The sequence below is a fragment of the Coenobita brevimanus genome, chromosome 84 (genome assembly GCF_032717465.1).
Source record: "Coenobita brevimanus isolate Jiangsu-jjx chromosome 84, ASM3271746v2, whole genome shotgun sequence".
Classification (NCBI taxonomy): Eukaryota; Metazoa; Arthropoda; class Malacostraca; order Decapoda; family Coenobitidae; genus Coenobita; species Coenobita brevimanus.
The window spans coordinates 49290439-49362527 of record NC_137037.1 but is presented as its reverse complement, the minus strand read 5'-3'; the positions used below and the strand labels follow the sequence as shown (position 1 = coordinate 49362527).

The following is a 72089-nucleotide window of genomic DNA, read 5'->3' as shown; positions in this document are numbered from 1 at the left end:
GGCTAATAATCAGATATAAGAATAATGCGAGTTTCCCTTCCCTTTGCAGCTGTGGAGAGATAGATATATAAAGTGATAGATATATAAAGTGTGTGTGTGTGTGTGTGTGTGTGTGTGTGTGTGTGTGTGTGTAGAACTAACAAACAGGAAGCACAGGACAGTTAAGCAGGTGGGAATTTCAAGGACCTCACACCTGAATCCAACACTATTAGCAGGTGTAGCCGACAGGTAGGTCCGTAAGTAGCACCGCACTAGAAACACACCTGGTAGTACCTTGTGTGTTGCGGGAACGGCTCAGTCTGCTTGTGCGGGCGTAGGTGTAGCAGTGAAAGCAGGGCATGAATAAAATGAAGCTGGCCGGACCTTAGTAACACTGAATATGCCGTCCCCAATAATCTCGAGATTGAAGGCTTATATATATATGGCATCCCGTATAACACCCGCTACCTTCCCATAGCACTTCTTCGTGACTACCTCCACATATCAGTGTTAATATACTGTTTACGGATCAATATTCAAGATGGGGAGATGGCAGTTTTAGGCCAAGGTGAAGGGGACAGGGCATAGACTTACCCAAGGACATATGAACTTCCGGTACCCTCGTCTGGTTTTGTTGAAGTTATTGTTGTTGTTGTTGTCTGTTGTTGTTGTTGTTGTTGTTGTTGTTGTTGTTGTTGTTGTTGTTGTCGTTGTTGTTGTTGTTGTTGTGGTCCCCAGGCTCATCCGGACGTGAACCCGGTTGCCCTGAGGCTGAAACTGCCCTTCCACTGCACTCCACCATCCTCCTTCCACGGAACAGGGAGGAAGTTGCAAGAGAAACGTGTGCATGATGACCGTGCAGCAGAGTCGCCCCCTAACACCAGTGCCACCACACGAAGGCGCCTCTCTCTCTCTCTCTCTCTCTCTCTCTCTCTCTCTCTCTCTCTCTCTCTCTCTCTCTCTCTCTCTCTCTCTCTCTCCAGTGCTCGGTGTGGCTCCTCCGTCCAAGAATGATGCATAATAAAAAGAAACTTAAGGAATTTAAATGCCGTGCTGTTTGATGCTAATTCTAGGTTCGACGATAAGCTTTGTCCTTGAACATCACCTCCTTGTGTGTGTGTGTGTGTGTGTGTGTGTGTGTGTGTGTGTGTGTGTGTGTGTGTGTGTGTGTGTATGTATCTTTAGCTTCTGCCCACACAGTCATTTCGTTGTGTGTGTGTGTGTGTGTGTGTGTGTGTGTGTGTGTGTGTGTGTGTGTGTGTGTGTGTGTGTGTCTGTCTGTCTGTGCGTGTTTGTGCATACCCAAACTCCCACTCATTGTAATTCTGTCTGTCATGTATGCGTGCATGCAGATCCGTAAACAGAGATGACTGACACTTCTCATCTTTCTCCTCTTCACTCCTAGACCGTAATTTCACCTTTATTTTCCTTCCCGTATCTCCAGGTGAGTTTATTCAGATGGAGGGACACAGGTAAGTCTTAAGGAGGTAGATTTTGACCTCCTGTGCGCCCCTTCAGTATTTTAAAACCCTGACGTAAAAAAGAAAGAAAATGTTTGATAGGAGGAGTAAAGATGGGGAAAAAAAGAATCGGAATAGAGGACTTTATTGCATGTGTACTTATTTGTTTATTTTATTTATTTATTTGTTTACTTGCTTGTTTTGTTTATTTGTTTGTCATTATTTGTAATTTGTTTTTGTTTTTTGGTTTTGTAATTTATTTTTGTTTGTATTTATTTACCTTTTTGCTTCTTTATTTATTTGTTATTTGATTTTACCTATTTATTCATTTACCAATTTATTTTTTTTATTTAACCCCTGGACTGGCATCTTCTTTATCTTATTCACGTTGTCTTGTTTTGTCTGGCGCGGCTTAAACAGTCAAAACAAAGTCGACTCTGTAACACTCCTCCTTCAGTATCTAGCGATATACTGTGTGGGTAAAGACGTGAAGAATTAGATATCGCTGTTACATAATAATAATAATAATAATAATAATAATGATAAGAATAAGAATAAAAATAAGAATAAGAATAATAGCAGTAGTAGTATTGGTTGTAGTAGTAGTAGTAGTAATAATAATAATAATAATAATAATAATAATAATAATATAACAATGGAATGTTATAAAATCAACAGCTGGGATATGTAGGCTAGTAAACAGATTTATTATTATATGGGAATGTATAATGAGAAATATTCATGACACAACTAACCTAAGTAAATCCATATGTAGTGAAAACAAGACGGATAACTTTCTCTTTTTAGGTCATGTTCTCATCTTGGTAGGAGGGGGAGAGAGAATGCTTCCTCAGTATCCCTGCTTGTCATAAGAGGCGACTAAGAAGGGGTCTCACTGTCTCCGTCTTTATCTCCTCACCGTCCTCTTCTTCTCTTCTGTCCTACCTCATTTCCTGATACTTCCTTGTTTCCCCTAGTTTCCCTCTACTATCAGTTCAAACCCTTCCCATTGCCGTTCCATATCCTTCACCTAATCTACTGTAAAATCCCACCTTTAGATTCTACTTACCCTTTGCCGTGTCCTCCCTACTCCTTACTATACCTTCAGAAATTAACATAGTGTCATACTGTCTTTGCTATCTGGCACCTGGATTTCCTTCCCTCACTCTCATCTGGACGCCTGGCAACATAGGCGTCCTTGAGTCCAGCTGAGGAGGGAAAGGACATGAGCTCCCGGGGCCGGGTGTGCGTCTGCGTCAGTGTGCCCAGCGAGGATGGAGGTGAAGGATGTCCTCGCTGTTCTCGGGCTGCTGTGGGTGGCCGGGTGGGTGCTGTACATCGTGCTGGACGTCGTGGGGGTGCTACGCAAGTTCGTGTGGGCGCGGCTGAGCAAAGACAACTTGGCGATTAAGTATGGCGGCAAGTGGGCAGGTGAGATTTTGAATTTTACCTCTGACACAAATGCCATATTTTTGCCTTGGTGGTTTCTTTTCCTTTAAACACTTCATTATTCAATTGCAATGTCTTTATATCTTCCTTTGAGGTTTCTTTTGCATAATACACCTTCCATTCTATGGCTTGCTCTTTACATCGTTTTATATCGACATAGAGTGTATGCATTACAAAGAAGGAAATATAAACGTATGAGATATATAAATAAACTGGCAAGGGAGAGGTGTTAACGAGATTCCTAACCTCACGAGAATACCGTACAGTGTTGCGGACGTAGATGTGGCAGCTCTCGTTTCAAATCTCCATCAGTGCATAGTAGTTGTTTCCATAATAATCCCTATTTAATGGATGGGAATAAAGTGAGAATAAGTCCATTTGATCTAACTACTATCAACGCCGAAGGAAATTATGCTCGGAAAAATTGGAGGTAAGACAAAAGAAATATGAGTTACGTACGAGTGTGTTGTGAAAAATGAAAAATAGGAGCCAGGTTTTGTAATTAAGGAAACACAGAAATGGGCATAGCTAAAAATCCGATCCAAAATTCTAAACACTAAGAACTAGAAAGATATGAAATCAAACACATAAAAATATTTTGTTTATTTTTTTAGGGACAGCATATTTAGGTGGAAATTATTTGTATTAAAACTGAAGGAACCTAACTTAAAAAAAAAAAAAAATCTTCGGTCCTATGCCCCTGATCCTTCGTAACGCCTCTTCCTAATCGATTTATTTTGCCTGTTGCATCTGAATAGTCTCTTGTGTTACGGTGAGGATATTGCAAAAAAGTAGAATACAACAGAATCTTGAGATGCAGTGGTCAGTGTAAATCGCTTAGGATGAAGAGTTACCACCATCCAAAAGTCATTTCCACCACCACCCTTAACCTCGGTCTTCTTCGGTCGTAGGGTCGTGATAAAAAGAAGCTTCGTAACATTTATTCCGCAGCGATTTATTCTGAGCAGTGTATCTCAATATCCAATAAAAAATAGAGAATGGTGTAATATGCAGACTAAATCGCCATGTAAGGATTGCCACGAAGACCTTGGTATTATTCGGCGTGATGGCTGCATTCTAGTGGCGTGGGAGGCTGGGTAGCACCTCATCCTTGGCGACTTATTTTCCGCAGTGCGGCTTGACAGTTTCCCGCATCCGATTTATGCCGTTTTAATATCGACACAGCGTTAACAACATACAAGAGGATATTGATGTGTAGTATCCAGACTAATTCGCCAAGAAAGTGGTATTACGATAAAAGTATACGGGTGGATATTGATGTGTTATGCGGAAAATCAATCGCTAAGGAAGAGGTGTTGCGAAATCTCCACAGTCCCTTGGAATCCAGGCCTTAATCATCCATTCATTTGTCGTAACCTTGGCAACATCAGAGACCGGAACACAACAAGGAATTAATAAAAGATAAGTCCTATTTGACGAGTTTATCAGTATTCAGGCTGGCTCGTCTCTAACCCTCCTCCTTCACTCCTCGAAGTGCTTTCTCGTTTACTTTGGGCACTGCTTAGCGTTGTCAGTATCTAACTTCTATCATTTATTCATTCCTTACTCCTCCTGCCACACCTACGCCCAGATCAGCAGACTGAGCCGTAATACATGACATCAGGCAAGTTCCAGTGGAGTGATATTTAGGGTTTCCTTTGTTTTTTCCCTGAGACGATAGAGGTCGAAGATGATGGTAATGCAGACGGTATAATTTTTCTCAGCGTTAGCAGAGTCATTTTTAGGGTTCACCACGAGAGGCACAAATGGAAGGTGTGAGGGCGCGGAAGAGTCGAGGATTATTAAAAAGGGTAGAATCAAAGAAATAAGTAGATGGTGTTGAGTTATACTAGGGAATATCAAGTTACGGGGTGCCTCAGGGTTCAGTCCTCTGTCCTTTGCTGGATAGATAAAGATAAGATAGATAGATATGAATTAGCAGCGCTATGTGCATTTCCTAATGACAAAAAAAAAAAAAAAAAAGATGTTAGCTTGATGGGAGACTATACTATGTAGGCTTGATTTGTCCAGGCTTTAGTTATGCATATGACTAGGCATATGACTAGGAAGGGTCGGGTATAAGACTCACTCTGACATTAAAACACATACGACAAAAATGTTACTATTTTTATCTTATTTTCATGGATGCCGTTCTTAGAATATGATGTCCTTGCATACCGTCCTGTGAAACTTCCTTACTAGTGTTTCTATACCGCACGATGCTCCTCATAATTTCTTCCTCCCAGCTTCGCCTTGACGGCCAGGTGGGTGGAGGATTTTTCTGTTAGTCTCTCCCTCCTCTTGTTCTCGTGCTCTAGTGTGGGCATTGCTACTAAAAATATATGCGGTATTGCATTCGGGCCAACAGGCTTAATGCAGTTACCATCTTTTCTTTTCTCCTTACGTGATAAAGTGATGCTATAATTATCTTATCAGCACCTACAACAGGCAAGTGTTAGGGGGAGGTTGTTTTTGCCGCCCTTGGTTTGTTTGTCTGTTTGTTTGTTTGTCTGTCTGTTAGCAGGATTACTCAAAGTATTTTGAACGGATTTTGATGAAATTTTGTGGAAAGGCGAGCAATGGGCCAAGGAAGAAATGATTGAACTTTGGGGCTGATCCAGATCCGTATCCGGAATATCCCTCACAATATCTCCAAAAGTTCTCAATGCATTTCAAACGAAATTTTGTGGAAAGATGGGCCATGGACCATGAAAGAATTGATTAAGTTTTGGGGTGGATCCGGATCCGGATTTGGATACTATATCCACGGATCAGGATCCGGATCCTTTTTAATGGCGATGGCATTGGCGAAGGTGTCCACTCTCTGAGCGCTTTGTGGTTTATTATTCATTAGCGTAAATGGGGTTGTTTTCATATAACCTTAGTAAACATTTGCAACATTTGTTATCATTTATATATATCAGTGTGGAGGAGAACTTTATAGTAAAAAAGGTGTGATCATAGTTCTCAAACCACTGTGTGTGTGTACAGTGGTGACGGGGTGCACGGACGGCATCGGGAAGGAGTACGCGAGGCAGCTGGCAGAACGGGGCATGAACATCCTCCTCATCGCTCGCAACAAAGACAAACTCAACGACGTCAGCCAACTCATCAGTAAGTCATCACTACTACAGTAAAAGTCAAATAAATCAACAGCAAATATCGGTGGCCCTCTGTCTGTGTGATAGCCTGCTGTGTCATCCTACCGCAGTTGAAACCCACTACGGCACTGGGTGGGTCGGTGGGTGAATAGGAGAAAAATAGATCCGTGAAAGGAATAGGCAGGCCATCCCAAGGAGGAGAAATAGGCCCATCAGGAGAGTAGGTAAGTCCTCCTATGGGGGAGTAAATACAGTAGGTTTATGGAGGAATAAGTAAGTCTCCCAAATAAGCCAACAGGTAATAGGTAAGTCCCTCACATAGGGGAAAGTAGGTTCATGAGAGAAGAGGTTAGTCTGCCATGTGGGAGAAATAGGCCCAGGGGGAGTACATAAATCCATTTCATGGGGGGAAGATAGGTCTGTGGGGGAATATATAGGCCCCATATGGCAAAGATAGGACCATGGTGGGAATAGATTCGTGGGGAATAATAGGTCCACGGGGGAAATGGACCCAAGTGGACGTTCGTGAGAGAAAATGAGTCTTTGTAGGGAGCAGGTATCTCCTTGGCGGAAAATATACTTACTGGGAAACTAGGTTCATCGAGGGAGTATGTCCATCGGAAGGGTGTTGGCCCTTGGGGGGAAAATACGCCCATGGCAGGGTAATCAGTGGGTGTGGGGTTGCAACCGGACCTGGCTTATCTCGTTATGATTATTATTAAACGATGGGAGGTGGAGGGCACAGAACTTCCCTGCTTCGAAGTTTAGATATATAGTGATTATCTCCCTTAATGATCCCTTGTGTCGTCCATAGGCATATGGGTTTTAACTAACAATGTATTACTGTTGGTCCCCCGCCCTTGTCCCTTTTCTTCCAGCAGAATAATCAAGGACTTGGATGTAAACCGACTGCTTTGAATTGTGTTCTAAGGGAAAATTAAGATTTGGAAGCCGATTCTCTGCCTTCATAGTTCTCGTTTAGCTGACAGACACTGACTTAAGCACTGTTTTTCGATACAGTATTGTTTGTCCCCCTCGTCTCTTTTCACACGGTATTATAACTAAGAAACTGGATGTCTTATTTAAACATTATCTTACTTAGTGACCCTCGTGTTGTCGATAGGTGTGCATCTTATAGTCTAACTTCTTCATCACCACTACCACTAATTTACCCATGTACCGGAGTGATTATCGTGGGTGGTGAGGCTGTCCAAATTGCCACATAATTTGACTTACCATCAGTCACTCCCAGGTCTCCATCTTGCATACCTCATCTGACTTACTTCCCAGACTTTCTACCTGTGTTTCCATATTTCTGTTCCCAGTCTTGATATTCCCGCCTCTTTGATGTTATTTTACGTGTACTCCAGCGTTAATCTTAAATTTGCGACCCTCTCTTCTATATTTTGACAAGATAACCCAACTTTCCACCAGAGGAGGAGTCGCCAGGTGTGGAGACTGAGATTGTACAGGTGGACTTCAGCCACGGCAGAGACGTGTACCCGAAAATTGCTTCCCACCTCACGGACAAAGACGTCGGAATCCTGGGTAATTTTTTTTTTTTCTAACTTTAATGCAGTTCCTTGAGCTTTCACAGTGTCAGATTAGAATTGGTCATGTATATAGTCCAGTGTCCTTCACGGAATAGCAGGTGTTGTTTTGTTTTTTATTTTACGAAGAGTCATTACTTATTAATCAATCAGGTATGGTATGTTCCATTTTCACACTTCAACAACTCACTCAGTACTTCAAGGCCTCACACTGGCATCCATAGCCGCCTATATTATTCTCTTTTATCACAGTGAACAATGTCGGTGTTATTTTCATTCCGCCCAAGAAGTTCATTGATGCAAGTGAAGAGGATGTTTGGAATCACGTCAATGTTAACGTCGCGTCGGTGGTGGCCATGACACGGCTGGTGTTGGCTAAGATGGTGGCCAGGGGTCGGGGGGCTATCATCAACATTGCCTCCGTTGCCGCCTCCAGTCCTGTTCCATATCTTAGCATCTACTCCGCTTCAAAGGTGGGATATTTTTCTGTTTTCCTTCCTTTTTAATGAATTCACCTGTGTGGCCCGGTTTATCACATTATACCCTCACGTTTATGCAACATGTAACTAAGAGGAGCAATATGAGGTGTGACCAAGAAGTTATAATAATGGTTGACAAATTCATTTTATTGATCATTGGAAACATTTCAATTATCCTTATTCAGAATTCTCGCACACTTTTTCTGTGAGCCCATTATCAGAACGGGAACTTTTTTTTTATTTTTTTATATAGTTACATCTCGTATAAACAGGCTGTGACTGTAACTGTTACATTTGTGAGTTTGTGTGTGTGTGTGTGTGTGTTTTTTTTTTTCCCCTACAGGCCTTCGTGGACTATTTCTCCCAGTCGCTGTGCTGGGAATGTCGGGGCACTGGCGTCACTGTCCAGACCATCAGGCCATCCTATGTCTCGTCCAACATGACCCTCTTCTCAGAGTACACATCCAAGACCAGTAAGCCACCATCAAGTCCATTTTCTTTTTATAACGCATAGGCAATTTCTTTCATATATCTTCACAGTGTGGCATATAGCTAGTGCCTACTATAGTATACTGAAAGGCAACCAGTGGGAACAAGTTATCAGGAAAGTGCATAATTATAGTGACCACATAAGATAAATGGAAGAAAGCACAATGAGATAAATGGAAGGATGTATACAATTAATAGCAGGATGTCGGCTATGTGGCAGTTGTTGAAGCAATCTGGCTGTAGGAGACAAAAGGAGGGTGAGAGACTGAACAGGAGGATGCATGAGGGTCGGGTGACAGCGACAGGAGACTGGATAAAAAGACGGAAGAAAACAAGGCGATACAGTATGAGCTGGAACTATTATAGATGTCCACTTGCGTGATATGTTGGTTTGTCAGAGTTCCACGGCAAAGATGGTGGAGTCAGGATTACAGTTTTTTTTTTTTCCTCTGTCCCTCTCTTTTCTTTTTTTTACGAAAGTTTGTATATCCCTCACAGACTGGTTCGTTCCTACCACCAAGAAATACGTGTCCAGCGCCCTGCCCACCCTCGGCCACGCTGGACGCACCACGGGTTTCTGGCCACACGGATTGCATGTGAGGACTGGGGCAAGGTTCAGGAAGATGTGGGGGTTAAGGCAGGCTCGGAATAGCTTCTTTAGTCACAAGTAGAATGACATTTTACAAACTCTAAGCTGTGCAGAGAAATTACTACTTGATTTTTAATGACACTATCGCTAGCAATAATTCTAAGATCCTTGTCGTTTTATCTTCAACTTCTTGTTCAGTGGCTAGCCGGGAGGAGAGGGGGGAAGATGTCAAAAGGGGAACATCTGTCCCAGTCGCAGCGATGGTCGATGAGCCTCCCCTCCTCAAATTAAAAGCCCATTGTGGTTATAAATCTGTTCTATCTAGGGAAAAAAAAAAAAAACACGCTATGTGGTTTCCTTGGATCTTAATTTTCTTTTTGTGGGGTTGGTTACTCTCCTCTCCGATTAAAGACCTGATTAAGACCAAATTCATCAGTTTGGGGAATAAGAACAATAAGGTGTGTGTGTGTGTGTGTGTGTGTGTGTGTGTGTGTGTGTGTGTGTGTGTGTGTGTGTGTGTGTGTGTGTGTGTGTGTGTGAATCATTTTCTTTGAATTTTGTCTAGCTTAGAATATCGATTTATAATTTTCTTTTCACACCATTAGTTGGTAAAAAAGGCTTAATATATTTCCCCTCAGGAATGATTATCATGTACAATCTTGAGTTCATTATGTTCCTGTACAGCCAAGTGGAAAGGACGTTTATGCAGAGAAGATTGTTTTTGAGTGGGACATCCTTTGACGTGAATTATGAGAAGGATTTGTAATTGTTAGTCACTTGCCTTACATATACCAGCATAAGAGTAACGGTATACATAATGATATAATAGTACATAAGAATACATAAGAAGAGCAGTATACATAATATCAAAATAATACATAAGAATGACGGTATCCATTAGGGTATATACAGAGTCCAAGAACAATAACTGAAGGCTGTTTATTCACTTTTCAGGCTTTTCTCATGGATGCCGTCTTCCCTCATTGGTTTAATTTCGTCTGGACGGATTTGTGGCACAAATTCCTACTGAAAGACAGCAAAAAACAGCAGTAGCACTCTGTCATCTCTGCTACCTACTGAAGAAGAGGAACAAACAGCAGTAGCACTCTGTCATCTCTGCTACCTACTGAAGAGGAGCAACAAACAGCAGTAGCACTCTATCAAGGGAAGGAATCGTGCATAGTCTAACGATATTTGGTAATCTGCAGCTAAAACTCTCCCCTCACTTTAATTCCATGTATATTGCGTCGATGTCCATGGAGATGTGAATAACTCAGATTGTCTCAGATTCAGGATATTCACAAACAGGAGTCATATACTGTACGTACTACATTACATTATATTACTGCAAATTTGTGTAGATCGCTTCAGTACTAAATGAAGCACAATTAATAGTTGTCATAATATACTGATGAAACAAGAAAACAATATAACAGTGGTGCACACGAGTATACTCAAGTCCACTGCTGAGTCCAGGGCCAGTATTCACGTCGGTTAAGGAAGCTCCCTAATATCTTTCCCTTGGCGATTTCTTTTGCTTATTACACCTCCCTGTCCTCTTCTCTTATATAAATTCTTCTAATGGCGCCAAACACCTCATCACTATGTACAGTTTCGCCACATACCGAAATATTACTAAACTGTGACATATACTTCTTCATCTGCAGGGGTGCCATCTACACAGCATGCCTTCAGTCTTCCACATACCGGTACCCCATATTTTCCACTGTAATGCCAGACAACTGATTCCACGTGATTTTACTTAGATCAGGGAAGGAGTGAAGGGCTTGCAGTCTCCATTAAACCTTCAGCACGAGGAAGTATGTTTTGTATTCTGCCGACTTACACCGAATGACTTAGTTTACCAAAGACCTAGTGCTGAAGGGGTTCGGTTTAAGCATCAGTGGTGTAGGTATGCTGTACTTCACTTTTTTATATTTCTGGTAATCCAGCCGTCAGACTTAAGGTAGCATTGAGGTTATTGTGTCAGTCCCTTCAGAGTGATGTTACGATGTTAATGCTGTATGTGGAAGCTAATGTCCTAAAGGAGTAATGATGGTTGTTGGTTTGAAGTATCTATATGACGTTTTGAGACTCATATGTTTGTAAATAAGGCTTTAATTAAGATTATTAAGGGCAGTCTGTGTAATTCAGTGTAAGAATATATAAGCCATTAACCTAATCCACCCTGTGTTGTAATGTAATAACCTTTATATCAGAATTAACATTATTATATTTTATGATAACTAATTTTTCCCAGCACCCTACGTGTCCAGTGGGGTTGGTGGAGGATTAGTGCCCCTCCCTGTAAAACAATTAACTCTAAGCCCTTGACCACCCCGTTTGGGATACATGGCGTCTGGCAATGGATGGATGGATGGACTGAAAACATACCGATATGCATCATCGTCAACATCGTCACAGCCATCCCTACCCAATTTTCCACCACAGAAAATCCACTAGGTAGGATTTAGAAACAAAGAAAGGGCTCAAAAGTACTGGAAGAACCATCAAACAAAATGCCTCACACGACTGGTCACACTTTTTTTTCCTGGCAGCTTTTGTCTGGCACTTCTTGGTAGCACTTCCTCCCCGTACGTGGACGTTGCCATCCCATTTTAAAAATGGACTGCAGACTAATGGATTACAAGCTGAAACTGCCATCCTCCTGCAGTCCACCATCCTATTTAGGAAGAAAGGAAGGGATGTGAGGGACATCTATATAATTGGACACATCTGCTGCCCATCCGTATCGGTGGCATCTCATGAAGATGTTCCTCTACATTCCCGTGCGGGAATGTTATGACTGCCTATTGGGCCATCGAGTCACTAAAAGATCTGCTTAGCATTTCCTTAATTGAAGAAATTAAAGGTATGCTTTCCTCTCTGAGTGTTATGTAAACAGATCCTTTGAAGAGTTGGTAGTTATTTATTTCTTTTAGCATTACGAGTCGGACTTAATGGGCATCACTGATTCCAGCTGTTCTGATGTGTGAGAGCAATTTTTCTTCTCTACCAGATATTTTAACTTTTCTCTACTCATCCTGCGGTGTGCGTTTTATGACAGTGTGGATCTTGGAAAACTTTTTGGTTGGGTAAGAGGCAGAAATGTGACCCTGGAAGCGGACTCGAGCTGATCGGTCATGAAAGAAATCCTTCACCCACGAGAGAAGTCTTCCCCCCACCCCTTTAGCTGCAAGAGCTGCCAGGACAGCAAGAGGGTTGGCTATCTCAAAAGCCTTCTCGAGATCGAGGAAAACAGCCATACCATGACCGCGTCTCAGCGTACCCAAAAGGGAAGCGAGACAGTGTATCATGCTTCTGCCCGGGAGAAAGGCAAAAAGATGTAAATGGAGAGGGCCTAATCTCCAAGCAAGCCTCGAAAGCACTAGCCTTTCCGCAGTCTTAGCTATGCAGCTGAGAAGGGAAATCGGCCTCATGTTGGTTGGGTCACGAGGTTTGGGTATGGGATGAATAATGGCTGTTTTCCACGATCTCGGGAGGTGACCTTCCACCCATGAACGGTTGAACAAATCAAGGATAGTGGCCTTCCCACTAGGGCCAGCATGGGCTAGGAAGGAGTACACTACACCATCACTTCCTGCAGCTGTATCCCGCCTGTTTTTAAGTGCCCTGTCGAGTTCATGATTGGTAAAAAGATGGTCAGCGACATCCAAGCGGGAGCAAGCTGCCTCAATTGCTTCCACACGAGGGTCTGCAAGGCGTGCCTGCAAGTCCCTGACATCTTGCGGTAGCACACTAGAAGCTGTGCATGCAGCAAAGAGGACTGCAAGACGTTCGGCCTCACCCGCTGGATCAGGGTGGGATGGTGGTCTGGGAAGCCGGGGACTGGACACATATTTGATACAGGCCCACATCTCTTTAAGAGTGGAGTGGCAGTCTAGGGACCGGCACCATTTTATCCAAGCCTCCTCCTTGTACGGCGTTTTTCATGGGAAACATGTCGCGCCACTGCAGCCAGGTATTTCCTTGTAGGTGAAGAGGGTCGTCGTCGAAATCTTTCGTGCCGAGTTGATCCGATGATTTAGTTCACGGACCCTCTCATCATAATATCAATGGTCTTGAAAGAGGGCCGTGGGGCTCTTCGTAAGGGGAACACTAGCAGTGGCGGCACGATGAAGTGTGTGGGCAACATGTTCTGCATAGTCCTCAAGGGTGGACGGTTGAGCGACAGAGACTAGGGCGACCTGAACAGCCTCAGCAAATGTTGGCCAGTTCGCCCGTCGGAGGTCCCAGCGAGGTGGAGGCGGAGGAGGAGGTGGGAGTGGGGCCGCCAGGAGATCCGTCACCAGAGCGAAATGATCGCTAGTGAGGTATGGGTGTAGGGACCACCTGGACACACTGGCAAGAGGAGAAGAAACGAAGGAGAGATCAAGTCTACCACCGCTTACGTGGGTGGGCTCAGACAGATCGTTTAAGAGGGCTACTCCAGGGAATTCTTCTAAGGCCATGGCGAGGTGGCGATCATCTTCGTTTGTTGAAATTGGCGAGGAGAGAACAGGGTGGTGAGCGTTAAAATCTCCCGCAATAAATGTGGACTCCGCTGCAGCATGAGCCATAATCTCTCCCAGATCAAGGGTCCCTGCTGGATTTTTATAGACATTGAAAAATGTCAGGGAGGTCGAGGTAAGTTGCAAAACAACACCTTGCACCTCTACGCCCTCGCTACAGTGTATTGGAGGGTCGTACTCGTGGCAGGGGATGTAATCCCGAACGAGGATAGAACATCCTCGTGTAGTACCCTTGATTCGGGGGAGAAAAAAGCCCTTGAAGCCTCCGAGTCGAAAAGTGGAGCTGTGGGGGAGGAGTGTCTCTTGGAGCAGGAAGACATGTATGTTTTCCTGAGCAACCACCTCCTGGAGGTGGGCGAGCTTGCTCCGTGCCCCTAAGCAGTTCCACTGTAGGACTCGGAGGCTGGCAGCGGTGTCTGGCACTGGGGAGGATCTGTTGGGAGTCCGAGGGCCCTCCGCTCTTCCTCGATCGCTGCTGTGGCTGGTGTGAGTCCCAGAGGAATGTTGACTGACATTTGGGGGCGAGGCAGAGGAAGCTCGGTTGGTATTGGCTCTACCACAGTTGTCTGGGTGGGAGGTGATGCAGGAGTTACTAGGGTAGGAGGGCGTGGGTGCTGCTTTGCCTCCACCACTTGGTCGACAATGGCGTTGACGGCCTGCACTAATGGTGCCATTTCCAGAGGCCTGCCGAGAATCGTGCCCAGCATCTGAGCCAGGCTTCTGGCAATTTCTGTGCCCAGCATTCGCAGTTCTTCCCTTGTGAAGACTATGAGAGGAGATTCCGTGTTGTGGGGCATGGGTGGAGTAAACTCCTCGACTGTCTTCCGAACTGGAGGGGGAGGACGGTGATGGACCTCCGTGGTCGTCGTGTGACGAGTGAGAGCAGGTTGGAGTGGCGGAAACACTGCCTCGTCTAGCACTGGAGGTGCAGTTGCTATTGGACGGCGTTGCTGTCCCCAAATGAAGGTTCCTGGAGGTGCCGGTTTGTTGCTGCTTGCCTGTTGCTCCTTTACCCAGGCAACTTGGCGTTCTCACCCCCGATCGACCAGTGCTACTCTGGTAGGGCAGCTGGGGTGCCACGCATGGTGTTTTCCTGAGCAGTTGGGGCAGCGGGTGGAGACAGCCTCCTTGGCCTTGAATTTGGCCAAGCACCTCTCCGTTTCGTGCGGGCCGCTGCACATCCCGCAGACTGTGGCCCGGTTGCAAGTGGCTCTGTGGTGGCCGTATCGCTGGCACCTGTAGCAGCGGAGTGGCTCGGGGGTGAAGGGGCGGAGGTGGTATTCTCCCCAGTTCCCCAGGTCGATCACAGGGATCAGAGGACCCCGCAGGGTGACGACAACCTGTCGAGTCTTCTCCCTGGTACGCGCTTTCTGGCAGCGGGTTGCCTCTTCGACCTGAGGGTGCTGTAACAGTATCTCCACGGGCATCCGCAAGGGGTAGCCCATGACAACTGCCTTTCTGTTCTGCTGCCCAGGTGTCAGCTCTATTAGTTTGACATGGGAGGCCTCGTCCTGTGCTGCCGTCTTCAATAGGTCGTAAGCTCCCTCGTCTTTCAGCACCAAGACTGAGCTCCCATCTTTCCCGATTAGATCGGAGCATCGCAACCCCGGCAGGTGACGCTTCAGTGCGGCTACAGCGTCGTAACTGGTCGCGTGCCCCTCTTGTACAGGCACGCTGAACGCTGGGAAAGAAGAGCAAGGTGGAGGGCGCACGTCTACCGACACGGAGGGATGCCTCCGTGGCACCGAAGTCCTGGATGCTGGAGGAGGGGCGTTTCCCTGCAGCGCTCGCCGTGGTTTGCGCACCACAGGGATAAATCCATCGGCATCAGGAGAGTCGACAGCTGTAGCAGAATGGGCAGCTTCAGCAGGAGAGCCGGCAGTAGTAGGTGCTGTTGCAGCACGGACTTTCTGTGCAGCCAAGGCAGCAGGTGGTGGCACCTTGGCAGTGGTGGGTGCCTGAAGGCGCAGGCGCACAGAGGGAGTGGCGGCTGGATGGGTGGCACCAGCGGTCTTTCCTTTGGTTCTGGGGACAGGAGGAGGAGCCGAAGCATCGTCCTCCATTCCCTCATGCACACGTGCCGAAGAGGAAGGGGGGCCTGAGGCAACAGGCCGCGCATGGGGAGCAGTCCCCTTAAGCCTAGGAGAGTTAGGTGAAGCAGAGGCGTCGCCAGACGTCGACGAGTGGGAGCTGGCGTCTGAAGGACGCCGCTCCCGCTTCGCGCCTGGCACGGCAGCAGGGCGAGACGTCCTCTGCTGGGAAAGGATTTGACGGGCTTGGCCCGTGGGTCGGGGGATTTGTGTCCTCCTAATCATGTCCCTGAGGGACAGACACACAAACGTACTCACACAGACACACACACATATACCAGACACACACAAAAAACAAAGCAAACACACTAAAAAATAAACTAGAAAGCACGGCAAAAAAAAGGCCCTACAGTAACGGGTACCTATTCTCCCCGCCCTCTAAAGGGCGACGTAGGAGACCCGCTACTGCCCCCTGTGGGACTTGTCCTAACCCTAGCAGAAAGAGCCGCCCCTGACGCTTCCTATAACCAGGCCCTACAGGCCCCCCTTCATGGAAGTGCCCTAACGGCACCCCTTCAGGGTTCGGCGTCGTACCACGTCAGGGGACACTAACGGCTAGCCGTGGAAAAAAAAAAAAAGCACACGCAAACACAGACAAACACACGCAAACACACTAGACAAACACTCTCACAGTCAGGCAGTGGCTGTCTGTCAGGGACAGAGTTGAGCCTCGAGTATAGTAAACAGAGACTGAGTCCCAAAAGAGAAAGAAAAACCGGGAAAAGCTGGCAAAATTCCACCTCAGTAAACGAGACAGAGTCCAGTCTGAGAGAGAGAGTGGCCAGAGCTCCGAACCAGACGGCGTCTGAGCAAGGAGTCCAGGGGGCGACATCAGCTCTGACAGCTGAAAGACGTGCTCAGCATTACCTTTTTTTTTTTAGTCACACGGTCTTATTGAATGTTTTACAAGAATGTCCTGAGGCTAACCGTAGCACACGGGAATTCCCACTCGCAGTCAAGGCTACACGTACGCCCTTGATAGGCTGCGTATTATATGTAGCACGTAGTAATGTCCAGCTAACCTAAACCTTAAGGCTGCAGAGAGCCATACTGGACCAGCAAGAATACAGGTAGGCAAAAAAGACTCAGCTATTCCTTCACTACTCCTCTATTCCCTTTCAGTTAAAAATCAAGCACCCTACAGCTTCCCTATCTTGTCCAGGCAGCTTTAGGCGACAAAGTGGGACACCTTGATACAAGTCTTACGTCCGGCAGACAAGTTCAAACAAGGGAGGATCTGCTTCTCATTGTCAATACTGATATAACAAACGTTTAATGAAACCGATTTTGTATTGCTGTCGCAGAGAGAGAGAGAGGAAAAAAATCTGTCATTCTTGAGCCATACATACTGATATGTCTCAACAGTGTTACACCCTCAGATTGATCACACCGCTCAGCTCCCCTTCACTGACTCTGGCAATTCGGGGCTAGAGGCTACCGTATGTTCTGCAAATAAAAGCGACTCTCTTAGGGTGAACAAATAGTCTGTAAGCAGAAAGAACAAAGTACTTAGAATTGTTAGATAAGTTGTCAGGTTATAGGGGTTAACTCTCACGGAGCTGTGGTGGCGGTGGAGGGCTTGAGCAGAGTTGCCAAGGTAGAGGTGTTTACGCATAGCTGGGCTAGATTTGGGGACCAGGAATAGCTCGATATTTTTGCGGGCTCTGGGTTACTTTTTCCATACCTCAGTTACAAACTAATACTAGAAAGAAGGAGCGTCAGGGAGTGCAGCATCCTCGCCCTCCAACTGGTCTTAGGGGCCGATCATTTGATTTTCCTCTGTGACCTTGACTTTTGACTGATTAATCCCAAAGCAAAATTACTCCACCTTTGCCTAGCCCTTAACCCTTCCACCAACTTAGGAGTAAATCGGATCAAAGCTGTTTGAGATGACCTTGTGCTATGACCTTGATCTTTACCGATCTCATCTTCTTGACAGACTCTCACTCCTTTCAGCAAGTTTGATCCGAATCGGTTAAAAAGTGTTTGGCTTAGGTTGTAGAGTCGATCATCTGACTATGCCTTGTGACCTTGACCTTGCACGAATTGCTTTGAAAACTGGATCCCTCACTCTTGCTCCCACAAAGTTAAGTCTAAATTGGGTCGAATCTCTTCAAATTAACCTAATCATGTAGCCTTGATATTTGACTTTTCCCTGTAATCTTGACATATATCTGTTCCCATAGTCATCTTTTTATTTTCGCCTTACCCTGAACCTTTCCACAACATTTGGCCTACATCAGATAAAAGCTGTTTAAGCTGACCTGACCGTGTCACGACCTTTGACCTATAGTTCTCAAAACTATAGGTCAGTCCCTTGCCTGACCCTCAACCCCTCCACCAAGTTCTATTTTATTTGATTTGTTAACAGACACATAGATCGAACTTGACCTTTGACATTTCCCTGTGACCTTGATCTTTGACTGATCGTTCTCAAAATTGACTCCTATCTTTCTTGTCTTACTCTCAACCGTTCCGCCATGTTTGGTGTAAATCGGATAAAACTGTTTTAGTTGATCTTGCCATTAAACTTAAACTTAGTCCTGTGACCTTGGCCTTTGACCAATTATTAAAAAGGCAGGTTTACTCCTTGGCTGACCCTCGTCTATCTGGACAAAAACTGACTTACTTTGTTAACACAGGCAGGCACAGACATAGACAAGCAGACAGACAGACCCATGTGACCAAGACAATACCCTCTTCTCGTTTCGCGAGTGCGGGTGTAACTATGCCATAATTCATTCATTCATCATTCATTCATCATCCAATCCTGTGTTGCCCCATGAGGAGCGTAGGAGCCCGGGACTTGGCCAGTTGGTCCTGACATTTAAAATGAGAGTAACCAGCCTCACTCATCCCTGAGTGGCAGTACGTGAGCAAGAAACCCCAACCATCCCATGGATATAAACCTTCACCGGTTAGTCCGATTGTAAACCACCAGGCGCCATAATTTGGTTATATGGTTACCACCCAGCGTAGTAAATGGTTTCCTGATGTACAGGAAACCATTTGGTTCGTCACTCAGTGTAGAGTCACCCGCAGACAGTAGGGAGAGGAGAGAATGAAGGAAAACAGAAGAGGAAGGAAGGAAAGAAGGAAGGAAGAAAGAGCAGTCACCCGAGAGCAGCACGACACTGAATGAGTGAATGATGGTGAGCACCCCCACCTTCCACATACTATGCAATAATAGTGTCTGAATATTATTCCCATAAGGCTAGACACGGACGAAAGCAGGCGAGTAGAGATCGGGTTATTTTTGGCTGTTTTTTCTAGCTGCTGGGCGAGTTTTGAGCTAGTGGAAATGGCAACGCTGGGCTTGGCTAGACAAACGCAACCTGAGCCCAGTAGTTTGTGTGCTTCCAGGTCTAGAGGATGAGTTGCTACGCGCTATTTCCTGGCTTAGGAGATTTTGAACATGTTTTAACTGTAGTGGGACTGTTGTTCGTGAGTAAGACGGTGCTGCAGGGGTTGTGGATTCTAGTTCGCAACGTGAGGGCACACCTATGGTCACGGCTGTGGAACAAGAAGCTGGGAGAGACGTATGGGAAGTGGGCAGGTGAGTTGAGATCTCCATTCCCCCGAAAGGGAAAGTTTGATGTGCCACTCCCGTAGGACTTCTAATTTACCGTCACAAGCCATTCATCTGTGCCTCTCCTAATGAGCTGTAATGTATACGAGCTGCTAATGTATGAGTGATCGTGCCATTGCGTTTGTTCAAAGTTTCTTTTATCGCCTGTTTTTTGTCACCTTTCCGGTAGTTGTGCGTCGTTGCGGAATGTTGCCTGGCCTTATGGAATGTTCATGATGTGAAAGTGTTGGTGAAACGGGAAAGGTGCTGTAGGACACGACTGACCAGCATATGGCCTATTTAGCAGCAGGACTGCATAATACCCGTGTAAATTTAATTAAAGCATCATGTATAGACTTAGCCAATGGGAATATTTTACCCTACACAGAGGCTATTTGGGGAGTGTAATTTTATTGAAACTTTGAAGCGAAAATTATTTATTTATGTGTTTTTCAGCAATGGAAATGCTTTTCATATACCTGGTAAGTGATTTTCCTTTCTTGTGTAGGTTAGGCTTACTGAAAACAGTAGCAAGTGTGGGAAATGTTTCTTACCTGGAGGTATTGAGTAGGGGAGCAAGAAGAAAGCTTCCTGTTATGATTTCACTGTTTGTATAATACTGTTTAGCTCTTTAGTTATCTTCCAAGAACTTAAAAGCTGAGATATTCTTGACTGACATACCATACTTTCATTGGCCAGAATATTTGTTCAGCCTTTTATATAGTGTTGTTTGTCCCTAGCAGCTTGTGTGCCTAGCAAGCTGTGAGGAGTGACCATATTTTCTTGCAGTGACAGTGGTGGCAGACATGAACATGGGTTTCACAGAGGGGGACAGGGCCTAGCTTGGTAGTAAGTGGTGTCTCAGTGATGCTTCCTTTAGGATGACATGCTGCCTCAGCCCTTGTACAAGATCATGAGGGTGTCTGCATGATCCATGGCAGTTAGATTTGTGGATTCTGTGGCTGTGGTGGACATACTATGTACAAAACCAGTAGTTTTTAGCATCTCTTTGCTACTGGGCACTTGCCTCTCTGCAAATCCTAGGTACCTCTCTGATGCAATCAGTGCCTCTTCCTTTGCCAAGCACTATATTTAGGTGGAGACACAGCTATTTGATGATGGCTGTGCAGTTTTAATTGATGTTTACCATTGTTTCCATTTCTGCCACTTGACCTCAGTTTATTCATCTTTTGGATTTTTTCCACAGGCCAACTGCCACTTCTGTGCATGTCTCCACTTCAGCCTCCGGCCCTCATCAGCATTTCCCTGTTCTCCCTTGTACTTCAAGTGCAGGACCCTATATCTTCAGCCTCCTCTCTGAGGATCTGAGTCATCACCAACAGGGGCTTTCTTTCTTGGACATCAACTCCCTCATCTGGCCAGGGCTGCTGACCTGCTTCCTTTCAGTGTCTACCAAGTCTAAAATTTCCTGAGCTATCAGCTCAGAAATGGAGGGTTTGAACTCCACAACACTTGAAGCTTTAAGGTTTTGTTGTGGGACTGTCACCACATAATGGTTGGGATCTGTGAAACCTGGTTCTAGCCCTGCTGTTTACCCTGCTTGGGAGGTTATTTCTCGTACAAGTCAGACTATCCACCAGGGAGGGATTTGGCCTGTTAGCCAACTCCCAGAATATTTTTTTCTTGACATTCAGTCCTTCTCCCAGTGGTGGATGGAGGTGCAGGCTGCTTTGGTGACCCTTCACAGCCACTAGGACCCCACTTCAAATAGCTCCCCAACATTGTGATCCTCTCTTTTCCAGTACTTGCAACGTTGGGTCTGGTTAGTACTTGGATGGGTGACCGCCTGGGAACACCAGATGCTGTTGGCATCCCTACGTGTCAAGTGGGGTTGGTGGAGGATTAGTGCCCCTCCGTGTAAAACAGTTAACTCTAAGCCCTTGGCCACCTCGTTTGGGATACATGGCATCTGGCAATGAATGAATGAATGAACATCTGCTTGAGTGATTTTGCTTTCCATTATCTTGTTGTCCAGGTAGGCCCATAAGTGGGTAGTAACCTCCAGTATTTTGCAGTTATCTTTCCTTGTCTCTGATGTCTTCTGATGCATAACATCCTCACTGGCAAATTTTAGGGGGCAGATGGATGAAGTTTATCACTGTTGCATCTATTTGCTTCCCTATCCATGTGGATTATCCAGATCTCACTCCCTGCAAGTTCCCAACAACATCGGTGGGGGCTGTTTGCTTATTTTTTTGCCAGTCTGCTAAACACTGCATCCACCACTTGGGTGTTCATTGGTGGTCAGATACTGTGTAGTCTAGGCTTCTTGTCGGGCCTGGCATTCCCGTAGTTACCATCCCAGTCGCACGTTGGAGAAAAGTTACCGTCAACCTGATAGTGAGTGTGCCTACACTCACACAGCATTTAAAGGAAGGCCTTTTCCTTCTGCTCCAGCCATTCATCTACCAGCTTCTCCCACAACCGGAGGTTCTTGAAGGCCTTATCAGGTAGGCCAATCAACTACTCTTTTCATCTTCATTTTAATGTTGTGAACCTCCTTGATAATCTCAGAGACTGACTTCTTGACATCCGTATTTGGTTCTCTGCTTGGTGTTCCCCCAGCCTTGCCTTCTGCATCCTTGTAAACTGTAGTACCATAATACAGCTTAGCATCTTGTCTCCTCCTGCTTTTGGCTTCCACTCTTCTTGTACAGCCTCTGAGATTACTGATGCACTGTCCTCCCTCCACCCTGGCAGGGTGGTTGGTCATAGTGGAGAAAAAGTTTCTCATGCTCCATCCTCCCCCTCCTTCACTTGTATAGCATCATCCTGTCAATCTTTAATCACAATTGATATACTGGAGAGTTCCCAAAGGCTTGAAAGAAGTCAGTACTGTTTGCCTTTCCTGAGGCTGGTAAGGGACTCAGCCCTCCCATCGCCCTGTAGACCTATTGTTTGCCTCTGTTGTGAAGGGAAGCTGCCAGAGAAGATGATCACTCACCACCTCTCATGGTGACTTGAGTCACATGATCTATTACTGGAGGCTCAGTGTGGATTCTGGCTGTACAGGGGCACCATGGACATGCCATACACTGTCAGATGGATTTTCTTGTACATGATAGCATACCACCAGCAGCTCTTCACTGATCTGAAGAGGACTTTTGACTCTGCCCACCATGACAGCACACTGCTCCAGCTCTCTTGCCTCAGGACCTCAGGTCCTTCCTTGCCATGGCTTTCAGTTTAGCTCTCTGGGTGCAGCTTCATGGTATCGATGGGCGAGACTATGTTTTTAACCTCATCCAGTTTGCAAGGGGGTACCACAGAGCTCAGTACTTAGCCTCCTCCATTTAAATATCATTATTACAGATCATCCTCAGATCCCCGATGCTACCTCCCTTATATTTGCTAACAACGGGACCATTGTGAACTGAGCTGCCTTGTTTGATGAGAGACAGCATCACCTACAGTCGGAAGCATCAGCTTTCGAGGTTTGAGTGCACAGCTGAGGTTTGTCCATCAGTGTTTCTAAGGCTCTCAGCCTCATTGGTTAAGGAAGCTCCCTAACACCTCTTGTCATCTCCCACTGGCACCACTCAGTGCAACATCTCATTCCCGACATCCAGGCCACCACTGACCAACTCCTTCAGGGAGACTGCTTTGTTCATCAGTGGGTTCCCTTGTATGAGGTTGCAGATGCTGCATCATGGATAGCCCTGTATTCGACCTTTCAGTGAATCTTTACAGCTGTCAGAGGCTACTCACCATAGGCTTTTGGCTAGAACATGTAGAGGAGTCATGAATGCTGACCTTCAGGCAACCCTGCCCACTGTGGCCATAAGATTGTGCCACTCAAACTCTTCCTGTCACTTTTGAAGCTCAAACACCCTCCCACATCCAGGACATGACTCATACCTGCTTGTACATCAGTTACGGTGGCTTTGCATCCCACTCCTCTCATGCAATTCATATTGCCAGTGCTGCAGGGTCCAGGAGGAGACTGTTTCCTACTTCTTGTTGCATTGCTTCTGCTTCTGATCCAAATGCATTGTGTTGCAGTATTGCCTACTAGCCCCTGGGATCACAAACCTTTCCATCCTCATTTTCCTTGGAGGAGGGGCATAAGTCATCAATTCCATTACTGTATCTAGTCCTTTTCTACACTTGTCTTCCTCCAAAGATCTGGGCAGCTCCATCACTTCTAGGTAAGATGTCCTCTTCATAAGTCCCTGGTAGGCCCCCAGTGGGCCACTCAGCCAACAGTGTGAACCAAGACACAGTATTTCTTGCTAATATCACATCTGACAAAGCATTCCGTTGTTTAATGGTCCTTTCAGAGAAGCACTTGGCTCCAAAATTTGTGTGCCAGTGAGCTGGGTGATGAAACTGTGATCTGTACTTGTGGAGGTGTACCCTGATAAAGTTAAGCTAGTCTATTGGATTTTTAGGTACAATAACTGTAAGTTATGTTCATGTAAGTATCATTTTGAGCATTAGGTACTGACTGCAAGTTTTGAGGAGTTATTATTAACTCATAGATTCGGATATGTTTATGTGAGGCAACAGAATGTGGTGAATGCTTTTGGCGTATCAGATAGAGCCAAGATTCTGGGGGCTTGAATGATGAGTGAATGGAAGAGTGGCCCATTGGATTGGGCAAACTAAGGCTGTCTGGACATGCTACTCCTCACCCTGCCCTAGGTTGGGAAAGGAGGTCCGGAAGAGGATGATGAGATAATGAAAAGACACTGATGAGTTGAGTAAAATAACTTGTCAGAGCAAGAATATATAGCCAAGATTCTCACCACCAGGAAGGGTTATTAGAGCCTTCAGATGACTGGAAACCACCCTTAAACTGAACAGAATAATTTGATTGTAGCAGACTTTAAATATTTAAGATTTTTCACATTCTGAAAGTGATGAGCCATATAAACCTTATGATTGTGCCCTCTTATTTATTGAAAATGTAATTTTATGCCAGGTAGAAGTACTCTAAGATTATTCTGTTTAGCTAAGAATATGTACCGGTAATAGGAACCCAAGTGTGTTAATACATTTACCCTAAACCCTTCCATGGTCAGGACAGCTCTGTTATTCTTTTTCTGTATGTTATTGCAAGACAATTTGTTTCAGCTGAGTGGGTCATAGAAATTCATTCTGAGAGAAAACCTTACAAGACAAAAGGTTAAGGCTAATGCCAAACAGTATTATTGTATTCAGCTGACAGAGAACCCAACCTAACAGGGCTAAGGCTAATACAAAACTGTTTCATTCAGCACTGGATAATGTCTACTAGTAATAGGATTAATATATTGTACTCAGATACCACCATTCTGATAACTTAATCTGAAGTAGTGTTATACAGTGTACAAGTATTGGCAGAAATTACTGGAAAGCTGTTGACATCAGACATGATAATTATATTTGCTCATGTGTTAGGTAGAAAGAAAGTGGCATATGCTATACAGTATATACAGTAGGTACCATTAATTTTACTATTGGTGACTGTAAACAGACAATTTCTGGATGTCACAATCAGTGACAATAGATTCAGATATTTTTTCTTCATTTCTCATAATGCTTTTTTTTTTTTCTTTCTTTTTTCTTTTTTCTTTTTTCTTTTTTTATGGGACAGTTGTGACAGGCAGCACAGATGGCATTGGGAAGGAGTATGCTAGAGAGTTGGCACGCCGTGGAATGAACATTGTCCTTATCTCTCGCACTGAGGAGAAACTGCAGAAAGTTGCTACAGAGATTGGTGAGTGGTGCAGAAAGCCAGATTATCTGTTAGCTAGTGACTGAGTGTAAGCTAGTGGAAATCGAACATTTTAATTAATATTTGGTACAATATTATTTCATTTGTTTTACAATTACATACCTTCTTGTAGGCCTAATCTTATCTGTGGTTTGTAATTATAGATACTGACAGTTTAGGTTTATGAAATACCATGTCATGTATCCCACAGCGGAGGAGTTTGGAGTAGAGACAGAAATTGCAGTGGCAGACTTTATACAAGGGCGACCAGTGTTTGAAAACATTGCACAGCGTCTCCAGAACAAGGATATTGGAGTGCTGGGTAAGATTAAGTAACTCATCTTTGGTGTTTTCTTAGTGTTATGTATTTTTTGTAATTGTATTTTAACTTTTGTTTATTTGGTCAATCAAAAATTTTTAAAGATTTTAGGAGGGTACACTTTGTTCTCTCCACATATTGCAGTGTCCTTTGGCTTCCATCTGAAGGTGCTCGTCCGTTGATAAATTAGCATGCTGTAGGAGGTGGTTGGGAACACTAGGCAAAACTCCAACTTATTAATAAATTTACTTATTATGAACTTCTAATGCTGCTAAACTATTCTGTAAAGAACATCCCTTTTAAGCATGAGGGAGTACTGTACTGTACAGTATTTGTATTCACTGAATATTCTACGCCTTGTCAGTGAACAACGTAGGTGTGATGTTGCCGCATCCAATGGAGTTCGAGCTTGCATCAGAGCGAGATATGTGGGCCCACATCAATGTTAATGTGGCAACAGTACCAGCAATGACTAAGCTGGTTCTGCCCGGGATGTTGTCACGAGGACGAGGTGCTATCATTAACCTCTCTTCCTTGGCAGCTGCCTACCCCATCCCCTTAATGGGCATCTATGCTGCCACAAAGGTTTGATATCGTGTGTATTAACCCAGTAATTTATTTGTACTGAGCAGTAGAGCTTTTTTAGGTGATGTATGGATCATAGAAATGAATATGGACTTTTTTTTTGTTTTTTATGTTAAAAGAAGGCTGTTCTTTTTCTTTTTTGATACAGATCATTAAGTTTTGTTGATGTATGGCAACTAAAAAATTATTTGGCACCCTTGTGGTGTGATACAATATGATGCACGGACTGAACATTCTGCATTACCAGAGCCACTAAGTGATCATGGTTTCAATTCTGGGAAACATTTCAAATCTTGTCACATCCAGGGATGCTGAATAGTTTATTAGTGGGTTAATATTTGAGAAAGAAGCGCAAAATTAATATCTGATTATGTGATTATAATTAAAAATATTAAAGAGTTGCATAACTGATGTCAAAGAGGTAAGAGGAATGTAACCAAAGTATGATTTTTTTCTTTTTTTCAGAAGACATTTAATCCTGGACTTCATTACTCTTGCCATGAGCCCTTAAGCTCTTTTTTTTTTTTTTTATAGTTTTTTTGTTTGTGTTTCACCCAATCAGGTTACAGTTTGCTTATTTTTGTTTTCTAATTTTGACCCATATGAAGTGGAGTGAGTGTAGTGAAGTACTATACCAATATTTTTTGGAAGTCACAATCACAAAAAATATTGTACTGCACATAAATTGTCATGGCTAAGTCTGCTGAGTGTTGTAGATCTGTCTGAGCATGCAGCAGACTTTGTCTGCAACATAATAAATAGATGCTTCATAGAAAGTAATTTTGTGTTGTCTGAGAAATGTGCCTGGCTTAGGCCACGACTCAAGAAACCTGGCCTTGATGTTGAGAGCATGACAAATTATCATCCCATCTCTAACCTGTCTTTTTTATGCAAGATTACTGAGTTGACCATACTTGATTAACTCTTACCACTGCTGGAACATAACAGAGTTATTCCCATTGTTCAAGTAGCATACAGAAAATACCATTCAACTGAAACTGCGTTAACAAGGATTCATAGTGACTTGGTGGCAAACATATATAGTGGGATGCCCTCTCTCCTAGTTCTGTTGGATCAGTCTGCAGCTTTTGATGCAGTAGATCATAAAATATTGTTGGATTTTCTGTATTTTTATGGCGCCCATGACATTGCTCTTTCGCTCCCTAAGTCGTGTATGTCAGACTGATCTCAGAGAATCGTTGTTGATTACACTAGCTCAGATTTTGCTCCCCTTCTGTTCAGAGTCCCTCAAGGATCAGCTTTGGGTTCAGTTTAATTTACAGTCTACATGAGTACAGTAGTTTATCATTTTTGATGCTCACGACCTGTCCTGTCATTTATGATGATGGCACTCAGCTCTTTATTAAAATGTCAGATATTAACGGTACCAAAACTAAGCTTGAATCACTAATGTCTGATATTAAGATCTGGATGGCAAGGAGGAAACTTAACCTGAATGATGGTAAAACTGAGATCATCATCATCAGTGGAAACAGATTATCATCCATCATCCAATCGTAGGTTGCCCCATGAGAAACGTAGAAGCCTGGGGCTAGGCGAGTTGGTCCTGACATTGAAGATGAGTGATCAGCCTCACTCATCCCTGAGTGGCATTATGTGAGCAATAAACTCCAACCATCTCTTGGATATGAACCTGCACTGGCTCAGTCCGATTGGAGCTCCTTAATTACCCACTAAACCACATGGCGCCATAATTTGGTTTTGTGGTTACTACCCAGCTTAGTAAATGGTTTCCTGGCATACAGGAAGCCATTTGTCTTGTCACTCAGTGTAGAGTCACCCACAGGCAGAAGGAAGAGGAAAGAATGAAGGAAAGAAAGACAGAAGTGGAAGGAAAGAGGAGAGGAAAGAGCAGACACCCAAAGCAGCACTACATCGAGTGAGTGGATGGTTAGCGCCCCCACCTACCACACCAGATTATTATTATTATTATTATGAATGTGTGAGGAAGAGAGGTGTGGAAGTCGGTGAGGCTAGGGAACTGACAGGAGATCGTGCTGGCTGTATGAATTTTGTGAGGAGTAGTGCATGATCAGGGATTTTTGGCACCCCTTTTTAACGTGGCAGCGTCTGGATTGACTCTGTCTGATACGATTATGTGAAGCTACAGAACGTGGTGAATGTTTTTGGCGTATCCGATAGAGCCAGGATTCCGGGGGCTTGAATGATGAGTGAATGGAAGCATGGCCCATTGGATTGGGCAATTTTGGGCTGTCTGGATATTGCTACTCCTCACCCTGCCATAGGGTGGGAAAGGAGGTCCGGATGATGATGATGATGATGATGATTATAATCATTGTTATTATATTTATTAGGAAATAAATGTGGAAGAAGATTGCGGAGTTGGCAAGGAGTATATGAGAATGTCTGGTGGGCACCAAACAAGATGGTTTGAGGAATATGTAGACCATATAACTGCAGTAAGACAGATATTACAGAAAGTATATAAGAATCAGTATAAGGTATTTATGAATTTGGGGAAAATGTAAGACAAGACGACAGAGAAAGATTGTGGAAAATTTATGTATATTTAGTGTGAGTGGAAAGCTTGTGAATGCTATAATTTTTTAACAGTGGTAGCACGTTGAGCATGTTCTAGAAGAGTCAGTGAATGCCTAAGTTAGTGGTTCAAAATTAATGATGGAAGAAGACAAAAGTGTGTGATGTCTCCTTGGACATTCATTAGGTACAGGAATCCCCCTTTATATGAAAGGGGTATGCCAAGTAAAGTTCTTTCAGATAATGGCTTTTTGGATAGCAATGGTGATACAGCTTGAATTCTGTGGGATTATGTCATGTGGCTGTAGAGGGTTACTCCTGTGGAACATTAGCCAATCCTCCCCCCAAGTACATATCAGGTCATTATGCACTGTAATTATTACACACTTTCATTATCACAGTACATGCAGGAGAAAAATAATGCATTTTACTGCATGATATTGAGATGGTTGAGGCACGTGGAGAGGATGTTGTATGATTTTACTGTGTGATATTGAGATGGTTGAGGCATGTGGGGAGGATGTAGTGTGACAGTTGGGTATGGAAAGCAAGAAGTGAGAACATGGGGGTAAGGTTGTGAGACGCAGGCTGAAAAAGACCTGGGACAGGGTCATAGAGTGTAATCTCAGGGTTAAGGGACTGAACAGGGAAGTTGCCAGAGATTCAGCAGTGTGGAAAGCAGCCATTAGGTGACCAAGGCCAATGCATACAAGCAAGTTGGAGTCTTTATAAATAATCCAGTAAGAATGATTGTAAACATATGAAATCATGTAGCTATCATTAGGGTGCAGAGGTTAAATGTACTAAATTACAGTAGCTTAGTCTCGGGTTCTTATACTTCAGTGGTGGTAATATTGGGTTGGCAGTTACTATTTTATCTGTTGCAGGCATTTGTGGACTTCTTTTCCCTTGCACTGGAGTGGGAGTACAGAGGGTCTGGCATCACTGTCCAGACAATCACTCCTGGCTATGTCTCCACCAACATGACCAAATTCTCTGAACTGGTACACCGGCCAGGTATGCCTTTCATGTACCCCAACTCCTTGTTGTGCCGTGTATGTTGGGGATGTGTACCAAAATACAGTACTGCATCATTGGGCTGCTGTTGCTTAGTGGTGGACATGAGGAGAGGTGTGGGGTGAGTTCCATCAACATGGCCTTGGACCAGGATGGGGATGGGGTTGTCCCCATTTCCCCATCTGGGCTTGGGGATGTGCAAGTGAAGCCTATGGTTGGTCTTCACATTTTATTTATTCCAGGTATGGAATGGAGAAGCTATTAGAGATAGAGCAGCATGAAGAGCCATTAGGTGACCAAGGCAGATGCATGGAAACATGTTGAAGCCTCATTAAACAAAACAAAATTAAATAATTTTTACACAACTGATCCTGGTAATTGAGAAAAACTGGTTGATTAGCTTTATAGGTAGCAGTGGAACTTTGATATGCAGTTATTCTGTAATATGATGTGGACTTTGTAGCAAAAAACATTCATAAAAATGTCACTGTCTCTCCCTTTAAAGAATCCTCATCTTGTGGTTGGCCATGGTATTGCTGATGTTTTCTGTGGAATGGAAATTGAACCAAGTGCTAAAATTGGCTGATTTTCCCAACTGTTGGTAGAAACTGTTGGAAAAAAGAAACATTTAGACACATAATAACATCTGTAACACTTTGAGAGTCTCAGCTTGGACTTTGGCTTCATTTACCTGTGGCTGAATGCTTCCTGCCTATGAGTGATAATTGTGTGACTAGTTACCAAGCGTATAGCCACACTTCACTTTCATGGTAGTACCTACCAGGGTCAGTGATAGTTGATTACATACAACACAGACTTTTATGTAGAGGAATAGCAAAAAATATACTATAAAAAAGGTGACATACAGCAGCATCTTACTCTACAGCAATTTTTAGTAATCTGCTGTTTGTACTGGATATTTTTAATGGAAGGATGCCATTATAATTTACGTATGTAATTGTTGCCTGCAGGTTTGTTCATCCCCACTGCAAGGCAATTTGTGTCTCATGCGGTGCACACCCTTGGCTACGCTTCTTGCACTGCAGGATACTGGGCACATGGGATCTTGGTTAGTCTCTTTCTTCATTCTCTTGTCCCTTTTTCCAGAATGATGAGAAATTACCACTTTTAGGAAAACTTAGAGGTGTATCATTAACTTAGTGAGCCTGGCAATGTCTTTTTCATTTTAGTCTTGCCATCACCTGATGATTTTATTCAGTTCAGGATACACTTTTCTAACTGAAGGGCCTATATATATAACTTTCAAAGACCCTTCCACTTCAAGAGCTTTTTTCTGAGATGAATATGATCATCAAGGGAAACCAACAGCAATATGAAAAGGATGTCTGAGATCCATAGCTATCTAATTACTTTTCAAAGCCTGCAAGTCAAAATAAACAGGAGACCTGCACTGAGGTAGGCTGCTCCATATATATGAGTGAAATACAGTATATTGTGGATTATGGTTATTGTGTATTCATACCAGACTCCTTTACTATGCATATATCTGTAACCAGACACCATAAATCCTGAAAGGGTGGCCGTTTGTCTCTGAGTTAGTTGCTTTATGGGGAGGGACACTAAGCCTCCACTAACCCACTTGTTGACACGAGGAGAACACATAATGGTTACACCCAGCATTTTAAATGGTTTCCTGGCTTACAGGAAACCATTAGGCTTGTCGTTCAATGTAAAACCACCTGAAAGGAAAGAAGAGTAATAAAAGGTGATATGAAAGATGGAAGAAAAAGGGAGAGTGGAGACCAGACGCAGAAAATGAGTGATTCTAATGAAGGAAGTAGTAGGCAGCACTAATCAAATGAGTGGATGATGGTCACCACCATCTGCCATACTCCTTTACTAAAAGGATTTTTTTCCCGGTCCAATGAAATCTGGTGGTTTGATTAATTAACGTTACTGTAGCATGCTGCTGAAGGGATTCATGAAACATATTATCTTTCATGACGTGGGATCTCTGAAGTTGCATAAATTATTGCTCTAATAAAAGCAATATAAGTATTTGTAACTGTACTGAAAATGTCTACAGCTCTGTTAACTGAGTCATTTATAAAGAATGTGCCATGAGGAAAAACATGCACCTTAAGTAACATTTGCTACTATTATGCAGTGACAAGCAAGACATTCTGAATGACATGGATAGCTCTGCCTCATTTGATAATAGTTAAAGTCATATGAAGCTTTGCTTTTGTGGCTGAGAATTTTGACTGCTTTGACACCAGTTACTGACTCAGAGTTTTATGAAAGTCTGTGAGTTGCATGGTTTGCTGGGAACTGTTAATAAGGTTGAAGCAGTGACTGATGAAAGTGAAGTTGAATCTCAGAGTGATGTGCTGGTAAATGGAGAAAGAGTCGGTTGGTGAATTAGTCTGAATACCTTATTAAGTTGTTGCTGTTGCTGTTGTTGATGCTCAACCCTGATCTGTCTGATGGAGCGGACCCATCAACCACAGTAAACAACTGCTTCTTTGGGGCCATCAGTACAGTACATACACCATGTAGGAATCCAGTGTCCCCTTGTGGTTGACAGTGCCTCACCAGGGCTGGACCAGGGTCCTTCCCACAGTAAGGTGAAGGGAAATAATGAGGAGGCTTGGCTCCCAGGTGGACGTCACAGCTGCTCCACCCAGAGTGGCCAGTGCCACCACATGTAGGCTCCTCATCAGTTACACGTTGGTAAGTATGCAGAGGAAATGGAGTGTATAGCGTTCAGGGAAAAATGTATCTGGTGCTGTTTATGCCTGTAGATGCAAATGAGAGGCCTGAGTGTAAAGGCTGCAAGAGAATTGCGTGAAGTTGTTTTAGTGCCATCATTAATGTGTAGGAGTGAAACTTTGATTTAGCATGAGAATGAGAAATCAAGAGTAACAGCCCTGGAAATGGAGTATTGAGGAGTATGTATAGCATGTGTTCAGGTGGATAGGATGAGAATGTGATTCATGAAAAATTAGAGTTGATGAAGTCTTTTGATTATTTTGGTGAAGAGTTTATGCTTAGATGCCATGATGATATGGAAAGAATTAATGTAAATTGGATGGTGAAATGGGTATACGGTACAGTATATAAGTCAGTTTAAAGATGGAATAAGGGGTGTTAGGCCAAGAATAAGATAGATAGATGTGGGAAATGAAATTGAGATATAGTGAGTTGTGGAAATTGAGGAGGCTAGGGAAGTGAGAGAGGTTGGTTAATTGATGTGTGTGTGGAAAACCACATGATAGTCAACTGATGAGTATCTAAAAAATAATAATAATAATAATAATATAAACACTTGGATGAGTTTGTAAAATGAAGGCAAGATTGTTTGGGCTTGAATGATGCATCAGTGACTGTATGGCTCATTTCACTGAGTATGCTGTCGATAGTTCTGTCTTTCATATTTCCTTTATCTTGCACAAAGATGGATCATACATCAACCCATCTTTAGATGAGAAAGGGGATGATTATGATATTACCAGCATTTGAATGTATGTACCTGCAGTGTAAGAGACAAGAAGCAGGTTTCTGGGTATTTTATGTAAACTATCATTTTTAACCAATTTTTTGACATTGCCAATCTGATATGATGGTAAAATTTATTTACCTCTTTTCAGGGCTACCTGGTGGACACCTTCCTCAACAGGTGGTTTTTCATGTATGGGAATTATTTGTGGAATTCACTGCTGCTGCACAACATGAAGAAGAATCAAGCGTAAGCATAGCAACTCTTTGTTAAGCAGGGGCATGACATCAGTGTGTCACCATTCTCAGGCATGCCAGTGGGGGGAGGGCAGTGGGCATCCATACCCTATACTATTTTTAAATCCAGATCAGTAAAGTCTCAGTTGGCATTAAAGTTTAGCTTGTGAAATGGCTTCATTCTGTTTACATCATTTCATCTCCTATTTACTGTACTTGCATAGAATGAATCGTTTGTAGCTTGTTTTATTAAAGGAATATATAGTTTATCATATGAACTATATATGCATACAGTAATTCCATACTTAATCCACAGTTATGTAAAAATTGTGTCTAGTTACGCTTGTATTGCATCATGGAAAATTATTTCAAATGATACTGTATATATAATCCCACTATGAAAAGTATCAAAATGTATCTAATTATTTGATGAGAAGGTATCTCTTCTAAAGCTACATAAACAGTTTAACCCCTTCAGACCTAAAATGTGTTTACCAGTTTGATCTTACCAACATCAGACTATTCTGTTCAGCCAAGGCAACCCCCCTCATAGTAAAAGGATTAATAGAGGATATATCTAACCCCCCAGTTCAACAAGTCTGTCTGGAGCTTTTTATCTGAAGATAGAAAGAATAAAGCTTAAAGATTTCATCATACTGAAGAAGTTATGACCCTCAGCTTGTCTGATCACAAGCCTGGTTAATTGCAGGATGAAGTTGCCCTTCTCCTGCAGTCCACCACCCTTCTTTCTGCAGATAGGGAGGGAGTTGAAGATCATTGACTTCTTGAGGGGCTAAAGCACTGCAAACAAAATTGTTGTGAAATTATTATGCAAATTGTTTTAGTCCTGATTCTTCACAGCATACCTAAATTGATTTCTAGTGAACGGATGATGTGCTATGAAGAAAATAAGTTAATAAACAAATTTAAAAAAAAAAAGTTGGAGGAACATAAAAGGAGGAATTACTGTACGTTTTAATGGAACATTATCACAGTAAGGCATTTCCAAGTTAACCTGCCATTCTTTTGGATTGATTTCTGTTTCACTTTGAAAGAATGTGGAGACTGGCTTAACTTTGCTGAAGATCAAGAGAAGACTTTGATATGGATTGAAAAGTAGTGCCAATTCATTTCCGTTTGTGAAATGAAAACTTGCAAGACTAATCATAGATTTAAAATGAGGATGTTATATTTTGACTACGAAATAACTATTAGGAAAGTAAGTACATTATTAAAAGGGTAATGTCATGGTGAATCTCGGTCTTATTGCAGTGATGATATTCCTTTGCTCACCTAATTTATTGTTGTTGCAATGCCTTCATGGTTGAGAGCACAATGGAGTAGGGATGGAGGTGTCTGTTTGCTTTAACCTTGAAGTTCCCTACTTACTAATGTCGTATATATTTTTTTACTTGTTATTTGTTTCCTTGTTATTTTTAATATTTAATAAAGTTACTTATAAAAGCTGAATTCTTTTTAAGTCTTTGAACCTATTCCTTTAATACCATGTATAGTATTTATTAGCAAATAGCCAAAAATAGTTGCATAAAATGTTTAAATTCCATACCATAAACCCCTGGCTGTGGCATGCCTGGCATACAAGAACTTTCTTGGGGTTGGAGATTTGAACTTTTTCACCTCAAAATTTTTAAAACAAGTACCATACATTAATAAAAATCCATATACAAGTAGATCAGTCTGACTACTTATGAGAGAAGCAAACTAGATTATTCCAGTTGCCCCAGTTCACACATTATGATGAGCTAGACACCTTGTTTTTGGCCATTGGAACATATCTATGCTGAATGGTGTCCAGGATCATGGGGAGTAGTCACCACCAAAACTGCACAAGACAAAGGTTATGTCACTCCCATGTGGTCATTCATCAAGCATAAAAAGGTGCTTCATGCTTATGGCCATGGCTGAGGTATATGGGTGCTCGCACCTGGACGAAAGCGAATGGAGATTTGAGTGATGAGTATTCCATAAATGTTGACATGCATCAGGGATCAGTCCTGAACCCCTTACTGTTTATCGAGGTGCTTGAAGCTCTCTCATGTGACCAGAAATGGACACTCATGGGAGATGGTATATGCCAATGCCTTGGTTTGATTGCAGAGAATGAAAAGGATGTGGAGGAAATATTTAGGGAATGGAGAGGCAGAATGGGGCACAAGAGTTTGAGAGTAAATGCAGGTAAAACAAGTGATGAAATCTAGGACTGGTGGCAATACTGTCAAAGCAGAGGGAGCATGGCCATGTGCAGTTTGCCATAAGGGTATGGGAAGTAACTCCATCTTGTGCAGTGTTTATGATAAGTGGGTGCATGTGCTGTGGTAGTACATTAGCGGCAGGCTGCGAAATAATACTTATGTTTGTATGGTGTATAGGGGAGAACATGTATAACTATCAGGTGTGAAGGGATTGATCTTGCTGGAGAGTCTCGAGTGTGTGGAGGAGTTTCTTTATTTGGGGTACATGTTATGTGCCAGAGGTTGTGCTGGAGCCAGCTCTATGACTAGGATAAGGAGTGGTTGAAGGAAGTTCAGGGTGCTGTTGCCTCTCCTAACACTGAGAGGGCTCTCCCTCCATGTTAAGGGATCTTTGTATGCTGCATGTGTAAGGAGTGTAATTCTGTATGGCAGTGAGACCTGGGCAGTAAAGGAAGAGGATATTCATGGGCTCAAATGTACTGAAATGACAATGATTAGATGGACATACAGTGCATCCTTTATTTCACGACCTGGGTGGGCTAGGATTACAATTGAAGAGTTGAGAGGAAGGTGGAACTGGAACGTATTGGTGTTGTGATGAAGAGGTGTATGGGATGATTGGACGTATTGAGAGGATGGAGGATGGCAATTGGTGTGGAAGGTAAGGAATGGAAACATCGGGGTAGGGCTGTGAGAGGCAGGCTAAAAAAGATCTGGGATGAGGTCATAGAATGTTACCTCAAGGATAAGCGACTGAATAGGTAGGCAGCCAGAGATCAAGCAGCATGGAAAGCTGCCATTAGGTGACCGAGGCTAACGCACATAAGCATGTTGGAGCCTTTATAAATTATACAATATGATGCCATAAGAAAATGCATAATTTTTTTTAAATTAGGCAAATTTCTGAAAGGCACGCCACAGGTTAATGGAAATGCCTTCTGAAAGGCACAATGCAGCCGAGGGGTTACTTGTTTATTTTTCACCTGATATGTTTTCCTGTTACTGTTCAAGGCATAACCTTTATCCTTTGTAAAAAAAAAAAATGCAATAAAAGGGTGTTTCATCTTTCATAGACTCTGCTGTAAAGTAATCACACCCAATTCACTTGAACAGTGTGTACCAAAAGGCACCTCAGAAACCTATAGTGCTCTCAAACAGGGAGTGAATATTGCTTGTCACTCATGACCTGTAATTTTATCTCGCCCAAAGAAGCATTTGGTTGCACACACCTTAGAGTTTAAATGAGACCTGCCTATACCTAAGGGCTGAAGCTTGCAGGTAAGGAAATATGGGTGGTGTGGTAATAGAAAGAACACCTCATGGACTAAGAGTACAGTACTTGTGAAAATTGAATGTTGTGTTTTTGGCAAGGATTCAGTTGACTTGTTAACCAGGAGCAGACATTATATAACCATAATCACTGGAATCTGTTCCATGTTTTTTTGAGGAATCATAGTTGTAACTGATTCCACTGTCTCCATAGCCAAAGTATTAATGATCGTAATTATTTCCACAGCAAAAGTAATCATAACTGTAATTAGTTCCACTGCAGAAGTAATTGTATCCATGATTACATTTGAATTACCTGTTATCTTTGAAACTCAAGTTGTATGTTCTCAACAGAAAATAATAAATTTGCAGGAAAATAAAATAATGGAAAAGGCATATACTAAGATTCCTACTGGGACTTAACTTTAATTATTATATGAAAACATGCCCTTGTCAAACAATAGCAGACAATGGGAGATATGGGAATGAGAACTAATAACGTCCAATTATGCTGCTTGGCCCAGCAGCTTGCCAATCAGCTTCATGTATTTTTGGTTTGAAAATATACTTTTTTTTTTTTTTACATCATTAAATTGAATATAGCTACAGCCATTTGGCTTTGGCATTATTTGGAACAAAAAGAATTTCTGCATTATTTTTGGTTACCAAGAATTTAGCAGTTTGTAAATTAATATCAAGTGACCAGCCAGTGTATTTTGAAATGGGAAAAGTGGCTGCCTGGAGCTTGCTTGAAGGAACCTCCTGGGGTGGAGGTGGATGATGAATAAATCTCTGCCCTTCATTGTCCTTTACTGCATTAATAGACTGACCACTCATAGCCTACAGACAATTACTTCTTACTGTGCCTTATATTCAGAGTCACATTTCAAACAGTGAAGCCTTTGATTGGTAGCCCAAATTAATAATGTCTTGCTTTCCTCTGATATACCTATCTATCTATCTATTGCCAGACGCCTTAATCCCATAAGGGGTGGCTGTTTGACTTTGAGTTACTTGTTTTACGGAGAGGGGCACTAACCCTCCACCAACCCACTTGTTGACACGTAGGGAGCATGTATGGTTTGGTTATATGGTTACCACCCAGCGTTGTAAATGATTTCTTGGCTTACAGGAAACCATTTGGCTTGTCACTCAATGTAAAGCCACCTGTAAAGGAAAGAAAAGCAATAAGAAGTGAGAGGAAAGATGGGAGAAATAAGAAGAGAGGAGGGCAGGCACAGAAAAAGAATGATAAAGACTAAGGAAGAAGTAGGCAGCACTACATCAATACAGTAATTTAATTTATAATTGTAATTGTTTACAAACATTTGGAATCACTCTCATAACTGATTCCAACACTGTGGGTGAAATCATAATCATAATCATAGTCTTTCAAAGAACTGTAACTTTAATCTTAATGAACTTCATGGATGATGGAAATATTACATGTCTGAACAGGAGGCACAGAGGGACAGTGTTCATTTACAAAATGCTTCATTTTTATGTGAAACTTGGACACTGACCAAGTAGGCAGCACCAAAGATATGTTAAACCAGGATGCATTTTGTAAGAGTGGCTGTTGGTGTATGAAGAATAGAGGGCGTGTATTAGTGGGGGTGCTCATCATCCATCCACTCAGTCTACCTGCAGGTGATCACTCTACACTGCATACAGAAAATCATTTATAACCATTTTCTGGAGTTGGGAGAAAGAATATTTCCAATGTACTCTCTGCAGGCCTGATGGTGACAAGGGAGAAACACTCGTAAGTGGTATTGAAACTGGTGGCTACGTAGGGGTGCCCATCATCCATGCAGTCAGTGTAATGCTGCTTTCATATGACTCTACACTGAATAGCAAACTAAACTGTTTACTGTAACTCAGGATGCCAAATATTACTCAGGTTGATGATCATATAGTCAAATTTCACCTGATGATCTAGCGAGTTAAGACATTGCAGCGGATGGAACCTGGAAGTGTGTACATCCAAGAGGTGGTTGAGGTTGATTTCTTTTTTTTTTTTTTTTATGCGAGGAAGAAGGAACCAAAGGCCATGAGCCTGCAATAACAGTTCCCTCCAAGAGAAAAACAAAATACACATAATGCCCATCAGGGGCAATTGAGGCTGGTCGTTCTTGTCCTAAGTATATCAGGACAAAGTATCCTAACCCTGGACTCCTATGCTCTTTACTGGGCATATAAGGACTGGGTGTTTGGTGGATGTATGATATGTACAGTGGCCTAAATGATGGAAAGGAAAATTGATAACGTGTAAGTGAGGATGTGACATATTTGGCAGTAGTGTAGTCCTGGGAGCCTGAGGAACCTGGGCCACTCCAGTTATACTCTTTGCCCCTCAATGCCCTCCCCCCTCTCCGTTTGAAATTTTGGATTACTGAATACGGGTACACTGTGCAGCAGTGGATCCCCCATAATAGAGCTTGGCCCCATCCTGCTTCCTCTCCCCTTATCCATTTGTGAAGACCTGGCTACACTACTCATATCTGGTGGTGTTGGAAAGGGAATATATTCAGCTACATGGGAGGAGAGAGAATTCTTAGGTGAGAGTTTATCTCTTCAGCTGGGTGACAACTCTTTTTTTTTTTTTTTTTTTTTTCAGTCTTCATATCCTCAGATGATTTTATTCAGCTTAGGTGCAAAGGTAACATACAGCCATCATTAACCTTTTTAGTATCAGAGATTCACTTATAATAAACATTATCATCTGGCTGTAACAAGAATAAACTACAAAAATATGTCATCATGCTGAAGTGGGTGAGGCAGTGATGCAATGGCTTTTCCAGGGTTGCTTGTTACTATGACTGCAAAGGCCTGTGTATTAGTATATCTTGGAAAATCATGAAGAAAATATCACTAGGATAAGGTTGCCAAGGAAAAGGCCTTAATGCTCAGAAAGATAACAACTTTTCTATTGGAATTACAGTATGTCAAAATTTTCCCTTTTAATAGTTTAAATATCCTAACATCGTATAATGGTACAGTATGTATAACTTTTTTTATATGAGGCAAAACTTTGCACAAATAATTTAGAGGCATCAAACAACTACAGTAATCCAAAAGCTGCAATGAGAAGCAGTCTGTAAGTCTTGGTTGGCTCCCCACACTGCAACACTTTTTCAGCTTGACAGTGCTTGATTGTGCTGGGATGCATGACCATAGATTAAATTTACACAACCTGGGTGCTTAGTTGCACGAATGAAGGCAAATTTCTTTTTTCCTTTCTGTCCCTCTTGAGTGAGGTCTGTACAAGGCAAGTGCCTCATCCTACCCTAACCTTCAGTTTGCCTGCCTTGTAGTGATATGGAACTGTGCCATTGGCTGAGATTTAACACTATTCTTTTAGCTTATATTCCCCTCCTGCCATAGCACTGAATAAATGGCACAGAGAAGTTGAAGGATGACAGTGGAGGAGCCCCAACATAGCCATACTCACTGGAGCTTTGGGTTCTTGGGAAGAGTTTCTTGGCTACCTTATGATACAGTGATCCATTGGTTATAGCAATTGGTACTGCACCTAGTGCCTGATAACAAAATTGCTCTATAACGAAAGCATGGAACAGTTGGGATTTATCCACCTTGGTACTAGGCACCCCTCTTCAAAACCAAAATTTTCTTTTCTTCAACAATTTAGCCCCATTAAATATATACATACTGGTATGGTTCAGTATCAGACACATGTAGGCATGGTTAGATTAGTAAAAAATGATGAAAAGGACACAATAAGGAAGAAACACATACCATATAGGGACCTGAAATGGGCTTGAGGTAAGGGGTTGCTAGGCTAGCAAGTTGAGAGGTAGTGGTCTCCACCATCTAGGACTAACTCCTCGTGTAGGGCTTCAGCTTTGAATCCTTCAAAACCATCAGGAACCACAGATTTTGCATCATGACTGTCAGCAGAAACCAGCTGAATGGCACGATAATAAAGTTTTATAGCCAAAGAATGTGCAATAAAAGCAGGAGAGTAGATTTTCATCTAGCAGTGATAACATGAACTTCTATAACCGTAGGTGCGATAACCAAGGGATCACTGTACGTAAGTCACCTTCTCCCTCAAGTCCCTGAGCATTGAGGAGAACCTAAATGCTGAGAAAAAAATTGCTGACTCAGTAGAAACTTTTGCTCCATGAAAGGATAAAATAGTGAAGTTCAAGCATAAAAATATATCCTTCTATGAATTTTTGGTGCATCAGGCTATAATTGAGATTTAATAAACTATGAGTCTGAGACTGTAAGGGGCTACTTAAGACTGAACTGTATTCCTTGAACAATTTGTCCTTTCAGAGTTTTATGTGGGTAAAGGGAAGTCATAGCAAAGGTTTCAAAACGCCTAAAGCCTTATTGTTCAGTGTTACAGTGGTATCTTGAAGCTTTGGTAGACTAACAGAGTAATAGTGTCATTACAAATTGCTTCTTGTACAGTCCAGCAGAGCTTTTAATTATCATCCCAACAGTGGATGATTAGTTTCTGCTTTGAAGCTCTGGCTACAACTTCTCTCCAGACATTGGTCAGGATACAGGGTGGGCAGTATATCATACACAGATCTATTGCTAGGATTTTTTTTAATGGGGTTGCCTAAGGATGGCCAAACCTAATAATGGGATGGCCTAAGGAGAACTGTTTAGGATTGTCTGGTGGTATTCTCTCAGAAATTAGGGGTGATCAGTGGAGTGGCCAGGTATATTTCAGGGGTGGCCAGTATCACCTCATCTACCACTCTTGCCATGCCATTGTTCATATGGCATATGCGATTCATTATTTTTTTTTGAGCCTTACATGCAGTACCTTTAAGAATACAGTACTTAACATGCCAACAACAAATTATTATTATGCACTGCTTTTCAGAAGCCGCCAAAGGTAACCAGACAGACTGGACCAAGTTTCTTCCTGGTCACTCCTGAACACAGCTGAAGTGTCTTAATCATTTGTTGACTCCATGACTACTCTCGAAGCTTCCATGACTACTGATAGGTCCTTATTTGTTGTTTGTCAGCCAGGGACTGTTCATAAAAATGGCTGTACTTAAATGTTTATTTGTTGTTCTTGTTTTGTTTTCTTGGGGAAATATATTTTTTCATCCTTGAGGTTGTGTTTGATGTATGATTACTGGTATAAAGAAGGTGATCATGAAAGATTTATGATTAAGATTATTATATTTTGTGTCCAGTGTCATTATCTGGGCCTGCCTTTAAATACTGTACTTAAAAAACTATCCAATGATAAGGGGAAGAGAAAGTTAGAAATAAGCATTATATCTTCACTAATGATTTATTCCTTCTTTGTCTAGAGTAAGCTTTTTTTTTAATATAATTTCCTCTCATTATTTTTTCCAACCATTCTCTTCTGCTTTCTTTGTTTCTCCAGTTTCTTCCTTTCGTTATCTATCATAGCATCCTCCTTCTCTGCATCATGGCCTTACTTTTAAGGCAGTCATATGATAGGCCTAAAATTCATACCTTCAGATTTGAATTTCCAAAACTCACAAAGGGGATCATATTCATGGGGAAGGTATTTGCCCAGGAAAGGTAGCTACATTAAATCAGTATAGAGTTGTGCCACTCAAGTTTGCACAATTTTACCAACTCAGTTCTTTGTCTGTTATGCTGTACCTTTATTGATAAGACCATGTACGGGAGGTGCTTCTTATTACCATAATGCATTTTTTAAAAATCATGTAATGCCATTATGGGCATTGGATAATCTCCTACCCTTTAATGCCTTCAGCATGGTGATGTCTAAAACTTTGTTTCTTTGCTAGTTCCAAACTATTTTATTCAGCACAGAAGGGACTATTATTACAGGCAACTTGGGGAGGGGGTTGATATGAGCTTTTAATAATTAAGCAGAATTATCTAGAAGTATCTAGTAGATATGGATGTGATAGGAAGCATTAGGAGGAACACACTGAGGTGGTTTGGCCATGTGGAGAGGATGGAGGGTGAGCGACTGATGAGGGGAGTGTATGTGAGTGAGGTGGAGGGGGAGGCCAAGGATGAGATGGAGGGATGGAGTGGAGAGGTATATGAGAGAGGGAGGTGTGAGTTGGGAGCAGGGCAGTGAAATGGTGGGGGACAGGTTGACGTGGAGGTGATTTGTTTGTGGCCACCCCGTACAGGATTAAGGCATCTGGCAATAGATAGATAGATCTAGTAGTAACACAGATGCATAAAATAACATCATCATAGTGAAGGGATTAAATTTTCTTGACTAAAATAGCTTGTTCTCAAGCCCCGACACCTCAGAGTGAGTAACCAAGGATGAGATGTTACCTGTTACTGTTTTGCTGTGTATATCAGATGGCAAATACCCAGGTTAGGCTGAGTAGTTCAAAATACTGATTTAATGTGGCGGTATTTTTCAGTGGCAAACGGTAAGAAATAATTCTGTAACAATTGTAATACTCAAAACCAAATTATTAAAGATTGCTTTACTACAGTGTATTGTGTAAGTAATATCTCATGTCTGATTTTCTGCATTGTTGATTTTTCACTTAATATTATTGGAGGTTAGTGATTTTGCATAAACAGTGGTTATGTATATAGAGCAGATAAAATAGACAGGATGAAAGACTTGGTAATTTAGTAGTTAGAATGCTCTGACTTAAATGGATGCTTTATTTGTTTGATCCCAAAAAGGTGACTTCTAATCATGCAATGGTACAATGGGAAATAGACTGGTCACCTACCATTAAATTTACTGGACTATGGTAGGCTAGCCTTGAGCCCATGTATCTTACTGGAGGTAAAATTAGGTTGGTTACCATTATTGGCATAATGAAAGTCACTGACATGTTGATTCCAGGGACAGCTCCAAATAGGTCTCATATTCTGATATGACTACTGTATGCTTTTATTTTTGTAGTAGTGATAAAACTAACAATTTATACTCATTGCGGTTGAGAGTGTGGTTTTAATGGAAGTGTGTTACTATAAGCATGTATAACTTTGATGGGTTATGAAAATATATACAGTATGATGATCAGTGGAGTTATAAAGCAAGTATTGAAGGCCTGTATTTTTGTCAGCTTCGGAGACTCTGTAACACCTCTTACTTAGTGATATATTGCCTATTTCACCATTATTATTTTCTTTTGTGCTGTTTTCATCTCCCCAGCATCAGTGTCAGTGTAGTTGTCCAAAATAACATACAAGTGTGTCATTGAAGAATTAAAGTAGTAATGATGTGGTGCTAAGCAGCTTTCTAAACTGACGAGAACACAGCTTTTAATATTAACCATTTCACACTGATGACTTTATTTTATATTTTATTCTTGCTACCTTCAAATGATTTTCTTCAAATTAGGAGGGACTTTTTGAGCTGGATGGATTAAATTCAGACTTCAGTTAACCCTTCAATGCAAAAGATTGCTCCCAAGATGCATAAAATCATTCAGAGGTAGTTAGAATAAAATGAAAAGTATGCCATCAAATTAAAGGGGTTAAAAGAATGTGATTTTAAAATGTTGATGGAGTAAGGATGCCATAATAATGTACTTAGCAGCTGGCAGAACTTTTGTCAGTGTTCCTGATGTGATGAAGGTGAAGGTATTAATTATTAAGTTCATATTTTTAATTATGCTTTTAGTCCATCCACTAATGATCATATTATTCAGAGTTGTTCTTTGTCCAGGATATGTATACATATTTTTATGTGTGAATTTTACTTTTTTGTGTGTGTTTTAGTACAGTAACTGCATTGAACATCATAGCTTTGCTTAGCTTTCAGCTTCTCAGACAGCCCTACCAGTGGTTGTGATAGGATGAACTATGGCTTGTATTTTTTTGGACTTTGGAAATTTTGTAGCATCTCTTTCTTAGCCATTTATTGTATTCCACAGACTACACTTTGATAATCCTTATACATGTTATTGATCCAAATTAGGTCAATGTTAGCCCCATGAAACAAGTGATGTCTTGTTTATTTTATCCTTGCTACTATTTTTCAAGTGATATATAATCAGCTTGGGAAAGTCCTCTCATATATTGGGGTTAGTGTAGGCTGTAACTAATCCCACCAGTTCAAAAAATCTCTCCTAAGATAGCAAACCATATGATGGTAACAAGAATAAAGAATGCATCATTAGAGTGAAGGGGTACAGAAGGTATAAATAATACACAGGAGAATATTAATGTGTAATGTGCAAATTTTTCCATGACAGCAGGAGTAGGGCCCTATGTTGTAATCTTTTGAGTTACAGTAATCACCCCTGCTACTGACAAGTAAATCTGGATATTACAAACATATTATTAGCTGTTATGTGCATGGTGATCTAGAATACTCTATACGAGTACATATCACGTTTTATTTAGTAATGGTGTATATTTAGTGACTAGTGCTAGTTTGAAAGCCTTGTTTATGCAGCTCAAGCTATTTTTTTCTATATTTTTTAATGAGTGTACAGTAGAGTAGTTTTCTTTGTGGAACAGTTTTTCTTTTTAAACTCTTGCTTAGCATTATAAATCAAACAGTTAAATGTGAGCCACTGTTGGTGCAGTAGTATCCTAAGTGTACCACATAATTCTCATTACATGTACTGCATCCTATTGTATTGTATTACAGTACTTCATTATTCCAGTCCCTTGTTCTTTTCTCCTTTTAGTACTGCATCCTTTGTTTCATTATAATGATGTCCTCTACCTGAATCTGTTATGCATGCAGATTTTATGATGTACCCATACATTGTCATAATAAAATATTGCTCCTTTTAATTACTGTATGTTTCTTAATATATACAGATATCCTCCAACAAACAAATGATGAAGTGAAGTTGCTCTGTGGTTTTGATGTGGATGTGAATGAAAGTATTAGGAAAAATATACTGAGATGGTTTGATCTTTCCTTGTCTGTCTTTCTTTCCATCTTTCTTTCCTCTTCCTTCTGCCTACAGGTGACTACCTCCCTCTTCTGTCTTTCTTTCCTTCACTCACTCCTCCTCCTTCTGCCTATGGGTGACTCTACACTGAGTGACAAGCCAAATGGCTTCCTGTACACCAGGAAACCATTTACTATGCTGGGTGGTAACCATATAACAATATTATGGTGCCTGGTGGTTTAGTGGGTAATTAAGGCACTCCAATTGGATTGAGTAAGTGTAGGCTTATATCCAAGGGATGGTTGGGGTTTATTGCATACGTGATGTCGCTCAGGGATGAGTGAGGCTGGTCACTCTCATCCTAAATGTCAGGACCAACTTGCCTAACCCTGGGCTCCTACGTTCCTCATGGGGTAACATGGGATTGAATGATGGATGGATGGATGGATGGTTTGGCCATGTGGAGAGGATGGAGAATGAGAAACTGATAAGAGTGTGTGTGAGTAAAGTGGAAGGGAGGAAGGGGAGGGGGGCACCAAGGATGAGATGAAGGGAGGGTGTAGAGAGTTTTATGAGAGAGGGAGAGGATGATTTTCGTAGAAGGAAGCCTGATGGCAGAGAGCAGGTTGACATGGAGGCAATTTGTTTGTGGCTACATCTTATGGGATTAAGACATTAGACTATACACAGACTGATAGATAGATGTGTACCTGTATTAATATCAGAGTGATAAACTCTCAAAGGTAGCACTGTTTCCTTATGGTCAGCATTATTTACTTTATCTTTAAACTTGGAGGGTGCTGAGAATATATGGAGTATGTGGGAAACTGAGAAGCGCTGTTAACCCCTGCTGGGCTGATTCTTTTTAAGGTAGATTACATCCCCCTGAGTCAATATTTTGTAACCAATGCAAACTGTACCTCATATGAGGCTTGCAGCTTGACCTGTGCAGACCTTCATTATGTCAAATATGAGGTCTGCTGCCAGTAACTGCTGTGGATGAAGTATGTATAAGTAACTAAGGAAAGGTGATGGTCAGTTATATACAAAAGAAGATGGTCGTTTCCAAAAAGATATAAGTTTGATCCTAGACCGAAGCAGGGAACAGTTTGATGTTTTCAGTTTTGTTAAGCCAAGCTTAACTGATCTTCTGCAAGAGCTACTGATACCATTAACCCTCAGGTTGCTTTGGCTCACTTTTAGTTTAATAAAATCGTCTAGTGTTTGTTAGACTTAGGAGAGTTAACATAGATGAGTTTCCCTCATCATGACGGGGTTATCACTGCCATCTAGCGGTTGTAAAAAAATGAGAAAAGTTTCTCTGCTGAGTTGGTGTCGCTTCTGCTTTCGTCAGTCAGTGGCCGCCAGACGATCAAAGGGGTGGGGTGTATCAGCTCATTCTCCTCTGGTAAGTGCTGAATGTTGCTGCTTTTTGACACTAAAGTAAATAGGTTTGGACACATACTGCCGACTATGAAGTGCCAGAGTGGCATAGCTACGGGGGCCTGGGGGGGAGTTTGGAACCACCCAGTCAGAACATTGCCCTCCCCCCCCTCTCTTCTTCTGGTCAAACCCTTGCCCTCTTCCCTCCAACCTTCCCATTCAGATCCTCGCCCCTCCCTATTTGAAATCTGGGATTACTTAATACTCGTATGTCCACACTGTGTTATGAAACTCAGTCCCTACACAGACGTATTGGCTTAACTAGTGGGCTCCCCAGAATAGGCCTAGGGCTTGACCCAAGACCAAAGTTTGACGATAATTTCTAAAGGCTGTGATAATGATAGAACATGTGAAACCTTTCTGTGTCGATGCTGACTACACTGTAATGTAGGATGCAGGATAAGGCATGTCTAACAGTTACAGGTGTTCCATAAATAACCTTCATAAATTAAATGGCTTGTTTACACCTTGGCGAACTCGTTTTTAATATTAGGGATATTAGTTTCCAGAATTTCTCACGTGCCTCCATTTACAGTGAGTTGAGCCGAGCATCTGTGAAAAGATAAAGCCGTCTGGTGTCATACGAAAGAGAAGAAAAGGGAAGAGGAAAGAGAAGAAAGGAAAAAGAGGAGAGAGAAGAAAAGAGGAAGACGAGAGAGAAGAAAGAGGACTCTGCCGTTGGGTGTCACTGGGGGAAAGAGAAGGTGGAGAAGATAATCGTTCTGAAATTACAGGTATGTCATGTGCATTTTATTTACATTTTATTTTTATAAATAACTCCAGTCCTGGGAGTGTGAGAGTGTTAATACTGATACCAATATCCCTTCCATGGTCATGATAAATCTAGTATTGTATTCCAGCGACAACCAGACTATTTTATTCAGCTGTGAATGAGTCATAGGTGCCTGAGAGTGTACCTGAAGGTTTTTTATGTAATGAAGAGATTGGTTTAGACATTCAGTCCCATGAGGTATTATTTCACTTTATTTATCGGTATCTTTAGACGATTTTATTCATCGTGAGAGAGACTGCTTAAAATGAAGAGGTTAGATGCAGCATTCATTAGCCCCTTCACTACTAGAAATCTTTCATAGGTGGAACAAAATCGTTAATGGGGTACCAAGGATAAGATGAAAATTACCTCATCGGACTGAAGGGGTTAGAGAAAGCTGCATCTAACCCTTTCCAGTTCGACATGACTCCTTGTAAGCTAAAGAAAATCGTCTGGCAAAAGGAGAAACTCGATGAATAAGCTAATACATAATGCCTTGGATTTTTAACACATCTCTGTGTCTTGTGTATATTGTAACTATGACTCCACCCAACCGAACCCCTCTGTAGTCTACCCTACTTCACCTCGTAACATTGCTCCACTCTATTCCACCTCATGCAACCCCCAAACTACCACCACTTCACTCCACCCAGCCCAGCTATGTTCTACCCTACTAGTTGTCATTGTTACCCCATTCCATCACAGTCAGGGCCAGCATTACATAATAAACTCCAATAATCCCCGTCCTTACCTCAGTGCACCTCTTTACCCCCCCCCCCATTACCACAGTCCACCCCACCAGATACACTCACTACCCCAGTCAACCCACCAGATCCATGCATTACCCTAGTCCACTCCACCAGATCCACTCATTACCCCAGTCCACCCCACCAGATCCACTCGTTACCCCAGTCCACCCCATCAGATATACTCAGTACCTCAGTCCACCCCACCAGATCCACTCATTAACCTTGTCCACCCCACCAGATCCACTCATTACCCCAGTCCACCCCACCAGATCCATCATTAACCCAGTCCACCCCACCAGATCCACTCATAACCCCAGTCCACGCCACCAGATCCATTCATTACCCTAGTCCACTCCACCAGATCCATTCATTACCTCAGTCCGCCCACCAGATCCACTCATTACCCCAGTCCACCCCACCAGATCCACTCATTACCCCAGTCCACCCCACCAGATCCACTCATTACCCCAGTCCACCCCACCAGATCCATCATTACCCCAGTCCACTCCACCAGATCCACTCATAACCCCAGTCCACGCCACCAGAGCCATTCATTACCCTAGTCCACTCCACCAGATCCATTCATTACCTCAGTCCACCCACCAGATCCACTCATTACCCCAGTCCACCCCACCAGATCCACTCATTAACCAAGTCCATCCCACCAGATCCACTCATTAACCAAGTCCACTCCAGGAGATGCAGTCATTATTTCAGTCCACTTCACACTTTATTATTATTATTATTATTATTATTATTATTGTTATTATTATTATGTTATTGCTCTGGTTTTAGGTCCCTCCCTGGCCTGGGTGACAGAGGGCAGAATTCGGGTGAGCGCGCCACAAATCAAATTGGAGACTTTGCTGGCGGTTTTCCTGTCACGTAAACACTGGCACCAACATCGGATGGTGACCTACGGCGTAAATGGTCTGGCTAAGTATTTGTAAACTAACTTAAGCTTCATTTGTGTGTAAGATTGCTTATATATAGGACTGTCTTCATTCATACACCTGCGAAAGATTTTGCAGTCAAATTAAAGTAAATGTTAAAGTGATAAAATCGAAAAACGAAAAGGTCTGTGATAATAGTAAACTGTTGGTAAGATTTATTTATTCTATGATCTGGTTAAGATCCTTTATAAATACTTACCCTAATTCTAGCCACTTTTTTCTAAGCCCTCCCAGTGGCCTTCTCAGAAACGTCGGTGCCATCTAACATACAGACTTAACAGAGTTACTGTACTTACTTGCTGAGGAACCGATTTAAAGTAAGCTCTATATAGTACCCCTAGAGCTACCACTACAGTAAAAGTGGCCTTCCTTGGATCCCAACAGATGATCCGCCAAGGTTCCTTTGAAGATCTTTTAGGCCCCCGCCTTTCCACCCAGCTCCCATGAGCCACATGAATTGCGGATGACGGTCCCTAGAGTTAATATAGTTTGGGGTCAACCACTTCTTGCAGGATTGGTCAGCAAACAGTTGTCTCACTGCCCTCTTATTAAAACTGAGTACACGAAGGAATGGACAAGCCTCTCAATTTTTTACTATAATTTCTGAAGCATATAATGATAATAGAACATGTCTGACCTTCCTGTATCGATGCTACCAACAATCTCTAAATGTGAGAAGCAGGTTAATCACATCTAACAATTACAGGTGTTCCATAAATGACTGTCAAAAATTAAAGGCTTGTTGACTGCTTGGCGCACTCAGTTTCAGTAATACGGATGTTAGTTTCCCGGATTTCTAAGATGTTTTTTGTTTTCAGTGAGTCGAGTCTGGTAAGCGTCACGACGAGGACCAATCTACCAAGAAAGAGACGAAGGAAGGATGAGAAGAAACAAGGAAAGAAGAGGATAAGAAGGAAAAATAAGGAAGAAAGGACAGAAGTAAAACAGGAAGAGGAGGTACAGAGGAAAGAGGAAGACGAGAGAGAAGAAGATAGGAAGAGAAGACAGAAAAAAAGGAAAAAGACTACAAAGCCGCCTGGTGTTATATGGAGGAAAGAAGGGAAGAGGAGACCTAGTCATCTAAAGTTATTGGTATGTCATAAACATTAATTTACGTGTCATGTTGATATCTAGCAGTGGCAGATCCAGCATTTGTTATAAGGGGTCGGGGGAGAGGCTAAAAATCGTCCCTTTTTGACCCACTGACGATATTATTGGACCTTACTTTTATAGTTCGTTGTTCGATTATATGTAAAGGCTCCAACATGCTTGCATGCGTCGGCCTTGGTCACCTGATGCCGGTTCTCCATGCTGCTTCATCTCTGGCAGCCTCCCTATTCAGTCCCTTATCCCTGAGGCCACATTGTATGACCTCGTTCCAGGTCTTTTTTCGGTCTGCCCCTCGCAACCATACCCCCAACGTTAACAATTATCGCTTTCTGTACCCAACTATCACCCGCCATCCTCTCCACATGCCCAAACCATCTCAGTCGACTACTCGCTCATTACAACATCAATACACTCCAGTCCCATCCTTCCTCTTAACTCTTCCAATGTAAGCCTAGCGCCTCCAGGCCTCCTTTCAAGGACACATTGCACATCCATAAAATCATTGTCATATCTGTACGTCTGAGCCAGCTAATATCCTCTCCCTTTATTGTCAAGGTCTCACTACTGCATAGCATTACACTCCTTACACATGCCTCATATAAAGATCCCTTAGCATGGAGGGAGAGCTTTCTCAGTGCCAGGAGAGACAACTGCTCCCTGAACTTCTTCCAGCCACACCTCACTTTAGCCACAGAACTGCTCCAACCCCACCTCCAGCACATAACATGTCTCCCAATTAACCCACCAGCAAGATCAGTCCTCTATATCCTTCATTAAACCTTCCCACGTCCCTGTGGGAAGTTTTCTTATTAAAATTACTATTATTATTATTATTATTATTATTATTATTATTATTATTATTATTATTATTATTATTATCATTATTATTATTATTATTATCCATGCATCCATCCATCATCCAATCCTGTCTCCCCATAAGGAGAGTAGGAACCCGGGGCTAGGCAAGTTGGTTCTGACGTTTAAGATGAGAGTGACCAGCCTCACTCATCCCTGAGTGGCATTATGTTAGCAATAAACCCGAACCACCCCTTGGATATAGGCCTACAGTAAACAGGCTCAGTCCGATTGGAGCACCTTAATAATTACCCACTAAACCACCAGGTGCCATAATTTGGTTATATGGTTACCACCCAGCGCAGTAAATGGTATCCTGGTGTACAGGAAACCAATTGGCTTGTCACTCAGTGTAGAGTCACCCATAGGCAGAAGAAAGAGGAAAGAATGAAGGAAAGAAAGGCAGAAGAGGAAGGATTGAAGAAAGTACAGACACCCAAAGCAGCAATACATCGAGTGAGTGGATGGTGAGTGCCCCCACCTACCAGAGAATATTATTATTATTAATTTCAAATTTGCAATATTTCAATGGCTATTTACCCTAGAGCCTTTAATCTTGATCAAGTTAGTTGGACAGCTGTTCATTCTTTGGGCCAAATATGGTGGCAGTCCGTTAACCGGATCTCCGGATATTATCCAGAACACAGAAAAAGTGAGTCAGCCACACTATCTCAAGAACAGCTTAAGCCTGGAAGCTGAAATTTTACTAATGTGCGGAAAGGAGTATGGTTCCAGTCGGCTGATTATTCTCTGAGATCACCTGGGGTCACAAACTGAGACTTTTCCGGATATTCCGGATGTCACCTAATTTTCCATGAAGGATTAAAGCCAGAGCCAAGAAACTTGGTGGACTGGTAGACTGTGATGACCTAAGGTGACATGCACAAGATCAGTGACCTTGACCTCAAGGACCCTTTATAGCTCGGCTTCTAGTGAGCAATGGCTATGGGAAGTTTTTCATTCTATCTATCTATAGCCAGGTGCCAGATGCCTTAATTCCGTAAGGGGTGGCCACAAACAAATCACCTCCATATCGTCCTGTCCCTACTATTTCGCTACCCTCCCCCCAGCTCACACCCCCCTCTTTCGTATACCTCTCTACTCTATCCCTCCATCACATCCTCGGTCTCCCTTTCCCTCTCACCCCCTCCACCCTACTCACATACACTCTTCTCGTTAGTCTCACACTCTCCATCCTCTGTACATGACCTCAAGGTCCCTTAATATCTTGGCTTCCAGTAGGCAATGGCTGTGGGAAGCTTTAATTTAACAAAATTGTACGTGGACAATATTGTGTTGTTCTAGTTGTTCATGTTGTTGTGGCCCAAGGCTCATGTGAACAGAGGCCAATGAACATCAGGAGCTGAAGCTGCTGAACAGAATAGAAATTCACCACACCCTCCCACGTGATACTTTATGGAACGACTGTACATTGTTACTTTTCATGTAATAATTATCTATAATTTTTGCAGAAAAAATACTGACACAGTATAATGGATGTACAGACTCACGGAACCTCCCCCCACTTCTGAATCTGCCACTGTCTATAATCTTTTCATTTCAACTTGGCCTTAAATTGACATAGTTTACCTTAACAATATATTAGAACTAAAGTATGATGCTGGTCACAAAGGACGTAACTGAAAAAGATGTAGCGCCATAGCATTATACGATTCTGTTAGTTACATAAAAGGATGAAAATCTGGGCCAAGTTAAGATGAAAGAACTATAACAATATTTGACATTTTTAGAAGTAAGTTAAGGTAATCGTGTTTTTGTAACTAAGATATTTTCTTTGGAAGAAGGGCAAGAGACATGCATGGTGTGTATTCATGAAGTTTGCTAAGGCTGAGGCGCGGATAAGATCGATTGATTAAATACTTTTATCTTTAGTCATACCAATACCAGATAATTTGCCACCAAATTAGAGTTGCTATTGTTGTTACTGTTGTTGTTGTTGTGGCCCCAGGCTCGTGTGGACGTGAATCTAGTAAGCTGGACTGCAGGTTGAAGTTGCCCTTCCCCAGCAGTCAAAAAATTCTCCTTTCGGGGATACAGAAGGAGATAAGAGACATTTATAAATTTTCTTGTTGATGCTTAACCCTGGTCTGTCTGGCCGAGCAGACCCGTTGACCACAGGCTAGCAAGTGACTCTGTAGGGCCGTCCTACAGGTACAGTATAGGATGTACACCGTGCAGGGATCCGTGGCCGTCTTGTGGTAGAAGGCACCTCATCAGGGTAGGACCAGGGTCCTGCCCACGGTGAGGTGCAGGGAAATATGGAGAGGTTTGACTCCCGGGTGGACGCCTCAGCTGCTCCACCCAGGATGAACAAAGCTACCACGTGTCAGCTCTCCTTCACCTTAATACGTTTGTACAACCAGGTAGCGAAGCTGCCCGGGTACACTGACGCCACACCGTGAAGGCATCCGTCTCCCTTACAAGAGTAAATATTAAAATAAAACAATCGGTCAGATGAAGCAATTTGTGATAATATTATTCCCTGGTATGGAGGTTTTATTATCGTAAAAATTGGTTGTGATCCTTTATAAACACACCATGCACAGACTGCCCGCCATCTTGTCCTTGCCCTTCCTGCAAAGCATATCTTAGAGTTGTATTCTGAGCGGCAGGGGAGGCTTTGTATCATCTGTTTCTTAGCGATTTATTTTGCATATTACACCCACACTTTCTCTTGTATGTTGTTTGTAATAGTTATAGTATCGACAGAAACAGGGACGTGTCATGTTTTTACGTGTGTTTAGTATATATAAAGATAGCGTTATAAAGGATATACAAGGCAGGCCAGAGGTTGATGCGATTTACTTAGTGGGGGAGAGTGGGGTTCGGAATTATTACCTGTAGCTTGTGGAGTTACGTAGAGAGGCAGACTGAATATATGGTTTTAGTGTGGAAGTGCTCGAAAGCGTTAGGGGAAGTATTTTGAGATGGCTTGGACATGTGGAGAGATGGAGAATGAGAGACTGACTAGGAGAGTGTGAGTCAGTGAGGTGGAGGGGGAGGCCGAGGACGAGATTGGGGCGTGAGGTTGAGAGGTAAATGAATGAGGGTGATATGAGTTGGAGGGAATGCAGCCTGATGCGAGAGGACAGGGTGACATAGAGGCATTTTGTTTGAAGAGTCTGCTATAGATACATAGACAGATAGACAGCCAGACAGACAAATAGATAGACGTGAGTAGACAGATAGAAAGACATAGATAGACAAAGAGACATGAACAGAGAATAGATGTTATTTATATATTTCTAGAACAGGTTAACTTGGTGTCAGGACCATGCAATAGGACACTGAGGTGTAATATGCAGAATAAATCGCATATAAAAGAGGTGTTACGTAATCCCCAAAGCCACTTAGATTCAACGTCCATCGGGGCAACACACACGTACGGCCTCTCATATTAAGCAAAAGCCAGATAAAGCCAGCATTATTTATAGTAAGTTAAAGCCAGATAAAGTCAGCATTATTTCTAGTGGACTAAATATGGTCGAATTTGGGCATTTTCTGAAATTCGATATATTTTTATGCCGAAATATTGGAACCCTCATCACCCATTACCTGAGAATTTTAATTATCGTTGACAAATTAATCGGAAAATGGTCACGATTGAGACGTTCTTAAAAGTACTCTTACTTTTATTTTAAATCGGAAATACTGGAACTCGAGTCAGTAAAGTTAATATGGACTGACGCAGATACAACAATATTTTCTTAAACCCTTCACAACGCTGACGTAATTTTTTTCTTTGTAATCAGACTCATACAGTTTTTTTAATTGGACTATGGATGGAAATTAATCCCTTTAGATTGATTTTTTTTTTTTTACTTTATTCTAGCTGCCTCCAGACGATTTTACTCAGCCTAGGAGGGATTTCAGGAGTCAGGAGAAAGCATAAGAGAGTAGGCAGACAAGGAAGGAGCTGAGAATATAATAATGGAGTAGATGGGAGGCTGTTGAGAATATGTATGAGGGCGCAAGGGTGGCAGTGAGTGTGGAAAAGGAATTCAGTGTGATATTTAATGTGAATGTCGCTCTGAGGCAGAGATAAGCCATGTCTCCATCGTTCTTTAGTTTATTTAGATAGATGGATAGATAGATAAATAGACATAGATAGATAGATAGATAGACAGATAGCTAAATAGATAGATAGATAAAGAGAGAGATAGACAGATAGATAGGATGGTGATATGAAAGAAATACAGTACTAGGTAAAGCTGTGAATATGTGAGTGTCCATAGTGAGAGAGGAAGTGTGCAGGGAAGTAAAGAAATCGTTGCATGAGAGTAATATGAGCTCCACCCTGACGTACGGAAGTGAAGCATGGACTTAGAGGAACGCAAATCATGAGTGAGAGGATAAAAAAAAAAAAAAATTTCTTTCGGAGGAGCCTGTAGAATTATATGGAGAGACAAACAGAGATTGAGGAACCTTAGGAGCGTTGTGGTGTAGATGTGGATGTGCTGGGAGGTGTTAGGAGAATTATTTGTGGTGGTCTGGTCATGCTGGGAGAATGGAGAATGAGAGACTGACTAGAAGAGTGTATGGGGGAGATGGAAGGGGGGAGAATAAGGATCGGATGATAGACAAAAATAAGACTGGACGATAGATAGAAAAGAATAAGGGATTAGATGATAGATAGAATAAAGGACTGGATGATAGATAGATGTACGAAAGGGTTGGATAAAATACAGAATAATGTCGTGTAGAGTCAGCAAGAACGTTCCACTGTAATAGGTCATCGTAGTGAAGGGCTTAATCCCGTAATTTCGGCATCTCAGCGTTGACGCGGATCCAAAAATTCGCCGAGTAATTTTTAAACAACTCGAACTTTATATTTTTATTTTCTGCATCAAAATTTCAACTTTGAAGAACAGTTCATAGATTAATTTGCAGCTCTGTTATGTAATCTAAATGTACAGGATGGTCCATATATTACGCATCTCAATTCTCTTGTGTTGCGAGGGCGGGTCAGCCTGCTGGTGTGGGGAACATTGATATTATAAAGTTTCATACAATTTCTTTAACTTTGCAATCAGTACACGTATGCAAAACAGATATTATAAAGCATTAAATGTTGTTGGGAAGTAGGAAATAATAATGTTTTTTGTTTTTGCTATTGTTGTTGCGGCCCTTGGCTCATCAACACGTAAACCCCGTGGACTGCAGGCTTTAAGTTCCCCTTCCCCCACAGTCCAAAATCATCCTTTCATGTGATTAGGGAAAAAATTGAGGGACGCTTGTATAACCCGGCAGCTTCCTTACCCTGTTATATCTGTACCACCGCGTGAAGGCGTGCGTCCTCCTTCAGCTGTCCCCGCAAAAAACAAGAATTGGGTCATATTATCCGCATTGAAAATTTATGCAGTTTTCGAATAATAATCAAAACTAATTATCATCATCTCTAATCATACTAAGCCAATTAAAACATTGTTCGTAATTTAACCGGCAACGTCGTAATGTAAATCCAATATTTCGGCATATAAATTTTTTCAAGTTCATAAATTTAAATAAATCAGTAATGACATCACGTTTTATTAGAGTCCAAGCAAATTTTAAAGTCCCCAGGAATAGCTAACTAGTGATTGTCATAATACTGATGATTTTGCTGCTCAGAATAATACTAAGTCCAAAAATTTGCTCATGATACTAGTCAATTGGTAACTCAAAGGTATATTGCCATCTCTAAAATGTTATTGACCAAAAAACAGTTCAGTATTTAACTAACTAGAGATCATTCCTATAATGTTTACATCTTGGCATCTCAAAAATATACAGAGTCCAAAAATGAGCTAAAGAAAATCACTAGTTGGCAATCTTGGCATCTCAAAAATATACGAAGTCGAAAAATAAGCTCAAAAATCACTAGTTGGCAACCTTGCTATATGGAAAAATATACTAAGTCGAAAAATAAGCCCAAAAATCACTAGTTGGCAACCCTTGCATCTGGGAAAAAAATACCGTCGAAAAATACGCTCAAATTAATACTAGCTGGCAACTCAAATCCAAGATGGCCGTCCGTGTGTGTTGTTGGTACAGTCTGGGTCAAAAATTCGCCAAATGTTCCACCTCCTCTGCTTGTCACATTCCTCTACTGGCTAATAGTATGTTGAGAGAGGCTTGGGTTGTGTGTCTGCCCATAGAGGATTGGTTCATTGATGCCTTATAGAGGAAAGTGACAGATGACCAAGTGTGAAGCAGAGGCTGGAATAGCAGGCGAACTTTTGTCCCTCACTGTACACCCTCACGATTACCTATTTTTACCTGTAGTGCGTCCTACCTCCACCCCTTTCCTCCTCCCTCCCTCGCCCTACCACCAGTAGTAGGGGGTGAGGGAGGGAAGGGGAAGGGGGTGGGGGGTTTTCTATGCTGTCACCTGTTTGTGTTAAGTCTTGTCCGATTTTCAATGTATCTCCGGACACCCTTTGTATTAAAAATTAGCAAAAAATTTCGAAGCACAACCTGGTTCCATTAAATCGTGCAATCGACTTAGTACAATTTTTTGGGTCCTCGAAAATCGCATTTTTGGCTTTAAAACTCTTAATTTTTGTTTATTTTTGCTAATATATCTATCTTTTTTAATTTTGCTAATTTATATATATTTTTTCAAAGTTATATATTTTTTTGCTACTTTTTTATTTGTTGTACAAGTTGTATAATAAATTTATTTTCTACATATGTTTTATTACCAAAGTATTTTCTTCCTATACAGTGTTTTGTTTTAATAAAAAGTTTCCTTCGTATTCGTTGTGTAAGACCTGCTGTAGCTGCAGGAAAAAGTCAGTCAATAAAAAGGGCATGAAAAATGGAAAGGAAAACAAGGCAGACAATGTTATTAATATATTATACTTAGCATTTTAATGTAACAATGAAAATGTACAATATAAAGCAGAGGGAGTAGTCTTGGCAGGGCAGGGGGCCATCACTTCGGCAGGAGCTGGAGGATCCCCATCTTCATTTCTGCAGGAGCTGGAGGGGCACCATTATCTTGGGCACTGCCTTCACCACCACTTCTGCTGTAGTTAGTGGGGCACCATAATCACCACACGTCTGCAGAGGTCTGAAGGGCACCATCACTTCGGCAGCAGTTGGAGGGGAACCATCTTCACCACTTTCGCAGGAACTGGAGGGGCACCATCACTTCGGCAGGAGCTGGAGGGGCACCATTATCTTGGGCACTGCCATCACCACCACACGTCTGCAGAGTCTGAAGGGCACCATCACTTCGGCAGGAGCTGGAGGGGCACAATCTTCACCACTTTCGCAGGAACTGGAGGGGCACCATCACTTCGGCAGAAGCTGGAGGATCCCCATCTTCATTTTTGTAGGAGCTGGAGGGGCACCATTATCTTGGGCACTGCCATCACCACCTCTTCTGCTGGAGATTGTGGGGCACCATCACCACCACACGTCTGCAGAGGTCTGAAGGGCACCATCACCACCACACTTCTGCAGGGGCATCAGGGTCCAGCATGGGCATCCAAGCCTGTGAAGGAGAAGTGTATTAGTTCATGTTCACTGTACAGCATAATTTAATTCAAAGTTTAACAATTTCTTAAATCAAATTATACGTGTAAATATTCAAATAAAACTAAAAAATCCTTGAATTACAATTAATCTGCTCAAGTTAACAGCAAGCTTCTGCTATTAGGCAACGCATTTTGTGGCATTTGAAGTATAAACCTCAGTTCGCTATTCTGCGAATTATATACCTCAGTATTCTTGTGATTAGAAAATTATTTAACAAGAGTGTATGAACAATTTAAATATTACAGGCGGATGTGCAATGATAATTCAATAGTGCTACGTAGCCTCTTGTGCCACGTCGACCACTTATTCAAGTCAAGTGCATACTCTGGTATGATAACTAGGGACCCCAAGATTAGTTCCAGGTATCTGCTAACAAAGATGTAGTGCATTTGTTACCTGAAAGATTCCAGACTCTTTCAGCCTAGTTTGTGGCTACGTAGTCTGATTGGAAGGCTATAATTTGACTAACAATTGAGGCTCAGTCCTACCTCATTACTTTCAAGAATGTCTATACAGCTCAAAAGTAATGTTATCACACTAAATGGGATCCTAACAGTTAACACCTACGCACGCACAAACTGTCACAGCGATTGATTGGCCTGGCATTGGATACATCATCTAATGACAACTGAGGCAATGTTATGCTTGAAGATTCGTCAAGCTGAATAACGTTACTTGGTTGTTTAACAGTTTTATATAAAATAGACTATCATGAATGTTACATAATTATGACCGATGTTAATGTTCTATTGTAAATACTTTTGTTACACGTTTTAATACAAGTACGAGGATTAAATATCGAAGTGGTTGAGTTACCTATGAGTGTTTTATGCCTCAGGGCTAACAATAATCCATGTATTTTCTCCCGCTTCCCACAAGCACAGAAGGGTACAAAACATACAGTGAAAGCTCTATGCACTGTAACAACTATGGGAAATATGGCTGCTTAAAGAAGTTTGGCCAAACAGTAAGACTTGTTCACGATTAGCGTTAGTTTGGTGACTCCTGCATTTATTTTAAGTTATGCTTTGCAACACTAAGTATGCAACAAAGATTACTTTATTCCATTACTTTTCACAGTGCCAGACAAATCATGTATAATAAATCGTACCGCGTCTAAAATATTTTCATTACCCCCTTCACGCTAGTTATACAGATGGAGAGTTGTTAGAAGTGAGAATGCTTATAATGTTCCGGTTGCCAAACACTAGCAGCAAAGCTAATTTCTAAAAAGAATTTGGTTCTAAATTTATGTGGTGCTCGCGTTACTGAATAATGTAGTACAATTGCTGGCGTAACTGCAAGAGGGATAGTGTACTTTACGAAATCAGGCTTGACAAGATTCTTTTACGTGTAACCAGAGGATGTGTTCCATCTCCCTTGTATTACTCTAAAGGTTTACTGAATCAACGCAACTACCACTTTGTATTCAAGCTGCCGGAGTAATTCAGCTTAGCCAGGTGAAAATTACAAGTAGTCTGCTCGACACTAACTTTGTGGAATCATTTATTCAGCTTATGGAAAAGTTTCTTATTGTTAAGGTATTATCAAGGCTATCGCACTCCACTTCGAGAAGTGCCGCCCTGGCTGATTAAATAGGTCAGGAGATGGCACGAATAAAACTGACTACACCCCAGATCAGTGACTAATCAGAACATTAACTCACCCGAGTTAACAGATGGTGGACTGGTGGTTAGGACGCCACACTGATTCATGGCACTTGACAGGATGGATCCCCCATAGTTCCCTGCATGTTTCCTCAACACAGCGCCATCAAGAGAAAAACCCTGATGGTCACCAGGCAGTAAGGGGGTCACATCCATCAACAATCTGCAATATTACAAACTCATTCGAATTAATACAGAGTTCGTTAAATTATGGTACATCGCATTTCTAACAACCTGAACAATCCGTAACCCCTTTCAACTTTATGGTCGAGTGTAGTCAGACAGGTCTACTTCAGAGCTAAGTAAACATTCCTAGCCCTTAAGTAATTAGAATTCCAGGCAACCACCTTTGTTAAAGTTTTAGGAATGGTACGGTTTAGTCCTGCGAAAAACAAAATATCGTCCTCTGCTATTCATATCATTTTAAGTACAAATCAGGAAATAAAATATAAGCACAGTCACTCAAACTTTTAGTGTATGCAGTAAATCTTCAATGGTAAGCATTCCACATGTTGGGTCAATAATTCACCAGGTGGGGGCAGTCACCAAGGCATGCAATCACTGAAGTATACAGTCGCTAAAGTATGCAGTTATTGAGTTATTCAGTCGCTAAGGAATGCAATCACAGAATTATGCAATCATTAGGGAACGCGATCACAAGTATGCGGTCACTAAGATAAGCAATCACTGAATTATGCAGTCGCTAAGGTATGCAATCACTGGGGTATGCCATCACTGAAGTATGCAGTCGCTAAGGTATGCAATCACTGAAGTATGCAGTCGCTAAGGTATGCAATCACTGAAGTATGCAATCATTAGGGTATGCAATCTCAAGTATGCAGTCGCTAAAGTATGCACATCAAAGGTATGCAATCGCTAAAGTATGCAGTCAAACGTATGCAATCACTGAGGTATGCAGTCGCTAAGGTATGCAATCACTGGGGTATGCAGTCGCAAAGGTATGCAATCATTGGGGTATGCCGTCGCAAAGGTATGCAATCACTGGGGTATGCAGTCGCTAAGGTATGCAATCGCTAAGGTATGCAATCACAGAGGTATGCAGTCACTAGGTATGCAGTCGTTAAATTATGCAGTCACTATAACAATCAATAACTTTAAATATAAGCAATAACAATAATCAACAAGGACGGAAGGAATATTGCAGATTCTCAAGATATAACGCGGGTAAAAATTGGATTAAACACTTACCATGAAAACACGAAGAGCAGTCCAGCAGGAGGAATCGCAGCAACCTGTCCAACGTCAAGGTAAAAAAAATAACGCGGCCTCCCTCTGCCTGACTCCACATCACCTCGCACCCGCCAGCCCAGCGCCACCTGTGTCGGGATTCACAAACACTTACGATTAATTTCCTGTCGTAACTAACATCTCTATTTGCAGGAAGGGCATGGAAAGTAAAGTTCAGATTTTCCCGTGTGTTTTTCCCCTACAAAATCAACTCTATGGTAAATTTAGAAAAGTTGTTGTAATATATTTTTGCGAGGGTCGTAATCAACCTGGCTTTCAAGGCTTCGTACCATCACTTTCTTATCGATTCATTTTGCATATTACGCCTTACCAATATTTTCTGTGCTATTTCTATCGTTGTAAGATCGAACATATATTGCATAAATAATATATATGGGATTATTAACGTGCTGGATGTAGAAATGAACTGGAAAAATATACTAGCATTGATGAAGAGTAAGGGGCCTTGGGAAGTCAGACAGGGAACGCTCATTTTTCAGGTTTATATTAGCACCCCCTCCGCGATCCAACAAAAAACGAGAATTCAGTTTTTCCCAATTTTCTCATTACCTGTATTGTTTTCCGCCATGTTTATCAAAGTCCACATTAGTTAATAATAATGGGCAGATTCTGTAACTAACAAAATCCAAGTTACAATTCGCATATACGAGAAAAAGCCAGTCAAAATAATCGAAGCGCCACCCAACAGACGGATTCTACAACTTTTCCTCGAGGGCCTCTTCCCGAGTCGCCAGGAAATGTTTTAATTAACTCTTTATTCCCCGTAAATAGGGAGTCGCGGCTAACCCATTGTATTTCAAAAACTAGTATTTTCTTAATTACAAACACAGAGGAGTAATGGAAAATACAAAGTTGTCTTATTAAGCTATAATCTTGCCTTTTCACTCAGCATGAGGTTTTAGGCAACGACAATCCGAGGGTATATAAGGACTGGGAAACGATAGTATACGGACTGATGCTCGTCGGGAAGGATGTTTAAAAAGTAGTCTACGGGATTTGCACTCCAGGTTTCGCCGACGAAGGTTGAAAATGGTATCTGACGCCTCTCTAATGGAGAGTCCAGGCGAGAAGTGATAGGATAGAGTCAGCTTAGATGATCATTATTTACTGGTTCTTTTTAGTGATATAATCAGCATACTAAGCTTTATTTCAGCTCTGTTTAATTACGAATTCATGAACTTCAAAGCCTGCACAATATTCCGACAATACTTTCAAATATTAAAATATTCTTGAACTTAGGGGCTTCCAGGACTATACTATTTTTAATCTAACTGGGCCTAAAATTTCCATCTATCTCCATCTTGAATGCTTAGTTGTAGCAAGAGATTAGAATATGATGCTAGTCATGAAGAAATGCTGAGGGAAGGATGAGGAGCCACAGTATTGTCTTATTCTGCCACTGAGCCACGTGACATAAGCTGCAAAAGGACGAAAATCTGGGCCAAGTTAGAGTGAAAAGAGTATAACACATTGCAGTGATGAAGCAAGATGTCTAGTTCCGTCGCAGGCCCATATTCTCATCAGTAAAGGAAGCTCCCAAACACCTCTTCCTTAGCGATTTATATCCAAACCACCCATTAACATCCAATTCTTTGCTCCTTATATCTTTAATGTCGACCTAGATGACATGAATAACACGGAAGAATGTAGTCACGGAGCAGGATCAGGAATAAATCGGTAAGGAAAAGGTGTTAGTAAGCTTCCCTACTCCAGCGATCAGAGAGCCAGGAGAGGTGAAGAGACTTTTGCATTTGACTGTACATTGCAGGATCGTGTTCTAAGGCCGGCATTCTCATCGGGCAAGAAGCTCCCTAACACTCTTTCCTAAGCGATTTATTTTCTTTATTACACTCTACTGTCCTCTTCTGTGTAACATAAATCCTTCCAATACCCTCATACACTGCATAAATAATAAAACAAAAGGATATGAACCAGCCATACCCAAAAATAAATCGCTATGGAAGAGGTGCTAGGGAACTTCCTTAATCGACGGGAAAACAGGCTGTCACTGGAAGCTTCTTGACACCTCATTCTTAGAGACTGATTTTGCTCATTATTCCTTAGCACTGTCTTCTGTGTTATTCATTCCGCCTCATTATTGACATGTTTTGCATCAGTAGCATGAACGAGGATACTGTGTAGTAGAGTGTAAATTAAATCGCCAAGGAAGAGGTGTTACGGCATCGGAAGCCACCCTCAGCCCCTTCCCCCAAGACTGGAAGGAGGTCATGGCGAGGAACTGATATCGACCAAAAGACTTGTTGATGATTCCAAGTTTATTCTGTCTATCTATCTATCTATCTATCTATCTATCAACCTATCTATTAGACTTCACGAGTAACAAGTGTCAATCTGAACTGCTCCTGACATCTGACAACTCGGCCACACCTAGAAAACGGAAGCTATAAATACCAGGACCAGATGAATTCACGCCTCAGACTTGGCCCAGCCAGCGAAGAGGGAAGACAGAGAGAGAGAGAGAGTTCTGCTGGAAGATAGAGAGAGAAATAGTGCCTGAGACGCAAGAGAGAGATAAGAGATAGAAATGGGTGGCCTGGTGACGATGGTGGTGGTGGTGGTGGGGTGCTTGGTGGTGGCGACGTCTGGGAGGGTCATTGAAGAGGTAGGTGGCGGGAGAGAGAAATCAGAGAGACAGAGAGGTCGTGCATAGAAGAACTAGATATTTATAACATATTTTAAAGTGAATTCCACATTTTTTAATCCCGAAAATAAAAAACTCAGTGCCAGTGGAAATTCTTGTCTTATCCAGTGACGTCATTTTTGTCTTATCCAGTGACGTCATTACTGTCTTATCCAGTGACGTCATATTGTCTTATCCAGTGACGTCATTTTTCTTATAGTGACGTCATTTTTTCTTATCCAGTGACGTCATTTTGTCTTATTTAGTGACGTCATTTTCTTATTTAGTGACGTCATTTTGTCTTATTTAGTGACGTCATTCGGTGGAGTCCCGGAAGTCCAGTGAAGTCAATGTGTGGCCGTATTCACAAGCCCCGTTGGTTGTAAAATGTCCTTAACACCTTCCCAGCGATGACTTATTTTTTTCTTTTATTCTTGTCATCTCTAGGCGATTTTGTTCCACTGAGACAAGACCTGGGCCCATATTCTCGTAGGTTCAAGAAGCTCCCTAACACCTATTCCAAAGCGATTTTGTTTGTCTAGTTTACCTTGCCCTCCTCTTCTGTGTTACGTAAATCCTTCCAATATCGCCATACTTTGCATTAATATCGTACAAAAGGATATTAATTAGCCGTATCCAAAAATAAATCGCTAAGAAAGAGGTGTCAGGGAGCTTCCTTAACTATCAAGAATACGACTCCTGAAGTAGTGAAGGAATAAATTAAAATTTTATCTATTCCTTGGAGATCAAAAAGACTCCATTAACTTAAAAATTATTGTGTGTGGATCTCAAAAATGTCCTAGAGATAATTTTTAATACTTCAATCTTAATCTCATACACCCACCCAAAAATTCATAGCCAAACTAGAATGAAAAATTAATACAGAAAATAATTCCTAACTCTTCCTAATAATAACTAACTGCAAAAGAGCCTTGTGTAGCGTTTAATTTGCCTAAGACCTTTGATAAACACGCGACCTAAGTTTTCGCCTCACAAGAGAGAGAGAGAGAGAGAGAGCGTGCATAGGAGAGCTAGATTCGCTAACACTGATCTGGGACAGGTTAGAAAGACGTAAGGAATCCAAGAACGAGTTTCCTGTTTTATTTTGATTTTTTACTATTCATCTTGCCTTTAGTTCTTCCTGTTTTTTTTTCTTTTTTTTTTTTTTGGTGCATCCAGAGGGGCGGCCAAATTCAGTGTGTGTCCCTAACTGTGTCATTCACTTACTCATCCACCCACTTACCCAGCCACTTACTCACTCATTCACCCACCCACTCTCTCACCCAATTCACTCACCCAGGCACTTTATTGAAGGATGGGGTTCAGGCCTTACAAGGGTGACGATATTAGCGGTGTGTCAGGTGTGGTGAGAGGGAGTGGTGATGGAGAGGCTTGGAGTGGTGATGAGTGGTGATGGAGAGGCTTGGAGTGGTGATGAGTGGTGATGGGGAGGCTTGGAGTGGTGATGAGTGGTGATGGAGAGGCTTGGAGTGGTGATGAATGGTGATGGAGAGGCTTGGAGTGGTGATGAGTGGTGATGGAGAGGCTTGGAGTGGTGATGAGTGGTGATGGAGAGGTTTGGAGTGGTGATGAATGGTGATGGAGAGGCTTGGAGTGGTGATGAATGGTGATGGGGAGGCTTGGAGTGGTGATGAATGGTGATGGAGAGGCTTGGAGTGGTGATGAATGGTGATGGAGAGGCTTGGAGTGGTGATGAATGGTGATGGGGAGGCTTGGAGTGGTGATGAATGGTGATGGGGAGGCTTGAAATGGTGGACTTCATGACTAGTAACCAAGGAGACTCATTCTTATCTATTAAGCTCATCCTCTCTCTCTCTCTCTCTCTCTCTCTCTCTCACACACACACACACACACACACACACACACACACACACACACACACACACACACAGCCTTCGTCTTTCATAAACACTTCTTTGACCCATGAACTTGAGAGAGATGGGGGGTTGCAAGATGAGAAGCCAATACCCAATCGTAAGTTTTTCTCTCAATTTTCCTCTCTCACTCTTTCCTTGTAGCAGCAGGCGGCTTAAACTTATTGCCTAGCAACTAAACGTGTGATCATTAAGTCAGATAATCAATGTCTACCAAGTTCCAACCTTCCCCTAGAATATGACACGTGACAATCGAACACCTGGACTGCTGAATGCCCTGAGAGAGAGAGAGAGAGAGAGAGAGAGAGAGAGAATGTTCATCAGTCTGGCCAGCTGAAGAACCGAACTCGAGATTTTCTGGTTGTGAACTTGATATCTAACCAGTCGACCACCGGCCCCCTTAACACATACACACAAACATACAAACAAAACTACATACACACAAAATTAACGTCAGCAGTACATTTAATCATCCTAGTCATACACAGCTGTTAAAATTCCTCTAACACCTTCTGCTCCAATATTGTTTTTCCCCTTTACGTGTTTCCCACCTTTTTCCTCCTTACTCCTCTCCCTACCCATTCTAAAAACTCCCTTTTCTCTCCCTTTCTCTCTATTATTTTTTCTCTCCAGCCTTCTGCCGAGTTCCCTATTTTTTTCTTGATTTTTCCGAATTTATTTGAATATAATCACTCTCCCTTTTTCCAGTCATCACACTTTTCATCCTCGGCTAACTCTCTTGTCCATTTTTTTCTGTCGTATGTTTATATTCAATGTGGCGCTGGGGATTTCGTAACAGTTGTTCCTTAGCGATTTATTCTGTACATTACGATTCAGTATTCTCTTAGATGTTGTTGTTGTTGTTGTTGTTTGTTGTTGTAGTTGTTTACCCCCGGGCTGCCTGGACAAGCAAACCCGTCGACCACAGGTAAGTAACTGCTTCTGTGGGGCCGTTCTACTGGCACAGTGCAGTATATATACCGTGTAGGGATCCGGCGCCCCCTTGTGGTAGACAGTGGCTTACCAGAGTTGGATCAGAGTCCCTTCCCACGGCGAGGTGCAGGGAAATATGATAGGTTTGGCTCCTGGGTGGACGCCACATGTGCTTTGCTCTTCCCAGGGTAGTCTACACAGTGCCACCACGCGTAGGCTCCTCATCAGCGCCTCCTCTTACATGTCTTTGATGCAAACTAGGTAGATACTGAAGGAATATAAACAGCATAGCATAAAATTGAATTGATTGTGGAGGTCTAAAATAAATCGCCAGGGGAGAGGTGCCACGAAGCCTCCTATGGCACTCAGAAAAAAACTGTATCTGCTTTGAATACTGTATCAAACTTTGAATACTGTACCTGTGTGGAGAGGGTTGATTAAGGCTGTGTGTAACTCTGTGATCGAGAACTTTGTCCGAAACTGAATGAAATAATCTGGTGGTAGATTGATTAGAAGGCAAAGGACACATTTGATAGCCGCACCCACCCCAGAGAGAGAGAGAGAGAGAGGACGGGGGAAGGAGAGAGTTCGTACAGGATATATATAATTCCCCTACTTCTAAAATTCTCATATAATCTAAATAAACCCATCTCGTAACAGAAACTATATAATTAAGAAAAAATAAGATAAAACTGACGTCACTATATTGAAGGCTTTGAAACTGGGTCCCTTCTAAGATGCTTTGATGTTTAAGATGTTAGAGAGGAGCTTTTAACGTCTTGTAAGAGCCCTGCTACCCTTTTGATCCCTTCAGCTCGAGGATGTTATTACCTCCGTCGATGGATTTGGAGGGGGTTATGTATTCATCCGCGTGTCTGTCTGTGCCTTTGTTTGTTCACACGATATCTCAAATTTTTATGGATGGATTTCGGTAATATTTTGTGGATGTGTTGGTCATGGGCTGAGGTGATGTTGATCAAATTTTGGTGGTGATCGGAGTTGTCTGTCATATGCGCTGGAGAAGGTATGCGCTCTGGGAGTTTTGTAGTCTTGATTTTGCTATTGTTATTGTTGCTTGTATTATTATTTATCATTATTGTTATGTTATTAACGTTACTACTGCAACCACCACCACTACTACTACCCCTACTACTACCACCACTGTTATTATTATTATTATTATTATTATTATTATTATTGTAGCTTTTATTAACACCATCCCTGTGAAACATTCCCCATGACCTATGAAAGAGAGAGAGAGAGAGAGAGAGAGAGAGAGGAATCTTTCAATCTGCCTCTCAGCTAGGTGGAAAAGTGAGCTGGAGCTTAATGATCTCAGGTGACCGGCCTCTCCACTCCTTGCCAGGCCAATTGTGGAAGCGGAGAGGGTGGAGGGAAGGAAGGAGAGAAGGAGAGAGGGTGGAGAGAAGAGGGAGGGAAGGTCTGAGGGTGTAGGGTGAAGGAGGGAAAGAGGGAAGGTGAGGAGGGAAGATCAGAGGGTGTTGGGATAAGTGAAGTGGGCGTGAGGAATTTTGCCCTATTTGAAGGCAATTATATGGGTCCAAAGGAAATAGGGAAGGTGTGGAAAGGTTCTTGAGGGAAGGAGGGAGGGTGAAGGCAAGGAGGTGAAGAGAAAATTAGGGTGTAAGGTATCAGGAGAGGTGGAGGAATGGTGTAGAGATATAGGTGGAGGGGAAGGTGATGGGAGGGAGTGAGAGAAGAAGCAAGGGAAGGAAATGTGGGAGGGAAGGAATAATGGAGAGGTACAAGAAGAAAGGAGGAATAGGTGGAAGGAAGGAAAGAAGGAAGTACTGAAGGAGGGAGAGGCGGAAGGAAGGAAGGATGGAAGGGGAAATGGAAAGTAGGAATGAGGAAGAGGTAGACGTGGGGAAAGAAGGAAGGAGGGAGAGAGAGAAGGATGGAGAGCGGAGGAGGGAGAATGAAGCGAGAGGGGAATGAGGAGAAGGAGTGTTAGGTGTCGTGTCAGGAGTCAACAACCACAACAGCAGCAACAACCACGACAATGCCACCAAACAGACACCTCCTCATGCCATCGGTGTCATCTTACCCCTTCTGAGCGACTCACCTCTCCTTGAACTTAATCTTTGCTATCTCCAGACGATTTTCCTCAGCAGGGCAGACCTCTAGAAGCGAAGGGGAGGGTTAAAGAGACGATTTTTGCCCCTCTTTATCATGTATTGTTGCGATCATAAATAGTAATACACCTCATTACGATAAATAACTTGACAATGAAGAATATTACACCTACCTCCATCATCCTCTGCCTCACTTGCCGCTGCCTGCCTCCTACCTCCCAACGTCATCCACCTCACCTGCCTCACCGACAACCCTACCTCGTTCACCACCCCACCTCACTTACAAGCCTACCTCACTCACCTGGATGTAAACTCGAGTAGCACAAGCCCTATTCTGAGGGAAGATTGCGGCTTAGAAAATACTATTTGTTTTTCATAGTCTCCCACGTGCAGTCAATAGGCAGTAACCTTTCCATGGTCGGGACAGCTCTAGTACTCTATTCCAACTAACAGATGAGACTCAACCATAGGAGCCATAGTGTCAATGACCGTTCAGTAGTCGACAAACATTAATATTTCTTCCCCTCCAGCGCGGCCTGAGTGGCGATGGGGGCGTGGTGGTGAACAGCGTGGGCGGGGCAGGGTACAACAGCGTGGGCGTGGGCGTGGCGTGCGACAGCCAGGAGCCGTGTGGGTGGCAGATCTACGGGGACCTGAGGCGGCACTTCTACTACCTACGATCGCAGTATGTAAAATCCAAGACAAAAGTTTGAGTAGTATTTTAACTCTTCTACTTCTATTTAACGTCTACTTGCTGTTATTTCTAAGGTGAGAGAGGCCTGGTATACTGCTCTGCCTTGTGTTACGTCACTTCTACCTCTCACTTCACTCTCTTGACTAATTTTCGTAAGCTGAAAGAGGCCTGATATGTTATTTTCTGCCTAGATCTCTTCAACCTCTCACTTCCCCCTGCTGACTAATTCGTAAACTGAGAGAAACCTGATATGTTTTGTTTTCTGCCTATTATTAAATCTCTTCTGCTCCTCACTTCCCTCTGCTGACTGATATTCCTAAGCTGGGAGAGGCCTAGTATACTTCTCTGCCTAATGCTTCATATCTTCTTCCTCCTACATTTCCCTGTTGGCTAATTTTTCTAAGCTTCTTTCTCTGCCTAATACTTCATCTCATCTTCTCCTCACTTCCCTCCCTTGGCTAGTATTCCTAAGATGTCAGAGGCCTAGTATGTTCCTCTGTTCTCTCCTACTTCTCACTTCTCTCTAAGGGAGTGTTTCTCTGCCTAATCCTTCATCTCTTCTACCTCTCACCTCTCTCTAAAAGGTGTTACTCTGCTTAATAATTCATCTTCCCTACTTCTCACTCCTCTCTAAGGCGTGTTTCTCAGCCTCATATTTCACCTCATCTACTAATCACTTCCCCTCGCTGGCTACGGATGCTTTCAACCACCTCTTCCTTAATCAACTGTTCTGCATACCGCACATTGATTATTTAGGTCTCCAAGTCTCATTATAATCCCTTTAACTGAATAGGCATGGTCAATTTAGTAGATTTCTTTGCACTTCTTCTTTAGCGATTTATTCTGCATATTTCACATTATTGTTATTTACACGTTAATGGTCAAAATTATACCTTTACTTAAAAAAAAGGTAAATAATAGAGAAGATATGCTACAAAGTCACTTACGCCCTCGAGATAGAAACGTAAGGAGTTCCCAGCTGGTGTATAATTGCTCAGTGTTTTTCTGCGATATTATTCATCCCTCCTTTTGCTCTTACCTTTTTTCCTTGTCTCAAACGAGCACCTTGATTATTTTTTTTCTCGGATTCTCCCTCCCACTGATCCTTTTTATGTTACATCTTTCCCTACCTTAATCTCTGACGATGATTCTTATTTTTTGATTCTCTCTGCTTCGGTTTAGCTTTTTTTGTACTTTGAACTTGTGCTCTGATTCTAATGTTGGTATTCTTGCCTCGATCACACACGAATTCAAACTTTGGATTCTCCCTGCCACTTTCATACCCTAATTTGATTTTGGATTCTCACTGCCTCGTTTGGCTTCTTTCCTTCCTTTAAGCTTGTACTCAGATTGTGATGTTTGTATTCATCCTGCCTTATTCATACCCTAATTCTGATTTTGGATTCACTCTCTCTCTCTCTCTCTCTCTCTCTCTCTCTCTCTCTCTCTCTCTCTCTCGCTCCACTCCCTAGGTGCCTGTGTCCCTCGGCCACTCGGTGCGTCAGGGTGGGGGACGACCTTCTTCAGGAGGCGTACGTCTACAAGTGTCGTCGGATTCTCAAGAACGACCTCTACTAGCCTGTCGGATCCTCAAGTACGACCTCTACTAGTCTGTCTGCAGCTGTACGTCTGAGTAGGCTAAGCACGACCACCCCTAGTCCACTGTGAAGCTGCACGAGTTTCAGGCACGACCTCTACTGCTTTGGCCGAAGCTGCACGTATCAAGCACGACCTCTTCTAGTCTGTCAGCAGCTGCACGAGTTTCAAGCACGACCACTACTAGCCTAAGCACGACCCTGCCAAGTTCACCAGGAGCTGCAAGAGACCCAAGTACGACCTTAACAAGTCTCCCCCACGAATCCCAAGCACGACCTCAGCTAGTCTCTCCACAGCTGCACGAGTCTCCAGCACGACCCTTTCTAGTCTAAGCACGACCCCTGCTATGCTCTGCCCACCTTAACTTGGCTCAAAATTTCCATCTCTGAGCAGCAGCATAGCAAAAACGATAA

At 42.4% G+C, this 72089-nt stretch overlaps 3 protein-coding genes across 3 annotated transcripts in view; all 3 read left to right on the top strand.

Annotated features, from left to right (window-relative positions):
• LOC145410175 (inactive hydroxysteroid dehydrogenase-like protein 1) overlaps nt 1–11260 on the top strand; it is an 18085-nt gene extending 6825 nt beyond the window's left edge. Inside the window, exon 7 of the mRNA XM_080280374.1 lies at nt 10051–11260. Coding sequence (XP_080136500.1) covers nt 10051–10149 — 99 coding nt within the window. The 3' untranslated portion in view covers nt 10150–11260. The remainder of the gene's footprint in view (nt 1–10050) is intronic.
• On the top strand, nt 2714–9837 carry LOC145410020 (inactive hydroxysteroid dehydrogenase-like protein 1). Its single transcript, XM_080280239.1, has 7 exons — nt 2714–2870; nt 5880–6002; nt 7424–7537; nt 7792–8012; nt 8386–8491; nt 9006–9103; nt 9781–9837. The coding sequence occupies exons 1-7, from the start codon at nt 2714–2716 to the stop codon at nt 9835–9837; spliced, it is 876 nt and encodes a 291-aa protein (XP_080136365.1).
• Nucleotides 11261–19084: 7824 nt separating the features above from the next.
• Nucleotides 19085–41568, top strand: LOC145410007 (inactive hydroxysteroid dehydrogenase-like protein 1). Its single transcript, XM_080280216.1, has 8 exons — nt 19085–19274; nt 24886–25008; nt 25217–25327; nt 25689–25909; nt 29317–29446; nt 30418–30515; nt 33058–33155; nt 41492–41568. The coding sequence occupies exons 1-8, from the start codon at nt 19091–19093 to the stop codon at nt 41505–41507; spliced, it is 981 nt and encodes a 326-aa protein (XP_080136342.1). The 5' UTR covers nt 19085–19090; the 3' UTR covers nt 41508–41568.
• The last annotated feature ends 30521 nt before the right edge of the window (nt 41569–72089 follow it).

Coding starts and splice junctions, on each gene's coding strand:
- LOC145410020 (XM_080280239.1), top strand. CDS start 2,714: ATGGAGGTGAAGGATGTCCTCGCTGTTCTCGGGCTGCTGTGGGTGGCC. Junction 8,013..8,385: donor GCATCTACTCCGCTTCAAAG/GTGGGATATTTT, acceptor TATTTCTCCCAG/TCGCTGTGCTGGGAATGTCG. Junction 8,492..9,005: donor AGAGTACACATCCAAGACCA/GTAAGCCACCAT, acceptor TATCCCTCACAG/ACTGGTTCGTTCCTACCACC.
- LOC145410007 (XM_080280216.1), top strand. CDS start 19,091: ATGAGTTGCTACGCGCTATTTCCTGGCTTAGGAGATTTTGAACATGTT. Junction 25,910..29,316: donor GCATCTATGCTGCCACAAAG/GTTTGATATCGT, acceptor TATCTGTTGCAG/GCATTTGTGGACTTCTTTTC. Junction 30,516..33,057: donor ACTGGGCACATGGGATCTTG/GTTAGTCTCTTT, acceptor ACCTCTTTTCAG/GGCTACCTGGTGGACACCTT.